Genomic DNA, 72,089 nt, shown 5'->3' on the forward strand with positions numbered 1-72,089 from the left:
GCAGCTTAGTTCAGGGAATGATAAGCTTGTGAATTTTGTTGTCGGATTTGCTAAAGAGTTAAAACTAACACATGCTGCAGTGTACTCTTCTATTCCAGACTCAGATCTAGAACCAGGTACTCACAGTATCCAGCCTGGAGATTTTGTCTGGATAAAGAATCACGTGCGAGGCACACTGGATGCCAGATTTGAAGGGCCCTACCAAGTGTTGCTTACATCACCTACGGCTGTGAAGGTCGAAGGCCGAACATCATGGGTCCACATTGCAAGAAGGCGGTCTCAGACCCACAACCCTATTGTTCCTTGTTCTGATGACAGTAGCTGGGGGGTAGCCTTTGTTACAATAACATGTGCATTCCAAGCAATTATTACTAAAGAGAATGATATTCCAGTTTTCTGGTACAACACTTCCTTGAATGTGGTGACATGAAGATTAGGATTAGACTGGAGGGCAAATGGACTGGGGAATGTGCCTTAACTAAAGCAATAATGTATGTTTACCTTATATCTGAGTCCCAGGAATCCAAAGATGAAATAAAGGCTGCGTTACAGGGCCAAGAGAGAAGTTAACCCCGAAGGCAGTTTTGACCCACATATATATATTGATGTTCTCAGAGTGCTTAGAAGGTGCCAGACGAATTCAAGGCTCGAGACCAAGTGAAGGTGGGATATGAGTCCATAATACCCATAATAACCGTTAACAAGAACGTAGATTGGATAAATTACATATATTATAACCAACAAAGATTTGTCAATTACACCAAAGATGCCTTACAAGGGATAGCTGACCAACTAGAATCCACATCTACCATGGCCTTCCAAAACAGAATAGCTCTGGATATGTTACTTGCAGAAAAAGGAGGGGTATGTAGGTGAGCATTGTTGTACTTATATCCCAGACAATACAGTCCCCACAGGGAAAGTTACTAAGGCTCTCAAAATCTATGAACAAACAGTTCCCCTTAGAACAAAAGTGTTGTACCAGAGAGATTACCGGAAGTAAATGAGTTTGTAAAGTTAATATCCATATTTCTGTGTTAGGGGTGGCCCTTAATTACCCAGTCACTAGATCTTTTAGGGTCTCCATCTCTTTCCTGTAGGTCTTCGTTTGAGTTAGATTTAGGAATGTTGGTTGGTCCGTCTAAAAGGGACTGGGTGACCATCACATCATAGGGTTCCAAAACAGACTTAATTTCTTCTCCTCCTCTGATTTTTAGCATATGGATGTTAAAAGCAAATAATTGATTTTAGGGGGGTCTGTCAAGGTAAAATATAAATATTATAGAAAATCAATTAGTTTCTTTTAACCCCTTTACAGCCTGTGCTGTATTTGTACGCACAATGCTGTAACCCCCGGTTCAGTGAGGGCTCCGGCGCTGAGCCCGCACTGAACCGGGCACATGTCAGCTGATTATTACAGCTGACATGTGGCTGCAACAGCCGCGGGAGGAATCGCGATCCACCCGCGGCTGTTAACATGTTAAATGAAGCTGTCAATCTCTGACAGCGGCATTTAACTTTGCTGCGCCGGAAGTGCGTCACTTACCCCGCCCATCGGTGACCCAGCAGACTCCAATGGTTGTCATGTACTGCTCGCTATGAGCACCACTTAGTAGTCGACGCTCATAGCACAGGACCATTTATGCTGCATAGAGGTGATCTGCTGATCATCTCTATGTAGCAGAGGCGATCAGACAAGTGCTGCTTCTAGTCTCCTATAGAGAGTATAGAAGCATGCAAAAAATGAAAAAAAAAATGTTTTTAAAAATATAAAAAAAAATTAAAAAATATAAAAGTTTAAATCACCCCCCTTTCGCCCCATTAAAAACAAAATAATAAAAAAAAAACTCACATACACATATTTGGCATTGCCGCATTCAGAATTGCCCGATATATCAATATAAAAAAAAAATTAATCCGATTGGTAAATGGCGTAACGAGAAAAAAAATCTAAACGCCAGATTTACGTTTTTTGGTTGCTGCAATATTGCAATAAAATGCAATAACGGGCGATCAAAACATCGGATCTACCCCAAAATGATATCAATAAAAATTTCAGCTCGGGGCACAAAAAATAAGCCCTCACATCCCGAAAAATGGAGATGCTACGGGTCTTGGAAAATGGTGCCATTTTTTTTAGCAAATTTTTGAATTTTTTTTCACCACTTAAATAAAAAAAACATATACATGTTTGGTGTCTACAAACTCATATTGACCTGGAGAATAATAATGGCAGGTCAGTTTTACCATTCACTGAACGTGGTAAAAAATATTTAAAAAAAAACATATGTGGTATTGCACTTTTCTTGCATTTCACCGAACTTGGAAATTTTTTCCCGTTTTCCCGTACACGATATGGTAAAACTAGTAATGGTGTTGAAAAGTACAACTTGTCCCGCAAAAAATAAGCCCTCACACGGCCATATTGACCAAAAAATAAAAACTCTATGGCTTTGGGAACAAGGGGAGCAAAAAACGAAAATGCAAAAACGGAAAAATCCCAGGGTTGCGAAAGGGTTAATAGATTACCTACTCAGTGTGAATTAATATAGAGATGACGGAATAATCTATGTGTATTTATATATGCAAATGTGTATATGCACATGGATTATGTTAATAGTTAATGAATATATAACTAATAGTTTCTATTCCTATTGTAGACACGAAGAACTACGGTAAATGATTTCCTAAGAATGACGTATGCATGTGCATGGCTGATAACAGAGAGATTCATGTGGAGTTGGCAAAGATGGCGCTGAGAAACAAACTCACTCCTCCCATCAGAATTCCTAAGGTGTTACTGAGGCCAAAAGATACATGGATGAGCAAATTACAGCGTGCCAAGTTATCAGAAAAGAGCAATACATTTTACTAATCCCACCTAGGAGTGGAATACTATATAACCCTATGTCTACGTAATAAAGTATGCCATTTTGCGTGGTTCAGCCTCTGAATGAAATTTTTCAACCAGATTAGCAGATTTGGTTAATTAGTTTCTCTGCATGCACTTAGACATCTTTAATTTGGAGGAGAGCAAGTTACCTGGTGTATCTTAAATTGGTGAAACCTCCAAAATAGCAGGAATTAGGCAGGCAGGCAGTGTATGTGGCAGACTGCAGTGCATATAGCAAGAGGGTCCATTGAGCGTCCTGTTAGTCTATGTATTCCACAATATATATATATATATATATATATATCTGTATATATATATATATATATATATATATATATATATATATATATATATATCAGTACAGACCAAAAGTTTGGACACACCTTCTCATTTAAAGATTTTTCTGTATTTTCATGACTATGAAAATTGTACATTCATACTGAAGGCATCAAAACTATAAATTAACACATGTGGAATTATATACTTAAAAAAGTGTGAAACAACTGAAAATATGTCTTATATTCTAGATTCTTCAAAGTAGCCATCTTTTGCTTTGATGACTGCTTTGCACACTCTTGGCATTCTCTTGATGAGCTTCAATAGGTAGTCACCGGAAATGGTCTTCCAACAATCTTGAAGGAGTTCCCAGCGATGCTTAGCACTTGTTGGCCCTTTTGCCTTCACTGTGCGGTCCAGCTCACCCCAAACCATCTCGATTGGGCTCAGGTCTGGTGACTGTGGAGGCCAGGTCATCTGGCGTAGCACCCCATCACTCTCTTTCTTGGTCAAATAGCCCTTACACAGCCTGAAGGTGTGTTTGGGGTCATTGTCCTGTTGAAAAATAAATTATGGTCCAACTAAACGCAAACCGGATGGAATAGCATGCCGCTGCAAGATGCTGTGGTAGCCATGCTGGTTCAGTATGCCTTCAATTTTGAATAGATTCCCAACAGTGTCACCAGCAAAGCACCCCCACACCATCACACCTCCTCCTCCATGCTTCACGGTGGGAACCAGGCATGTAGAGTCCATCCATTCACCTTTTCTGCGTTGCACAAAGACACGGTGGTTAGAACCAAAGATCTCAAATTTGGACTCATCAGACCAAAGCACAGATTTCCACTTGTCTAATGTTCATTCCTTGTGTTCTTTAGCCCAAACAAGTCTTTTCTGCTTGTTGCCTGTCCTTAGCAGTGGTTTCCTAGCAGCTATTTTACCATGAAGGCCTGCTGCACAAAGTCTCCTCTTAACAGTTGTTGTAGAGATGTGTCTGCTGCTAGAACTCTGTGTGTGATTTCTGAGGCTGGTGACTCGGATAAACTTATCCTCAGAAGCAGAGGTGACTCTTGGTCTTCCTTTCCTGGGGCAGTCCTCATGTGAGCCTGTTTCTTTGTACCGCTTGATGGTTTTTGCAACTGCACTTGGGGACACTTTCAAAGTTTTCCCAATTTTTCGGACTGACTGTCCTTAAAGCAATGATGGCCACTTTTTTTTCTTTACTTAGCTGCTTTTTTCTTGCCATAATAGAAATTCTAACAGTCTATTCAGTAGGACTATCAGCTGTGTATCCACCAGACTTCTGCACAACACAACTGATGGTCCCAACCCCATTTATAAGGCAAGAAATCCCACTTATTAAACCTGACAGGGCACACCTGTGAAGTGAAAACCATTTTCGGTGACTACCTCTTGAAGCTCATCAAGAGAATGCCAAGAGTGTGCAAAGCAGTCATCAAAGCAAAAGGTGGCTACTTTGAAGAACCTAGAATATAAGACATATTTTCAGTTGTTTCACACTTTTTTGTTAAGTATATAATTCCACATGTGTTAATACATAGTTTTGATGCCTTCAGTGTGAATGTACAATTTTCATAGTCAAGAAAATACAGAAAAATCTTTAAATGAGAAGGTGTGTCCAAACTTTGGGTCTGTACCCAATGCATATATATACATATATATATATATATATATATATATATACACATATATATATATCTATCAGAGCTAGGCAGTCAGACAGTGTATGTGGCAGACTGCAGTGTATAATACATCACAAGAGCCCCCTTTCCAGTTCTGTGTGCTGCTTCTGTTACAGATATTTCTACAAAATAGCCAGGGGCCAGGGATAATTATTTTTTTGATCTTAATCCTGATTATTTGGTTAAAAAACAGTCTAGAGAACACTGTTTTTCTGCTCCATTTACTTTTTGCCACAGCAGAATACTGCCAGATTCTTTCCATATTACAGCAATAAAAATCTAGAAATTTGTAGTGAACGTGGAAAATATTGGCCTCCATTTAAATTTTGTTGCAGTGTGTCAGTGAAGTTATTGACACGAGGTTGCTGTGAAAAATAGTAACTTACATGCCAGCTATTTAAAACTGTGGTTTTCTGTCACACGTATCACAAATCACTGGAGTTCAAATCCAAAGGAAAATAACAGATAGAGGCGGTGGTTGAAGTCATCTGAGTCTTTACTCACTTTTTGTCAGCTCAGAGCTTCTCTCTGCTGTCACACGGCGAGCTGCGGCCACCAGGGTGGGGCTCAGCACTTTCCAAGTAGTTCAGGAGCACCCGTCAAGACCCCGCTCTAGTGTGTTCCTCTCTTGATCAACTTCTCCCGCCTTGAGTCCCCTCACTAAGTACCGTACAGGTACTGCGATGTCCCTATGGGTAATGTGTAGTTCCCGGACCGACTGGGTGCCCTTTTGGTGACTTGTGGTGAGGTTGTAGCGTGTGGCCGGGTCCCTCTGGATGAACTCAGATTAGGGCATACAGGTGGCCACTCCGCTCCATCCGTATTCCCCTGGGATCCACAAAAGCCTCCGGATATTTCAGACAGAGACGTGAAGTGCAAAGTCAGATCGGGGACCGGTCACCCCTCTTGCGGTTGCGATCAGGGTGGCCTTGTTCCAGATGTGGTTCAACATCCCGCCGATTAACAAATATGTCCCGGGTGAACTGGGGGCTGCGAATAAAGCCCCATCCCGCCTCCAGGTCGAAGCGGACGATTAGTCCTTCCTCCCGGGGACTGGGACGGGAGACTTTTGCCTGACGGGCGTGGGCCTTCGCAGCCTTGGATTTTATTTCCAGCTTTTCACAGCGGACCCTCCGGGCACGTCATTCCTTCTCAAGTTGGAGGAGCTCACGTTTACAGAACTCCTCCCGCTGTCGAGCCTCAGCTTGGGTCTCCCGGGGAAATCCCATAAGATCCCCCCCTGGTTGTCCCATCTAAACTCCTCTACTCTTGGGCAGGCAACCGGGGGTGCTGGCAACGGCGTTAACGGGGGCCGTTATTGGTCCTCCACCTTAGCGGACGAGTCAGGTTCGAGTGTTCGTACACCCAGGCGAGGGCAGGGACTGGCAGCTCTGCGAGCGGGAGGGGTAGCAGGCCTCTGGATGCTGTGGCTTGGGTCTGGGGCTCCGGGGCCAATAGCTGCTCCCAGACGGTGGTGCTCGGGGATGGAGGTGACGGTAGGAGGTCCAGGAGCAGGTCGGTGCACTCCATGCCCGGGACAGGGGATTCTTTCCTACACCCTCCTGGGCTGCACGCCACCTCCTGGGATCCATCCTTCTCAGCCTGGGCTGGGGCATCGCTGGTGGGGCGCGACGTGTCTTGGCGTCGGGCCGCAAGCTTCCCCAGCAGGTCCTGCCTCCATTTAGCCACCGCCATCCGCTGGGTCTGCTCAACTCGGCGGGTCAGGTCCTCGGTCTCACCTCGGAGGAACTCGGCCTCCTCCATGGTCAACTGGAAGCTGGATCCCTCCAGGGTGAGGGAGGTGGCTGCTGGTAGGCCAGCGGCGGATGGTAGATCCTGGTCTCCTTCCATGCTGGCTGCCGGGTACGGTCTGTCTAGACTTGTCCAGACCACACCTTGTCTCCCTCTTGCTCCCCTTCTCTTCCGTGGGTGGTTCAATGGCTGCTTGTCGACGGTTACTCCTTGGGACGTTCCATCCATCTTGATGGACACAACTATGCAGACAGTCACTAATGCAAGGGGTGGTCTGTACTTTTGGCGCCATTGTAGAACCTGGCCCATGCTGGGAGGTCTCACGATGTTGTCGTCTACCCTGCACATAATGGCGCCTGTTCTTCTTGGGCGGGCGCCACATTCAATGTAGAAATACAGTTCTTAGGAAAGGCGCACAGTACCCGGTGGCAATGGGTACAGACTTCTGCCGTTGCCGCGGGCACGAAATCCTGTTTGTGACACCAGGAAGAGCTATGACGTGCCCAGAAGATGGGGACTACTTGGTGCCCGGGCCTTCGTTGCCTGGTCTTGGGTGGGGGGTGTCGCGGTGGCCGGCTCCCGGGCCTGTACCCTGTGGTCGCTCTTGAAACAGGGGAATTTATATGGGATAGCAAATGTTCGTGACGCCACCTGTGGTGTCTGGTAAGGGTTACCAGCGCTGCGACAGTCCTCTGAGGCCGGTGTTCGGGCAGCTTAGTTGGTGCGACTTCCCACAGGTGGAGCGGGGCCTCAGGGCAGTGTAGAGCGAGGTGGCGGGTGAGGCGCCACGGAGGAAAATAACAGAAAGAGGCAGTGGTTGAAGTCATCCGAGTCTTTACTCACTTTTTGTCAGCTCAGAGCTTCTCTCTGCTGTCACACGGTGAGCTGCGGCCGCCAGGGTGGGGCTCAGCACTTTCCAGGGAGTTCAGGAGCACCCGTCAAGACCCCTCTCTAGTGTGTTCCTCTCTTGATCAACTTCTCCCGCCATGAGTCCCCTCACTAAGTCCCGTACAGGTACTGCGATGTCCCTATGGGTAACGTGTAGTTCCCGGACTGACTGGGTGCCCTTTTGGTGACTTGTGGTGAGGTTGTGGCATGTGGCCGGGTCCCTCTGGATGAACTCAGATTTGGGCATACAGGTGGCGACTCCGCTCCATCCGTATTCCCCTGGGATCCACAAAAGCCTCCGGATTTTTCAGACAGAGACGTGAAGTGCAAAGTCAGATCGGGGACCCGTCACCCCTCTTGCGGCCGGGTCTCTCTGGCTAAGCCAGACTAGGGTATACAGGTGGCGACTCCGCTCCATCCGTATCCCCCTGGGATCCTTTCGCCTGTGGAGCCTATCTCCTCTATTACCCTCCTGGATCTTCTTTCTTGGGACCCTGACCGGGGCAGAGCCGTCAGACACTCGAGGCCTGAGACCGAGGACCGCGGACCCTCAGCCGGCTGCAGCCTTGTGCTGACTACCGACCAAAGACCCACAACCAAAGACCTTGTTATTAAGATGGCCTCCAGTTATATAGATATTTGATAAGTGTTAAGATAAGTGCTTCCTCCACCCTCACTCACTACGTGGTTCCCCCTAACTTTGGTTCCCCCCCTAACTTTGGTTCTTTAACATATTTCCCAGGAAAATCCATTTTGGTTTCGTTTTTGCATGTTTTATTGTGAGTCCGTAAAAGTGGCGTAATACTCTGACAACGTTGTTGACAGCAGTGACCTGGGAGTCAAGCATTCCAATTTGCTCGACCCGAGCAATGAGTACCCAAGCATTTTAGTGCTCGCTCATCCCTAATTAGGATATAAAAAATAGCCCAAGCTCTGAACATCTCACAGAGCACTGTTTAATCCATCATCCAAAAATGGAAGGAGTATGGCACAACTGCAAACCTACCAAGACATGGCCATCCACCTAAACTGACATATCAAGCAAGGAGAGCACTAATTAGAAAAATGGCAAAGAGGCCCATGGTCACTCTAGATAAGCTGCAGAGATCAAAAGCTCAAGGGGGAGAATCTGTCCACAGGACAACTATTAGTCATATAGTCCACAAATCTGTCCTTTATGGAAGAGTGGCAAGAAGAAAGCCATTTTTGAAAGCAAGCCATAAGAAGTCCCGTTTCTAGCTTGCAAAAAGCCATGTAGGGGGCACAACTAGCATGTGGAAAAAGGTGCTCTGGTCAGGTGAGACCAAACTAGAGCTTTTTGGGCTAGATGCAAGCGCAATGTGTTGTGTAAACTAACACTGCACAGCTTGAAAACACCATCCCCACCATCACACATGGTGATGGCAGCAACGAGCTGTGGGGATGCTTTTCTTCAGTAGGGACATGGAAGCTGGTCAGAGTTGATACAGTAGGTTAATGGATGGAGCTATATACAGGGCAATCCTAGAGGAAAACCTTTAGAGGCTGCAAAAGATTTGAGACTGGGGCATAGGTTTATTCTCCAGCAGGACAACGACCCTAAACATACTGCCAGAGCTACAATGGAATGGTTCAGATCAAAGTATTCATGTGTGTAAATGGCACAGTCAAATGTCCAGACTTAAATCCCATTGAGGATCTGTAAGATCTGTAAGTGCAAGACTTTTAAATTGTTGTTCATAGACTCTCTCCATCAAATCTCAATGAGCTACTGGTAATTGGTAAAGCTGGTAGACACATCTCTCAAAAAACTTGCACCATTAATTGTAGTGAATGGTGGTCCTACAAAGTATTGCCTTACGGGGGCTCAATTCAAATGCATGTCACAATATTCAGATTTATATTTTGAAAATATTTAGAAAACCATGTATCATTTCTTTTACGCTTTACAAATACTTGCTATAAGGTATATCACATAAAATCCCAATAAAATACATTTAAGTTTGTGGGCATAATTTGAAAAATGTAGAAAGGCTCATGGGATATGAATACTTTTTCAAGGCACTGTATGGTCAAAAGTGGTTTCATGTAAAACCTCCTCAAACGACAAGGATCTCCAAATCTGACGGTTCTTCTTTAACATGAGAGCTATTTATCCGAACTCAGGAACTGGTCAGAGTGGGAACTGTCATAGTTTAAAAAAATATTTATATGATTTCTTAGAAGAAAATTAATGTAAATAGTTAGACTGACGAGCAAAAGAATAAAAATGTTTTGAACTTTTGACTTTCAGGTTCCACATCTCACCATCCACTACTGATTAGAACATGAGACTACAATAATTTTATAGACAATCATCTTGGCGATCTCATACATAAATTTGACTTGCAACTATTTAGCATATGATTAGTTATGCAGATTCTTGTCGTGTCACTGCATTGGTACTATTTTTCTCTTGGTGGTGGAAAAATCTTTTTCATTCTGTATACTACAAATCACAACCTGTTCTCACATTCCCTAACAGCTCAGTATGTTATTACTTTGATTCACAAGTGAAAGGTCAGTGGTTCGAATCGAACAGCAGCCATGAAGAAGATTTGCCAAAAATAGAGAAACAGTATCATCCTGCAAATCATCAAAGAAAATTGCCAAACTGCATTATGTGAGATCCATGACTGTCAGAAGATTAAGAACTGAAGTCCGTCCATCCATTTAAAAGCCAAGTGGTGGACTTCCAGGCAAAATATCGGAGTCAAAAAGTCGGCTTATCACAAGGTCTGGAAGAAACAAGAGAAAAATTGGCTAATGGATCGAGAAATTGAAGGAACTGTCAAGTTCGGTGGAGGAAGCCTGATGATATGGGGTTGTTTCACAGCCAAGGGCATTGGATACTTGACCAGGATCGATGGTGGTCTCAATGCTGAGCTATATGTGAGTATTCTACAAGACGAGTCACTTCATACACACGAGTACTATGGGTATGAAAAGAACGACAATAGTGTTCCAGTAGGATAACGGCCCAAAGCATACATCAAGATTGACAAAGAAATGGTTCAATGACAATCAAGTAGAGGTGCTGGATTGGCCCCCACAGTTCCCAGACCTCAACTCAATTAAACACTTGTGGGCAAAGTTGAAGAAAAAGCTGTATACATACCTAAATGAGTCGGCCAGTATGCACCAACTTTGGGAATGTGTAGAAAAGATCTGTGATCAGATTTCAGTCAAGACATGCTTGAATCTGATCGAGAGCATGCCCAGAAGGGTTCAGGCAGTTTTGAAAGTCAATAGTGGATTTAAAAAATACTAACAAAATAATAAAAATGAAAAGGTAGATATTTTAGGAGCAAAACAGTAACAATGCAGTGATATAACAAGAATCTGCATAACTAATCATATACAAAATAGTTGCAAGTCAAATTTATGTATGAGATAGCCAAGATAATTGTTTATAAAATGTTGGTAGTCTCACATTAGAAGCAGTAGTGGATGGTGAGATATGGAGCCTGAAAGTGAAAAGTTCAAAATATTGTTACTAGGGATGAGCGAACCAGAATCGTAAAGTTTGGCGTCCGTACTGTGGCGCCCCTGAGGGTTCAGTCGCCACAGAGGTACTGCATCTCACCCAGAGGTGTGGTATCTTTCTCTCAGGTAAGGAAGAAGTATGACTCAGGACCCTAACACTACATCCACTACACCACATTTCCGGGGGACAGGGCGAGAATGCTCCTATGGGAGAGCACAGTCCCTGATCCCTGGCTGGAGTGGGGAGGAACCACTTAGAGAGGGGGAACTATGTTGTGGATGGGTGGAGGACGTAGATCCTGGGCGCACTGAGTAGGAGCATATAAAAGAGAGTAGCCATCTTAGATGAGGGTTCAGTCAGAGGAGGAGAGTGTAGGAGCAGGGGCTCTGTAGGAGCTCTGCTCCACAGGCAGGCCTAGTTAAGTGGCCTGAGCCTGAAAGGAGTGAAGAGAGGAAAGGGGAGCAGGAAGGCTCCAGGACAGGAACCAAAGGGACCCTAGGGGTACGGGCCGTGCAGCTGCCACCCATACGCCCGCTTTTGCCAGGAGGTAGGGGGGTCAGGCCAGAAGAAGGGAACCGGATCCCTCAACCAGCAGAGACTACAGGGCTCCACTGGGAACCAGAGGCTGCAGCACTTCAAGTACAGCAAGCCGTCCACACCAGCCACCAGCAAGGTAGCCACATAGGGCCAGGGGATGGAACACACGTCGCCCGCCAAGGCCCGAGGACACTGGACAGAGGTGCCGTTAGGTGTGAGGTACAAGGAGAGAGAGGCCAGAGAGGACACACTGAAGGGGGTCCTGCTAAATGCTCCAGAGATACCTGAGGGTCGACCGAGCCCCTTACTGTGTGAGCACAGGACGCCGTGGGCTTTTACACTGGCCCTGTAACTGGAACTGCCTAACTGTGAGTAAAAGATCTGGGACTGCATTATCTGGACTCTGTGATTCTTCTTACACCGCGGCACCCTGCGACACACTACCTTGCTGCGCAAATCATCAGCTTCAGTGGACTGCTCCGCAGCGGCGGTTATAAATAACTGCATTCCACAGGTGGCGTAGTCGGACTATATAACCTAGACACATAGACTACCCCCTTGGTTTGACCGCCCTGGGTCACAGACCGGGTCGCCGCCACGGTGACTACAACCCCCAGCATCTACAAGGCCCGGCTCCGGGTATCCCCACGGCCCAGGGGGCGCGTCAGAACCATATGCCTAGTATCTGGTACCGAACCCCGAACACAGACTTTTTACTGTACATCCGGTTTCCTGTTCAGATTCACCAGACTAATAAAGCTTGTTGGAAGGCTGCAGCATAGTATTGGCTGTAATTGGCCGATTCACCGCATGACCCAGCCTGTATAAAGGCAGGATTACGAGTGCCGCTGCCATTCTGCTCTTATTAGTGTAGGGATAGGACGCAGCTAGAATAAGGGATAGATTCTGACTGCGTATTCTGCAAAAAAAATCTGCTGTGTGTGCTATGCAACCCATATGTGTGGGAGTTCTGTGCCAAAAGCTGCTGTGTGTACTCTGAAACCCATATCTGTGGGAGTACTGTGTCAAAAGCCACTGTGTGTACTCTGCACCCCTCACCTGTGTGAGTACAGTGCCTTTAAAATGCTGTGTGAACCTTGCACTCTCCACCTGTGGGAGTACTATGCCTTTAAGCCACTGTGTGTACTCTACCCCCCCTCTTGTGGAAGTACTGTGGCTTTAAGCTGCTGTGTTTCCTCTGCAACCCATACCTGTGGGAGTACTGTGAAAAAAGCTGCAGTATGTACTCTGCACCCCTGCCTGTGTGTATTCTGCACCCTCCTCCTGTGGGAGTACTGTGTTTTTAAGCAGCTGTGTGTACTCTACAACTCCAGTCTATGGGAGTACTGTGGCTTTAAGTCGCTGTGTGTACTCTGCACTGCCTGCCTGTGTGAGTACTGTGCCTTTAAGCCATTGTGTGTACTCTGCACCCTCTGCCCGTGGGAGTACTGTGGCTTTAAGCTGCTGTGTGTACTCTGCAACCCATATTTCTGGTGTGGTGGCAAGTTGGGTAATAGGTTTGGGTTTGATGTTAGCTGTTTTATGGGCGCTGAGTTATGGGCGTTAGTAATGGAGAGGTGTCTATCAGACACCGCATTACTACCCCCATTGTCATATTGTAGAAACATACACAACCAGAATAAAGTCCTTTAATTGAATGGAAAGACACAGACTCCATTATTTCAAATAAATACTTTCCGTCCCTCTTTTTCCCATTTATTACTGTAAAAAAAAATAAATAAATAAACCACCATATTCCTCATCTGTCCAACGAGAAGATGATCCATATCTGTCTCAAGAAGAACTTCAGCTCTGCTACATCTAGGGGGTTAGTTGAGCTGTGGCATGATGCTTTCAGACCCACAGCATGTGGGTCCGCAAGAGGGCTGGGCTTTCCCCATAGACCTAACCTCTATGAAAAAAATCTGCATGTGAAAAAAAAAAAAGGCGCTGCTCATTAGAGTAATGAGTGGAAGCCACGTGGCTACTCTGCAGTGTCGGGCCACAAGCGACTCCTGACTGTCTGCACATACCCTAACTTTGCTTTTTTATTTCTTTGTGAATAAATGGGTAAAATAGGATGAGGAGTTTTGCAGGATATTGCAGTAGTTGAGGAGGGGGATAGTGAGATCTCAACTAGTATCTTTCAGGCGCAGTTGGCATCAGTCATAAAATGGAACGGGCACTGTATTGTGGCTTCTGTTGTAAGGAGAAGCCATGAATTAGATGCGAACATAAAATAAAGGAGTCTGTGTGTTTATTTCAGTTAAAGGACTTTAATCTGCCTCTATCTTTTTATTACATGTGACTCTGGGGTTAGCAATGGGGGTGTCTCATAGATGCCTCTCCATTACTAACCTGTGGGCTTGATGTCAGCTGACTTTTTTACAAAGCTGACATCAACCCCACAAATATTTCCCCACTTGCCACAATATCAGAGCCAGGCAAAGTGCCAGAATTGGCACATCTAATGGATGTGCCTTTTCTGGGGTGGATGCAAGCTGCTATATTTAGGCTGGGGTGGGCCAATATACATGGCCCCTTCCCAGTCTGAGAATACCAATCCCAAGCTCTCCGCTTTAGTTTGGCTGATTGTCGAAAATGTGGGGGATACCATGCCGTTTTTTTAATTATTTTTTTAAATAATTTTAAAAAAAATGCGTGGGTCCCCTCTATTCTTGATAACCAGCCATGATAAAGATGACAGCTGGGGGCTGCAGCCCATGCTAGTTGTCAAAAATAAAGGGACTGCACGTCATTTATTTATGTATTGCACAGGAGCCGGCTGGTGAATACTCTCATCATCGTACACCTGCTGCCACTACTGCCAGCGAGAGCAGGCGTAGGATGATAAGAGTAGCACTCTCATCACCAGCCAATGCACCTCACATAGTGGGAACCACAGCGCTCTGACCTGCGGTGACTAACTTACTGCCGATCAGAGCCGCCGAGGTTTCTCGCACTGTCACACAGATGACAACGTATGAAACAACCGATGTTCAGGCTGCCAAACTCAAACAGTAACACGGACTTCCTAGAGAAGTCCATGTTCTTTATTGTTTGGGTTCGCCCATCTCTAATTGTGATAGAACCCATTTAAGCCATTTCCATATCCAAATTTGTTTGCAGGGCAAATGTATTGCTCTTACTTCAAATTGTCTTCCCCTTTCAGCCCCCTAGACCTTACTCTGACCATTTTACAGCCATTTTACAGCACTGAAGTTCATGTCTCCATTGACTTATATGAGATTCGGGGTGAAGCTCGAGTCAAGTTCAGGTCCCGAATCAGACTTTTTATAAAGTCCATCCGAACCCCGCAAACCCGAACATCCACGGGTTCGCTCATCACTTTTTGTTATCCTTTTGCTCGTCAGTGTACGTAACTTTATAAACTTCTGTTCCGAATGTTGATGCAGTCATTTTGACATTCGAGATAAAGAGGGTAAAATTTTCTATTTAGGGTATATTGTTTCATGCACTATGAAGGTATCTATAGCCCTTTCTTTTTTTATATATATTTGTATTAAAATTTTGATAATATTAATTAAAGAAACAAAAAAGAAATAAAATAACATAATATAAGAGAAGAAGAGGGATATAGAAAAAAAGAAGAGAAGGGAGGGGAAGAGATAAAGGGTTAAACAATTAACAAAGGAAAAGAAAGAAAAATACCTATAAAAGCCCTTCATTTTATCCTCTCCTATTTTATATTTTTTAAACTGAACTTCTGGCATTTTGGACTGATGTTGCTTTGTTTTAGAGGTCAAAACCCCTTCAGTGGTTAAGAAATACTACTTATAATGGTTTTAATGCATATCCAATCTTAGTTCTTCACTCCTGATAGACCAATATGAAGACATACTGTAACAACGTTGGTAGCCACCACATCTTGGTGCTGTTATCTCTTCTAAATGTTTTTTTCAACAATGACTCATCCTAACATTTAGTTTTACAAAAAGTACGTGTATCTTTTTTTATTATTAGAACATGTAGGTTCACGTTAGGCTATAACTAGAGGTTAATAATTTGTCAGGAAGTAATATCTTAAAAATAATATCTTAAAAATGTGCCTCCCAACACTATCATAGTTCGTGCGTCATCTAGGAACAACAACACAAATTACCACAATAACAATTTCTAATGAACTATCTGTGAGTGTCAAAAATTATGAAGTAGTTTTTTTTTTTACATTACTTTTAAAGGAAGTGTGTACAGTTCTGCAGAATGAGTTAGTGCTATGTATGCAATGAGGGAATGTGTTTTTAAGGGTAAAACCCTATTCCCATTTCCAATGTCTTGTCCTATATCTAAACAGTTAGGCTCATACAGTATCTTGTGGTACCTGATTTCCTGAAAGACGAGTGTATGACACATTTGAGATGCCTAAAGCATATGGGTAAGCCCTATCCTTGGTCAAACCAGCAATCTACTGTCTTTCTTCTGCAATTTTGTTGCGGCATGGATGTGTTGTGGCACAGAATTCCAGAGGATGGGGGATACTCGGGAGAACTCTTGGCGGCGATTGGGTGAGGAACCTATGAGTGTGGAAAAGAACGGGAGGTCTTGGGAGGACCAGAGGTTGGATGATATTGGGAGATTAGTTTGGAGATATACAGATGAGACAGATTATGGATGGCCTTGTAGGTCAGTGTTAGCAGTTTGAACTGGATAAGTTCAGAAATTTGGAGTCAATGAGAGGATTTTCAGAGGGGAGAAGCGGAGGAGTAGCATGGGGTGAGGTGGATTTGTCGGGCAGCAGAGTTAAGGACGGGCTTTCGCACCTTTAGCAGGGAGGCCTCATAGGAGGATATTGCAGTAGTTGAGGAGGGGGATAGTGAAATCTCAACTAGGATCTTTCAGGCGCAGTTGACATCAGTCATAAAATGGAACAGGCACTGTATTGTGGCTTCTGTTGTAAGGAGAAGCCATGAATTAGATGTGAACATAGCTTTAAAAAGGCACTATTTCCTAAACAGGGACAAATATGAATCACATTTCACTCTATACAATAAGTAATTTCTGAACACACAGCAACAATTTAAGCTCTCCAGAACATGTGAAAATAAATGATTGCAAAAAAGATAAGCAACAATATGTAACGCAAATTCTTTGGAAAACATAAAAATATCGTGTACACCAAGTAAAAGAAAGGATTAGTGTCAATGAAAACGTACTAATATTTAATGAAGCATGTCAAAAGGTTATGAAATAAAAGACAGTGGTGAAAAAACGAAATAAAAGTCCAGGAGTCTGTTAATAACCCAACAAGGAAGTAAGAATCATTAAACGAAACAACAATTGCAAATTCATAGACAAGGCAAACATAAAGTTGGACTAATCCCTACTTGACACTTTCCAATTCTCGATTACGTCATATAAAGTTATCTCTCAGCACTTTGGAATGTTTATCACAGCCAATCCTTCTTCTAAGGAAACCCAAGTTATCAAAAATAAGGATGGGCTGATGGATTTCAAGTACAAAATGAAGGAATCCCATTAGTTTCCCATCACTCATTCCACTTCCCAGGCATGTAAGTATTGAGGGTACTGTTTTTTGCTTTTGAAGCCTCTTTTACATAGGTTATACCATGATATAATTAATTTTTGTTGTGATTGGATAATTTGAGTTGAAAATTTCTGTGCGCATAATCATAAAAGTTTACTGACGTTAAACACGTCCTTTTTGTCTACCTCTAGCAAGGACATTATTTACTGGAAGTTAAGGTAATCTATTTTTTTATTTTTTAAGAATTTTAATAATAGCAAGTTGCATGACATTTTGAATCTGATGTTTTTTTTTTCTTAAATAAAGATATTTTCTTATGGTAAAAAGATATTTTTTTTATATATTTTTATGCTATAATAAATATAGTTTAATTAATAAATGTGTTCTAAGAACTGTAGATGTTCAATTCTTCTGTTGTTGTAGCCTAAGTTTGGATATGTTTGAGGACTTGTTCTTTGAGGGATGATTTGATACCATTTTGAAGTACACGTGATTTTTTTCTTGCTTTATATTCTTTTTCTTTGGCAATAACATATTCAAAAAACAGCAATTCTATCATTGCTTTCTTCACAGCAATATAACATGAATGTTATAAATCACAGCAAGCATGGAACCTAAGAATAGGAAAGAATTCAAACATAAATGTACAATGATTTTTTTTTTTTTTCTTTTTCTTTTTTTAGAAAATGAGTTTCCCAAGTAGTAAAATTATTAATCAACTTTTGCTCCACATGGCATCTTTTTTAGGCTGCGTTCACACATTGCTTTTTTTCCTGCGTATTTTTACGCGTGCGTATTTCCTGCTTTTTTTACCTGCATTTTTTTACGCAGGTAAAAAAAGCACCTCCATTCACACACTGCTTTTTTTCCTGCGTTTTTTTACGGAGGATGCAGGAGAAATGAAGTGTGAGGATGGAGGATTACACCTGTATGTAATGTAATGTCTGTGTCTGTGTGTCCTGTGAGTGTCCCCCTAGCAGTGTATGTACAGACAGCTTCTGGCTGCAGTAAATACACTGCTTTAAAAGAAAAAAACTATGGATACTCACCTATCCGATGGATGGCAGAGGCGTCCGGTCCCACCGCTGCCAGCATCTTCAGTGAAGCAATGACAAGCCGGCGTTCGCACCGGTCCCGCCGCTTGCAGCTTCCTGCCGTAAAGAGATCACAAGCCGGTCGATCGCTTTATGGCAGAAACTGCAAGCGGCGGGACCGGAGCCAACGCCGGCTTGTCATCGCTTCACTGAAGATGCTGGCAGCGGTGGCACCGAAGCGGACGGCTCTCCCATCCATCGGATAGGTGAGTATCCATAGTTTCTCCTGCGCCTCCATCAAAAAGCTATGGAATTACGCAGTGTGTGAACACCGCTGCGTAATTCCATCGCTTATAACGGGCATAATAGGAGAAAGTGCAGGAGGCAGCTGCGTAAAGAATTGACATGTCAATTCTTTACGCAACTGCGATTACGCACTGCGTAAAAACACACAGTGTCTGAATGGCAAAGTGAATTTCCCATTCACTTTGCTGGCAGACACAAGGCACATTGCGTATTTTAAAAAAGCGCGCGCAAGAAAGCGCGCGAAAATACGCAATGTGTGAACGCAGCCTTAAATGTACTTCATGGTTGAATAGCCATAATAATCCCTGGCATACTTTCTTCAATAGGCTGTCGATCTTGATAGCAGAGGTGACAACAATATAAGATAAGCTCTTAACTACTCACTAGTGGCAGCTGAAACCGTTTATTTGATCTTTAAAATAACTAAATATTTGATCTTATTTTTTATATGAAGTTGATCTCTTTATTGTAAGTAGATTGATGGGGAGTCTGGGTCCTGAGACCCACACTGATTGCTTAACCCCTTAAGCCCCGAGGGTGGTTTGCACATTAATGACCAGGCCAATTTTTACAATTCTGACCACTGTCACTTTATGAGGTAATTACTCTGGAATGCTTCAACGGATCCCCTTGATTCTGAGAATGTTTTTTCGTGACATATTGTACTTCATGATTGTGGAAAAATTTCTTCGATATCACTTGCGTTTATTTGTGAAAAAAACGGAAATTTGGCAAAAATTTTGAAAATTTTGCAATTTTCAAAATTTGAATTTTTAAGCCCTGAAATCAGAGAGATATGTCACTCAAAAGAGTTAATAAATAACATTTCCCACATGTCTACTTTACATCAGCACAATTTTGGAACCAAAATTTTTTTTTGTTAGGGAGCTATAAGGGTTAAAAGTTGACCAGCGATTTCTCATTTTTCCAACAAAATTTACAAAACCATTTTTTTAGGGACCACATCACATTTGAAGTCACTTTGAGAGGTCTTTATGACAGAAAATACCCAAAAGTGACACCATTCTAAAAACTGCACTCCTCAAGGTGCTCAAAACCACATTCAAGAACTTTATTAACCCTTCAGGTGCTTCACAGAAATTTTTTGAATGTGGAAGAAAAAAATGAACATTTAACTTTTTTCACAAAAATGTTACTTTAGACCCAATTTTTTTCATTTTCACAGGGGTAACAAGAAAAAATGGACCCCAAAATTTGTTGTGCAATTTCCCCTGGGCACCCAGATACCCAATATTTGGGGAAAAACACTGTTTGGGCGCACGGCAGGGCTCAGAAGGGAAGGAGCGCCATTTGACTTTTTGATTGTAAAATTGGGTTTGAATAATTAGCGGACGCCATGTTGTGTTTGGAGAGCCCCTGTGTGCCCAAACTTTGGAGCTCCCCCACAAGTGACCCCATTTTGGAAACTAGACCCCCCAAGACACCTTTCTAGATGCATAGTGAGCACTTGGAACCCCTAGGTGCTTCACAAATTGATTCGTAAAAATGAAAAATTAAAAAAAAAAACACTTTTTCATTTTTACGAATCAATTTGTGAAGCACCTGGGGTTCCAAGTGCTCACTATGCATCTAGATAGGTGCCTTGGGGGGTCTAGTTTCCAAAATGGGGTCACTTGTGGGGGAGCTCCAATGTTTGGACACACAGGGACTCTCCAAATGCAATATAGTATCCGCTAACAAATTGAATGGAAAATCGACTCAAATTGTTAGCGGACACCACGTTGCGTTTGGAGAGCTCCTCTGTGCCCAAACTTTGGAGCTCCCCCACAAGTGACCCCATTTTGGAAACTAGACCCCCCAAGGCACCTATCTAGATGCATAGTGAGCACTTGGAACCCCCAGGTGCTTCACAAATTGATTCATAAAAATGAAAAAGTGAAAAAAAAAACAATTTTTCATTTTTATGAATCAATTTGTGAAGCACCTGGGGTTCCAAGTGCTCACTATGAATCTAGATAGGTGCCTTGGGGGGTCTAGTTTACAAAATGGGGTCACTTGTGGGGGAGCTCCAAAGTTTGGGCACACAGGGGCTCTCCAAACGCAACATGGTGTCTGCTAACAATTTGAGCCGACAATTTGTTAGCGGATATCATGTTGCATTTGGAGAGTCCCTGTGTGCCCAAACATTGGAGCTCCCCCACAGGTGACCCCATTTTGGAAACTAGACCCCCCAAGGCACCTATCTAGATGCATAGTGAGCACTTGGAACCCCCAGGTGCTTCACAAATTGATTCGTAAAAATGAAAAAGTGAAAAAAAAAACAATTTTTCATTTTTATGAATCAATTTGTGAAGCACCTGGGGTTCCAAGTGCTCACTATGAATCTAGATAGGTGCCTTGGGGGGTCTAGTTTCCAAAATGGGGTCACTTGTGGGGGAGCTCCAAAGTTTGGGCACACAGGCGCTCTCCAAACGCAACATGGCGTCCGCTAACAATTTGAGCCGATTTTCCATTCAATTTGTTAGCGGACACCATGTCGCGTTTGGAGAGCCCGTGATGTGCCTAAACAGTGGAGCTCCCCCACAAGTGTCCCCATTTTGGAAACTATACCCCTCAAGGATTTTATTAAGGTGTATAGTGAACATTTTGAACCCAGAGGTACTGCACAGAATTTGTTTACATTAGGTCATCATATTGAATAAGTTGTCATTATTCTTGAACGCAAGTGCTCGCTACTTGAGTTTGCATCGGGTACACAGGTATGCACCATGTACAGCGTGTGCTCGAGTGACATGCTCGAGTCCCTGCTCCGCATGTTTCACGGTTATTAGACACCCAAAAAAAAACATGCGGGGATCGCTCGTGCATGGCAGGCAATCCCCGTAAAGTTTTTTTGGCCGCGAAGCATATGGGGCAGAGACTCGAGCATGTAACTCAAATACCCACGATACTCAATGCATACCAGAGCACCCGATGCAAACTCAAGTAGCGAGCACTTGCGCTCAACACTAGTCGCCATATCGTCATCTTTTTTTCTTACTTTTGAAAAAAATCCCAACCCCAGCCCTAACCCTAGCACAACCCTAACCATAGCACAACCCTAGCCCTAGCACAACCCTAGCCCTAGCACAACCCTAGCCCCAGCACAACCATAGCCCCAGCACAACCCTAGCCCCAGCACAACCCTAGCCCCAAACCCAGCCCTAACCCTAGCCCAATCCTAACCCAAGAGTTTATTTTTGACGCCGTTCCTTGTGCGGTATAAGTGATTAGACGACTTTATTCTTCAGGTCGGTGTGATTACACCAATGCCAGAATCATATGGGGTTTTTATGACTGACAGCTGTCACACACTAAAAGACGCATTTTTTGTAAAATCTAGTTTTTGCATCGCCATATTTTGAGAGCTATAATGTTTCCAGATTTTGGCAGACAGTCATGTGACGGCTCGTTTTTTGCGGGATGACTTGACGTTGTTATTGGTGCCATTTTCAGGCACGTGACATTTTATGATCGCTTTCTATTCCGATTTTTGGGAGGCAGAATAAACAAAAACCAACAATTCAGGAATTGTTTTTTTTTATTTTTTTTATTCTGTTCCGCGTGTGGTAAAATTGATGAGGTAGCTTTATTCTTCGGGTCAGTACGTTTACAGCGGTACCATATTTGTATCATTTTTCTATGTTTTGTCGCTTATACACAATAAAAGCTATTTTATAGAAAAAAAAATTTTTTAGCATCGCTTTATTCTGAGAGCTATAACTTTTTTTATTTTTTGGCTGATGGAGCTTTATGGCAGCTTGTTTATTGCGGGACGAGATGACATTTTCAGCGGTACCATTTTTATTCATATGCATCCTTTTGATCGCGTGTTATTCCACTTTTTGTTTGGCGGTATGGTGATAAAGCATTGTTTTTTGCTTCGTTTTTTTTTTTTTTTTTTTACCGTGTTCACTGAAGGGGTTAACTAGTGGGACAGTTTTATAGGTCAGGTTGTTCCGGACGCAGCGATACCAAATATGTGTACTTTTATTGTTTTTTTTTTTTTTTATAATAATATTTATTGATGGGTACATTATATTTTTATTTTTGGTGGGTTATTTTTTTTATTTTTTTTTTATATTTTTGCAATTTTTTTTTTTTTTTTTCCACTTTCAGACAGTTTATACACTTTATTACTTTGTCCCACTCTGGGACTTTCACTTTTTTTTCTCTGATCGCCTGCATGGCACAGGAATGCAGCACCATCCCTATGCCATGCAGGCTGTCAGCGGTGCACAGTGTGAAGATTGTTTGGAGATGCACTGTGCATGTCCAAACAATCTTCCTGCTGTCTGGTGACCCGGATGTTGTCATGACGACATCGGGTCGTCATGGCAACACCCGGGAAGCCTTTGCAGACTGCGCTGGAAGCCGGAAGAGGAGGTGAGTATCGGCGATCACCTCCCCTGCCCCCGCAATGCCGCGATCGGCTGCGATTGACTTCGATCGCAGCATCGCGGGGGTTAATGTGCTGGGAGCGGTGCAGGACCGCTCCCTGCACATAGTACCGGGTGTCAGCTGTGACAATCAGCTGACACCCGGCGGCGATCGCGACCGCACAGCCTGTGTGCGCGCGCGATCGCCATGACGTACTAATACAGGTCTGGGTCTTAAGTCCCAGGGCACAGACGCGTATTAGTACGTCAGATCTTGTTAAGGGGTTAAAAACGCCCAGACAGGTGAGCAGTTTAGAAGACTGGAACGCACTGCAACAGCTTCAATGCAAACACAGAGCGGGGTAATGTTAATGTGATAAATGGTGGACATTCACTTAAAGTATAGTTCAAATATACCTTAATATGTGAGTAAGGATGAGCGGACGCTTGGACATTTGGGTTCGGGTACCAGGACTGTACCCAAACTTGAACCAGAAGCTGAACTCCATTGAAAACAATATGGACCCAAACTTTTGACCTGGAAAAATTCTCTCCCTCTCTCTCTCTTCCCCGGGAACTCCGAACATTGCAACAGACTCCCGAAAGAAGTCAGTGTTCGGCGTTTAGCACCAGACACTAACTGTCCAGTGCAAACACCAGAAAAGTGAATGTTCTCATATCTAAAAAATAAACTTTCAATGCAAAGATAATTTAAATTGCTAAACAATATTTTCGAAACATACCTTTTGACAGTGGGAACTAGAAAAGAGTAAAATATTAGTATAACAGCAGAATTTATTATTTTCTAAGAATTTCTTGAAATAAATGTGAAAACATGCTCTACAGTAGCATTTATACACTTAAATACAAAAATAAAACTGAATTAATCATTCAGCAAAATGATAAATATTGTATATTAATTGCTTTCTATTATAAGACCAATATGCTAATCAGCCTATTTTTTTCTTCAGAACTAAAGGATCAGAATGGAGGAGGCAGAAGATCACATAGCAGTTGTTGGCATAGGATGCAATTTCCCTGGAGGTGAGTGTTATAAACCATGGTTTACAATTCAAAGGTGTATTCCCAAAATATCATTGATGACGTACTGGGTGTCATATACAAATTGAACCAGTTGTTTAGAAGTCTACACTACTTCTTTCTGTAAAACCCATGGCAAGTGGTTGGTTATTCCTTTTTGCTACGACACACATTCTCCAGTAGTTCTTATTCCCTGCAGTCAAATATACACAGTTAGGTTCTTCCCTTTTCTTTTTCTTTTCATTCCTGGCTCTCTGTGTGCTAGGAAATTGTGGTTAACCTTTCTTCACTTTATAGAGAGGACAACCATGTGTCTTTGACCGACCTTGGCAAAATGAGGCCCGTGGGCTACATTTGGGCGTTTGGCTGTTCCTGTTCAGGGTTGTTCTACGAACAAAGTACATTTTAATCAATAGATTTTGTAATAAAAATAACTTCCACAATTGGATGTGTTAAAAAAAAATTCCCGTGCTGATATAATCTTATAAATGTGCGACTGCTATGTACTGTGTAATGGCTGTGTCTGACCGTGTACATGGTTGGCACATACCACATCTCCTGGCCAGGGGAGGAAGCGAAAGAGAGGATACAGACAGGACAGCATGGGATTGCTGCTGCTTCTTTCTGTGAGGTAAAACATTTCCCTGCCTGTTTTTAAAAACGATTTATCTCACAAAAAGCATCATCGGTGATCCGATGTTTTTCTGACTTTATACTCTCTTTTGCTTCCTATCCTGAGCAGGAGCTGTGTTATGATCAGACTATATTCTGTACACAGTCAGACACAGCCATTACACAGTACACAGCAGGGGCACATTTATAAGATTATCTCAGCACAGGAACATTTTTTTTAAACATCCAATTGTGGAAATTATTTTTATTCCAAGATCTATTGATTAAAATATACTTTGTTCATGGGAAAACCCCTTTATGTCTGATTAATATTAAGTGATAAAATAATAATAGTAAGAAGAAGACAAAGAATTCAGTTTGGCTTGTTGGTTTAGCTTTCTGCAATTGTCAGTCTCTCATGTAACACCTTGTGAAATTAATTGTCCTCCTCACTTGCAAGTACAAGTAGGGAAAGTGAACTACTGTAGAACTATATTTGGGCAAATGAGAATTTTAACAGAATTTTGTATTTTTGCATTGCTTTTTTCAGAGTTATAACTTTTTTATTTGTTGTATAAATTATTACAAAAACATTTTATTTATGCTGCGTAGCAAAATTTTTTTTTTCCATTATGTTAAAATATATTAAAATATAAAGCGACCTCCCAGAAGAATGGAAACAAGCAGCAATTTCTGTTTTTTTTTCTGTTTTTAATTTGCACTACTAACCAAGCAGCATAAACAACATGTTAGTTTTTTCTTTCAGGTCTGCGTAATTAAAGTGATACCAAATATATATAGCTTTTATGTTTTACTACTTTTGCACAATAGTATATTACATAGAAAAATAGTAGTTTTTATTTGTTATGGCTCCACATGCCAAGAGTCAGAGTTGGTTTTATTTTTTTGTCGAACACAGTAGTATATGGGATTTTTTTGGTGGGATAAATTATATATTTTTTTAATACAAATAATTTTGGCTTACATACAAATTATTGGATTACTTTTATTATTCTAATGAATATAAATATATTTCTAAGCAAAAATTAAAAATTTATAATAAAAGGAAAATAAAACGAAAAAGCAGACGTTTCTTCTTTCTTTTTCGTTTCTTTTCTCTTATAATTATCGTCTATTGTGTGATAAAATTATTTTGAAACAATTCTCATTATAATATTAAAAATGCTCATTTACCAGGTGAAGGAATAGACAATTTTTGGAAAGTTATTTTTCATGGAAAAAATTGTGCAACAGAGATACCAGAAGAAAGATTTGATCTGAAAAAATGGTATGATACGGATCAAACCAAACCAGGCAAAATATACACCAGTCAAGCAGCTTTTATAAACGGGTATGTACCATGGGAGGAATTATCATTTGTTTTGTGCTTGCTTTTGAAGTATTTTGTGTAATTTTTACTTTTCTAATACATGTATAAAAGTTGTGCACCATTTTAATGCATTTTGCGCCAATCTAAAATTCAAACTCACAATCACTGCATATCAGGCTGGAGCTTAACCTGTAAAGATTTTTTTCTGTCTAAAGATCTAAATGGTATTCTTCTTTACAGGCATACTGTACTGGTAGATAGAGCTGCATCTCTATATATCAGTACATCTCTATATACCTGTAATAGAGTTATATTTCCTACAAAATTGCTAAAAAATGCTGAAAAACAATTACAATAATCACACTCTTTAATACATATTTTAAAGATAAATATCCCTGTAATTGTGAAAACCTATATAATACGATAAACAGATTATATGTTGAATGGTAAATACAATAAAAAATGCTGATTTTTTTTCTTCATTGCATCCATAAAAACTTTTTTTAATCTTTATTAATATCCAAATATATGAATACAAATTTGAAAATTGCAGCAAAATAAATAACTAAACATAATCAATATCAAATTTATATATATTTTTACCTCCAATTATATTCCCCTCCAAAAAAACAATCCAAATTATCCCCTCCTCTTTGCAGGAAAAAAAGAATAAAAAAATCCTATTTCATATGGTCCAAACATCTTTGTCAGATTTTAAAAAACCTAAAGCAGAAAAAAGCAGATGCTTCTTAATGAATCAGGAGCATCTGACTCTAACATGCCCCCTCGGAGCCCATATTTGTTATTTTCTTTACAGCAATATGTTTTTTCATATCTGCCTTCTCAACATATCTAACCTACTCTTATTTAGTTAGTTTTTCGTGACTAATCCAATTTACCATTATTAAATTTCTTGCATAATATATTATGGGTATTTCTTATTTATTCAATTCAGATATTCTTATTCCTCTCATCTCATTCAATATACATACAAAAGGATATTAAAGAATATAAATCTTAAATATAACATAATCCTTTCCTGTATTTCATTCCAGAAAACCTTCAGATTATTACAATCCCATAACATATGGAACATTTTTCCTCTGGTCACTTTACATCTTATTACTTCTTCTATCAAATGTTACTATTCAATATGGAGACAAAAAAGCTCCATGTAAAATAAATGTGTGTTTGTCTACATGATGTAGTTGAGGAAAGACACTCTGTAACACTGATTTTTGTTATATTACCCACATCTCTTTTAATCCACAGATTATCACCATCTTTTTTAATCCACATTTCCTAATACAATTTAGACATAACACCTCGCTTATTTCTTGTTCTCCAAAAATTCCATTGAATCATTATTCCCCAAGCAGTCACTTCTTTATATGGTCCTGCTTACTTGTATATACCTGAAAAAAACTATTTCTTGGCAATCCAAAATCTTTTATCATTTCAAAGAAACCCTTAAATATATTCCGCTTAATAATCTGACTAAATTTATCTACCTCATACTTCATCCAGAATTAAAATTTTTAAAGAAAAATAATTTTCTAAGTTCTAAGTACGCATCCATAAAAAAGTCAATACAATTATACAAATGACAAAATGGCATTTAACAAAATTTCTGATTATCTGTAAATAAAACAAGACCTTATATAGTGAAGCTTACAGAAAAATAAGAATAATTTATGGCTGTTACAAATAAGAATAAATGAACAATAAAAATTATTTAGTGTTGTGAACATATCCATATATAAAATATCATTTTATATATAATAATAATAATAATAATAATTTTTATTTCTATAGCGCCAACATATAAAACATATATAAATGTGTTGTGTATATGTGTGTATTACAAATATGCTTGTGCACATGTTTGTACTATGAATTTCAATGTGTAATATGTAAATGTACAATGTATTATGTATTAGCTTGTGGGGGATAGATGGAAGACCTGCACAGGGGTCCTTCACTGTCAATGTCTGCCACTGCAAATAAGGGCAATGCAACCACAAGCAAATATGACTTCAAAAATACTTTTTATGATAAATTCCCCAATTGTATGTACTGTATATATTAGTATATCAAGTGAAATAGTTGAAATAGTTCCATTTTGTAGAACTAACTAAACATTAACCAGTTGAAAAAAACTAAAGCAGAAGCTCTTTTGGCATTAAAATAAAGTGCAAACATTTTCCATAAAATAATTAAAATGTTCCCATTTTAATATCAGTTCTGAAGAAACTTGATTTTTTTTAATAGATACTGGGCCTCATTTATAAGAACTTTGAAACAGAAAAATGTGAATTTTTGGTTACAACAAGCAACAATAGCACAACTTTTATTTTTGAAAGAAAATGTGTTTGCTAAAAAATTGCCACATAATAAATACATTAGAAGAAAAATCTCACATACACTTCACATTTAGGGATAATTATGTAATCATGTATTATGAGGGTTTTGAATTGTTATAGTGATATTGGAATCTAGTACTGTGTTATAATACCTTTGTATATATAAACTGTAAAGAAGTTCTTTATACATCTAAAAATCCTAAAAAAAACTTTTTATTAATTAATTAAGGATTGATGAATTTGACAACAAAGTATTTGGAATTAATAAATCAGAGGCTGAAAATATGGACCCACAACAAAAGTTACTGCTTGAATGCACATACAAAGCTCTGGAAGATGCAGGCTATGCCTCCGAAACTATACATGGAAGTAACACTGGAGTGTTTATAGGTAAGAAAATTATTATATTTTTTTTTTCTGAAATATAATAATAATAAAAAAATCTGCTAAGATAAGTAAGTTACATAGACAACAATCATAGTACCATAAACAGCATGGAGTTGAGTAGCAAATGTTTAGAAAGATGCATTACAGTCCATATCCTTTGATATTTTAAGCTACAGATTTATTAAACTGAATGCTCCCGCATAACTTTGTCTGTCATGACCTGCACCATATTTATGTCATGCTTCAGACACTTTCTGCGCCTTTAAGGGCCTAACTTCAAACACGGTGCACAAAAAAATTGACAGAATTGTGAGAGAACATTTCCCGCACAAAGTAACTAATATGTGGTTTAAACTTATACTAAACATTCTTAAAATCAAACAGATTTATCATCTGCATGTGCCACTTTGATAAATGTGGCACATTTTAAGACCATGTAATCTACTAACTAACTTTGCACTGTCTTTTAAGAATTAGACATTATTGATAAATCTGACCCAATGGTAAAGATGTATAAATCTAACTGTGGCAGTTTGGTGCAAATTACACCAAAAATGTTTCTTTCATGACTTGCACCATATTTATTATGTAAGTGCTAGGCACTTTCTGTGCATTGTCTGACAATGGGGCATGGTATTGCTGAAAACGGGCTTGGGTTGTTGGAAGGGGGAGTGGACTATCATGAAACACTTTGCACCAAAATTGTTACACAAAAGAAGGAATCTAAAATGAGTAAAATGGGGAGTAAATGCAGATAGGATAATCTAAAATATGCCAAGTTTTTCAAATGAGTCACTGTGATAAATTTGGTGCATTTTAAGACTGTCTAGTCTAAAATTGCAATAAGAATTACATCGCCCATACTAGTCTGGCCAACACCTCAATGTGTACTGGGGCACCGACCAACTGATCTGGGGAGATATTTATTGAAAATGTCCGATTTCAGATTGCCAATCATGTTATTCTTCTGTTGGCGGTTTTCTCACAAAGAACACAAGAGTGATCAGCTGAAATCCTATGTTTGGCAGAGCTGGCTGAGAGCCGAGCGAGATTACTGTTCACAAAATGATCAGCAGAAATATTGTTCGTCTGAAAGTCATCTAACGTGTATGGAGGGTTTTAGACAATGTTGATAAATCTGCCAAATTGTGGCAGATTTACTAAAACATCCTAATTTTTGTCCCCAGGTTTGATGTCAGTAACCCCTCCCTTCCTCCTTAGCTAGCCATGTTAAGATGTCTTTGCATCTCTGGTTCAGAATTGTCTTTTTTACTTACTGTAATTGTGCATAACTACAAGAATTCAGCTTAAAAAAAAAAAACATCTTATGGATTCTTTAGTCGAGTTAAGCTATCTGACTAACATCTTCGTGTGAGTACTGGTACATAAAGACATCCATAGGAACGGTGTCTCACGAGAACCACACTTGCAGCCTAGTTATGGAGTCAGAGTAGAGATCATTGTTTTTATATTTCCTGTGTCTGCACATAGTATGAGAATACAGAGCTCCCAATTAAGAGGGTGAGAGCTGAGGGATTTATGGCTCTTGGCTACTCAGATAAGCAGCAAATGTAGCCACTGAAACTTGCTGAATAGCCCTCAGCCCCATTCTATTAAAAGGGATGTCCACTTTCAGTAAAGTAGTCCCCAAAGTGTGAAAAGTACATAAAATAAACTCATCAGGTACCCCCCTCCAGGGTCCAGCACCAGCTTCCTGCTGCCTATTTGATCCCGGTGATGTAAGTAGATCAGTAACGTCACTTCAACGCGTCACCACTCTAGTCAGCCAGTCGCTGAGCTCAATGCTCATGTAGAGATTGACAGTACATGATGCTGAGCTGAGTGACTGGGTGACTATAGCAGTGACATGGGCTGTTAACATGATATCACCCCTTTAGTCACATCACCAAGACAGCAGCAGCAGCCAGCGCTGGATGCTAGGGGAGTGAGTACCTGCTGTTTTTCTTATTTTTGGCACTTTAAACACTTTAGGGACCATTTGAAAGAGTACAACCCCTTTAAGAATGACACAACTAAGAATTAGTGATTTGACAGGGGATACTAAATTAAACTAAATCAAATGATCTCCATACTCCTATGTCAATACAGCTATTCTACATGTCATCATCACTATCATTACTGTTTGCTCTGCCCTCCACTAATTACATTGCGCTTTGTCAATATTCAGAATGTTTTTAATTTTACCTTTTTATTATGTTCTTTATAAATATTATTTTGATATGTGATCATTACAATATTATTAGTCCACCTTAGAATAAGTAAATAAATGATGATGTCAAACCAGAATAATGTCCTTTTTTATACGTTTCCAGGTCTCATGAACAGAGATGTCGACACTATCTATAATAATTCTCCAGATAACATTAATCATTTTAATGGCACTGGGACAGCAACAAGCATCGCTGCTAACAGGATATCATACTGCTTTAATCTGACGGGACCATCCCTATCAATTGACACTGCCTGCTCTTCTTCCTTAGTTGCTTTACATTATGCATGCCAAGCCATCAGACAAGGTAAAAACAATTAAATAGACAGAGAATGGATAGATATCTTTCTTTACAATGTACATATGTATTCCATATGAAGAAAAGATTATAAAAAAATTATTTAAAAAATTCAAATTCATCCTAGTTAAAAGAGTTAAGAAAAAAATTATACTCACACAGCCCTCTCCTGTCCCACTGTGTATCACTGCTCTTGTGGTCTTCTTCGCTCCAGTCTGGCCCCTTCTTCTGTATGGTGTGGTGTCTTTCTTTGACTTCTGGCATCTTTCGTACTAACTAGGCCCTGTGTCTTTATGATATTGCATAACCCTGGACCTATAATAACAGGAAATAACCCAATAGAAAAATAGAAAAAATGTGGGTGCAATGAATCACCAATTCAATGATGAAACCTAAAATATCTGCATTGAATGGTCAATTAATAACCATAAATCCAAAACATAAGCAATTTTTTTGAAGAAGCACCAATTGACAGACCAAGATACAATAAAAAACACGTAAAAAGACAAGAATTACAACACAGACTAAAAGGGAGAGAGAGGACAGGGGCACCTTAAACTATGAATAAATGGCACATGCATTTGATTTATTTATCTTTTGGCTTTCCAGCCATTGACACTATTTATTCCCATTGGGATACATATTGTATACAGTATATGCTCTTTATACAGTACAGACCAAAAGTTTGGACACATCTCATTTAAAGATTTTTCTGTATTTTCATGACTTTGAAAATTGTACATTCACACTGAAGGCATCAAAACTATGAATTAACACATGTGGAATTATATACTTAACAAAAAAGTGTTAAACAACTGAAAATATGTCTTATATTCTAGGTTCTTCAAAGTAGCCATCTTTTGCTTTGATGACTGCTTTGCACACTCTTGGCATTCTCTTGATGAGCTTCAAGAGGTAGTCACCGGAAATGGTCTTCCAACAATCTTGAAGGAGTTCCCAGAGATGCTTAGCACTTGTTGACCCTTTTGCCTTCACTCTGCAGTCCAGCTCACCCCAAACCATCTCGATTGGGTTCAGGTCTGGTGACTGTGGAGGCCAGGTCATCTGACGTAGCACCCCATGACTCTCCAGCTTGGTCAAATAGCCCTTACACAGCCTGGAGGTGTGTTTGGGGTCATTGTCCTGTTGAAAAATAAATGATGGTCCAACTAAACGCAAACCTGATGGAATAGCATGCCGCTGCAAGATGCTGTGGTAGCCATGCTGGTTCAGTATGCCTTCAATTTTGAATAAATCCCCAACAGTGTCACCAGAAAAGCACCCCCACCCCATCACACCTCCTCCTCCATGCTTCACGGTGGGAACCATGCATGTAGAGTCCATCTGTTCACCTTTTCTGCGTCGCACAAAGACACGGTGGTTGGAACCAAAGATCTCAAATTTGGACTCATCAGACCAAAGCACAGATTTCCACTGGTCTAACGTTCATTCCTTGTGTTCTTTAGCCCAATCAAGTCTCTTCTGCTTGTTGCCTGTCCTTAGCAGTGGTTTCCTAGCAGCTATTTTACCATGAAGGCCTGCTGCACAAAGTCTCCTCTTAACAGTTGTTGTAGAGATGTGTCTGCTGCTAGAACTCTATGTGGCATTGACCTTTCTCTAATCTGAGCTGCTGTTAACCTGTGATTTCTGAGGCTGGTGACTCTTGGTCTTCCTTTCCTGGGGCGGTCCTCATGTGAGCCAGTTTCTTTGTAGCACTTGATGGTTTTTGCAACTGCACTTGGGGACACTTTCAAAGTTTTCCCAATTTTTCGCACAGTACTGATGGCCAGTCGTTTTTCTTTACTTAGCTGCTTTTTTCTTGCCATAGTACAAATTCTAACAGTCTATTCAGTAGAACTATCAGCTGTGTATCCACCAGACCTCTGCACAACACAACTGATGGTCCCAACCCCATTTATAAGGCAAGAAATCCCACTTATTAAACCTGACAGGGCACACCTGTGAAGTGAAAACCATTTCCGGTGACTACCTCTTGAAGCTCATCAAGAGAATGCCAAGAGTGTGCAAAGCAGTCATCAAAGCAAAAGGTGGCTACTTTGAAGAACCTAGAATATAAGACATACTTTCAGTTGTTTCACACTTTTTTGTTAAGTATATAATTCCACATGTGTTAATTCATAGTTTTGATGCCTTCAGTGTGAATGTACAATTTTCATAGTCATGAAAATACAGAAAAATCTTTAAATGAGAAGGTGTGTCCAAACTTTTGGTCTGTACTGTATTTAGTTATTTACAGTTCTATTTCTAGTGATCCTTTTGAGGCATCATCATTGATTTGTTTAATTTCTTGTCCATAATTTGTTTTCAGTGATTTTATTTATTCATGGTTCATGGTGCTTACTGCCCTCTGCCTCCTTTTAAGTCTGTGTTTTTATCCTTGTCCTTTACATATTTTTTATTACGTTTTGGTCTGTCAATTGGTATTTCTCCAATAACATTACTTTTGTTTTAGATTTATGGTTGTTTATTGTCTATTCAATGCAGATTTTTTTAGGGTTATATCATAACTCTAGTAGGTAACAATGCTACCACTAGTCCCAGCATAATGCCATGACATCATGTGAGGACTAGAAGACATCATGACAACATGGTATTTAGTCAGCACTAAAGATTAGCTGAAGGAAGACATTGCACCATACAGAAGAAGAAGTCGGACCAGACTGAAGAAGACCACCAGACCTTAGCAGGGCTGCACAGCATGACAGTTGAGGACCGGGTGAGTATAATTTTATTTTTAACCAATATTTTTTTATGGGAATCTGTGACCACTCTAATTATGTTGCCATTCAGCAACCAACCAGTAAAGGATGTAGCCGAGCTTGTTTATTTCAATTCAAGAGATCTCACAATAACAAGAGAAGGTGTGGATGGTTGTGGGGTCTTATTTTGCATGTCTGAATACCACAACCAGGAATTTCACATCTGATTTTTTCTAGACAGTTGGGTCCTTTAGGGGGTCGTTGGGGACACTTGACATTTTTTAGTAATGTTTTCTTAAATAAAAAAGGTAGCCATAGATTAGTTATACATATTCTTTAATGTCTCCATATGCATTAGACTAAAGTAGGATGAAAATGCTGATATCAGCAGAATCAAGCGACAGTTTACTGAGTGTAGGGGCCTCCAAATCCACCTGACAGATGATGTTGGGGGAGAGAAGGATCCAGCCTATTAGATTTTCATTGGTGGATCTTTTTTATCTTCAGATGATAAGCAACTTCTGGAGGAGTAAGACAACAGCTCTCTAATAGAAACCAGGCGCTCTAATGGAGAGTTGAGCATTTCTGTGTATGGGGGAAATAGCTATCTAATGTGTATGGGAGCCTTTATTGTACTGGCTGGGTTTGGCAATGTATAATGGTAAAAGGGGTCATAGTTTTCATTACTGTGGAAAAGTCTGGAAGGATGATGTACTTTTAGCATACATTTAGAAGGAAACATGAGTACAAATGGAATGGAAGGTGACACTGGTGTATGAACTTGGGAAAGAGGGGCCTGTTGTGACTACAATAAGAGTAGGAGATCCTGCTATGAATGTGGGAGGAAAAGGGCAATGCAGTGATCTGAAGGGAATGGTTTCCTTGTAAACGAGATTCCTGTCTTATCTTCAGTGTAAGCTTAAATTCTGAAAACATCCCAGAGCCACAATGATGGTCTAATCTAAATGTGGAATCTGCTTGAAAAAGTGGTGAACCTTGCTAGGACTATCAGGGCTGCTACAGTAACTGAACAACTCATCTTGGAGGTGTAATGCAGCGGCTTGCAGCATTACTGTAATGGTCCAGGGTGTGTTTTGGCTGACCATGTACCTCCCTCAGGTGACTGGTCACATGACTGTGACACCGCACAGGTCCTGTGCACACAGAAGGTCTGATCACATGACTGTGACATCAGCACAGGTCCTGTGTGCATTGGAAGATATATAAACCCTGGTAGGTTTGAGACAGGTGGAAAGGCATGAGGCCTGTTCCCGTGTGGGACACCGTTAGTGTGAAAGGCGTGAGGCCTGTTCCCGTGTGGGACACCGTTAGAGTGTGAGGCCTAGTGAAGCCTGGCAAAGCCTGAAAGACAGAGGCTGGATCCTTAGGTGTAAGCGATACCAGTAGCCTTGGAAGGCAAGAGTCCTGGAAGGCAGAGGCTGGATGTTAGGTGAGAAAACATACCAGTAGCCTTTGAAGGAACGAGGGCTGGAGACCCCCATCTGGGAAGCCGTAAAGCCACAGTGGTGGCAGAACAAATCTGACTGAAGCAGCCTAAACCCGGCAAAGGTAAAACACTGTATTATATGGACGTTGCTATAAGTGACTTTGCTGAAGGCTGTAACTAGAGCCAAGTGGGCCTGTCGGCCACTTGAAAGGCTCCTGGACATTATATGTGTATGTCGGCGAGCCACTGAGTTGGACTCGGTGATAAGCAGTAGTGAAGTGTAATAAACTGCTGGATTGTGAAATACTGGAAAACGTGGCTGGTGTGCTTTAATTGACCCGGTGCAGCGAGTGTCCCCCAGCATGATGACTAGCGCTACCTTACAGAGGTCATATAACACGTCTAGTCTCAGCTAAAGTCAATGTTTAACACAAATAGTGAACAGTATTGTGCATATGTACATTCCTGTTTAATTTGTGTTAAAATTATGCTTTAATTTCTTTATATTTAAGGTGATTGTGAGATGGCGATATGTGGCGGAGTCAGCTGTATACTCGAACCTCGCATCTTTGTTGCCCTTTGCAAAGCGAAAATGCTTTCTGTTGATGGTATTAGTAAACCTTTCTCCAATAAAGCTGATGGATACGGAAGAGGAGAAGGATGTGGTATTATTCTTCTAAAACCCTTAAAAAAGGTATGAAATGTTTACAGCCTCAATATTTTCTAACATCTTATTATTATTATTATTAGAGATGGGTAAAAAGATTCAAGGTATCTAGATCCAATCTCATATCTAACCTGTATTGCAGCCAGACTTCATTTTTATGGCCAATATCTTTAACTCGGCTCCTCCTAACTGTCTCTGTCGTTTCCTAGGACTCATAACATCATGATATTGTGTGAGACCTAGTCATAGGTGAGATCTGGGTACCAAAAATCTTTTTACTCACCTCCAGTTATCATTTACTTTTAGTTCTTTTTTTTCAGTTTAATTGCAATCATTCACTTGCTCACTGACTAAGCTTCATATACTGCCCACTTTTCTCCAAAGTGACCAATACTTTACTGAGATTTTTGCTTTTCCTATGTTAATTTAAACGTTGATGTGACTGATCCTACTTTCCACTTTCATTTTTGTTTTCCTGTGGGAATTATGTTTAACATTTTTTAACATTTCTTTCAGGCTAAAGAAGAATACTGCAAAATCTGGGGACTTATAACTGCAAGTGCAGTAAACCAAGATGGACACTCTGTATCACCAATCACACGACCATCTCAACATCAGCAGGAACATCTATTACAGCAGATCTATAGTAGGACAGATCCATGTTCTGTGCAGTATGTTGAAGCTCATGGTACTGGGACACCAGCTGGTGACCCAATAGAAGCTACCAGCTTAGGAAATGTCATTGGGAAAAAACGCTGTAATGGAATGAAGCCCCTGAAGATTGGATCAGTTAAAGGAAATATCGGTCACACTGAATCTGCTGCTGGGGCTGCTGGGTTGATTAAAGTTCTTCTTATGATGCATCATGAAATTATTCCTCCATCTTTACATTATTCTAAAGAAAATGGCATCAAAATCATAGAGGAATCCAATCTAGAAATTCCAACCAGTCCTGAAAAATGGCAAGAGGACATAACATTTGGAAGAATGGCCGGAATTAATTGTTTTGGGTTTGGAGGAACTAATGTTCATGTTGTTGTCAAGCAAGATAATCAAGAATACCCTAAGTATCATTCGAAAAGATCAGTAGAATTATTTATATTATCGGCAGCTTCCAGTAATTCCCTTCTCCTCTGTATTGAAGACACAAAACGAGTGTTAAACAACACAAAATTATCCCTGGAGAACCTGGTCTACACAGCAGCTTGCAGGAGAAGTCACCTAAATTACAAATACAGAACAGCATTTCTCGCCTCTTCTGTAACTCATTTACACCAACAACTACAAACGGTGAGCAAATTGGCTCCTATGGTTAAATCCAGCCATCATATTGTGTTCATATTCTGTGGAAATGGAGTCCTTTATAAAGGAATGTGTAAGATGCTACTTGAACATGAGCCAGTGTTTAGAGCAAAATGTGTGGCAATCGATAAGTTGATCCAAGCTTATACCTCCATTTCTGTGCTGCAGCTGTTAGAGATGGAGTTTGATGATTTCTCAAGGCCGGATGTGGCCCAGTTGCTGCTCTTTACAATTCAGGTGTCATTAGTGGCTCTTCTGACACATTGGGGGGTGAGGCCAGATGGAATTGTTGGTCACTCAGTTGGAGAAGTTGCAGCAGCTCATTGTTCTGGACTTATTTCACTTGAAGATGCTGTAAAAGTCATTTATTACAGAAGCATGCTGCAATGCAAAGCTACTGGGGGCAGTATGCTGGTAGTTGGCAATATACCAGTGTCTGAAGTTTCAAATATAATTCAGTCATACAAAGAAAAAGTATGTATTGCTGCTTACAACAGTCCTACTTCATGCACATTGTCGGGCGATACTTATTCATTAGAACACCTTCATGGGGAGCTGACCAAAAATTACAGTGAAAAGAATATATTTCTCGTAAAGCTAAATGTTCCTGCAGCATACCACAGCCCAATGATGGACCCTATATTAAGTGAGGTAAAAGAGATGCTGCATGATTTGCAAGAAAATAACCTGGAGGTTGAACTTTTTTCTACAGTGACGGGTAAGCTAGCTTCCAAAGGAGATTTCACCACTGGTGATTACTGGGCTAAAAATATTCGTGAACCAGTTGCCTTTCAACAAGCTGTAGAAGCTTCAGCAAGAGATAAAGAAAACCCATTGATCATTGAAATAGGTCCCCGGAGAGCACTACAAAGGAACATCATTGAAACTTTAGGAGCAAAAACAACAGTATTACCTGCTATACAGCCCCAAAAAGAATATGAAACTGTCTTTTCCATGCTGATGTCACTTTTTACTCAAGGATACAATCCTGACTGGAGCAATGTATTCGATGCCTATAAATCTTCACCATCAACAATTCCAAGATATCAATTTGATTGCATCAAGCAAGATATTAAATATGAAAAAATTAGACAAGGGAACCAAACATCATCAAGTCCAAATCATCCATTAATCCATAGAATGAGTGAAGATTTGTCTGACTTCCACTGCAAGGTTTCTAAAATCAATACACCATATGTCTATGAACATAAAAATGGAGGATCTGCCCTTATTCCAGGTGCATTCTACGTAGAACTTGGATTGGCAGCTGCGGGTACCAGCTTTAAACCAAAATTGCCTTTAAGTTCTTTGGAAATCAGTGCAACATTTTCCAGTCCCTGTGTTCTCCACCAAGACTCCATGGATCTAAAAATCAAGCTACACCATGAAGACAATGCAATCCTTTTTGAAGTTCTAACATCACATGTTTTTGCACGTGGGCAAATACAAAAACATAACTATAAACTAAACAATGGCAAAAAAATCTCCGCTGAACATATCTTCAAAAGATGTACTTCAGTTTTCAAATCAGAAAATGTGTATGAGAAACTCTCCACATTTGGATTTGAGTATGGGAAGACTTACAAACAGCTGGGCGATGTTCATTATGGGAAAGATCTTCATGAAGGAATTGCCAGAATAACAGTGAGTGAAGAAGTAAGGGAAACAATGTACGAGTACCACATACATCCAGTCATTTTAGACTGCTTCCTTCAAATGGTGGTTTGTGTGGGATCAGGAACACAAGACTCGGCACTCTTCCCATCATCCATAGGAAGTTTAATGATGCTACAGCCTCTTCAAGAAGAAATGATTATTTATATGAAAATGATAAAAACAACGGAGAAGTACATTGAATTATGTGGATGTTTTGCAGATATCAATGGCTCCATTTTAGTAGAAATAAAAAGTGTTCAGTTGACATTTGTAAAACAAACTGCAAATAAAATAGAAAACACATTTTTCCAAGTAAACTGGACAAAGAGTTTTCAATCCAGTCAGAGATCAGAAAATGAGCCAAAGCTGTTGCTTTATTCTGACAAAGTTGGAATAGGTGAAAAGTTATCAAACTACATTCAGAAAGAGGTGACCTACATTCCTTTCAACCATTGGAATTCGGATATTCAAGCACATAAGCTTCTTAATAGTGAATGCGAAGATGTTGTGTTTATGTGGGGAATCCAAGAATTAACTAAAGAAATTCCAAATAATCTTACGCAATATCTAGCGAAATGCTGTGAAGTCTATCAACAGCTGATTTTAACAATGCGAAAAAAGACCCCCAAGCCTTCAATCCGGATAGTGACATTTAGAACTGTGGACAATACTGTGGATCACATTAACCCTGGATTTGCTTTAGTCGGAATGACGAGAGCATGTATGACAGAAATACCTGACATAACATTTCAGCTGATCGATATTAGCTCCTCCAGTTCCCAAGATGTTGCAGCATTAGCCCAGGTTCTTCTTCATTACAATCCAGAGGAACATTCAGAGATCTGGATTAAGGAGGGTTCTATTTACACAAGTGAAATTACTCCCACCATCACTGAACGGAGAACACAAGAAATAAAATCTGATAGTTTTACTCTTTATACTTCAGAGCCTTATACAGTAACTAAAATTTCTGCTGAACAAACTAATTTAAATGTTTCTGTGCTTAAAAGCCAAGATTTAAGGATTCGTGTTGATCAAATTTGCACCCACACAAATGATTATTTTCCTGTTAGTCTTTCAAGCTGGAAATATGGGAATACTCTGTACTGGAACTCTTTGTCTAGTGATAAGCATGAGCTCGTTGCTCTGGATTTTTCAGGTGTTGTTACTGCTGTTGGCAAAGCTGTTAAGAAAATTCACGTTGGTGATAGAGTTGTGGCATGCTATCCGATAACTGCAACCTCTAATGTCATTCTTTCAGAAAATGTTTGCTACTTGGTCAAAAAAGCACCACTGATAAAAAATGCACCTTGTATCTCATTCTTTATCTTGGCCTGGGAAATTCTGCACAATCAACTACCACGTGCAAAGAATAAGCCTAAACTTGTTATTTTAACATCTGATGCAAAGTCAGTTTTGTGCACAGTTTTGTCCAAGACAGCAAAGGAATCTGGATGGGAAACTGTGATAACTGATCGAAGTAGTGTGGTGGATAAGCAATGCACTTCAATGGTCATTCTTCCTATGGCTAGTGCTGTCACTATAGAAATGCTTAATACATTACCACTTCTTAAAGATTTGGTTTTTTTATCTGATCATAAAAATGTTAAAAACTGGCACAATCTAATTCTTAGCAGCAATCAAGACTTTCACATTCACTTACTTGATATTTCTGCTCCTTTCCAGAAGGCATATTTACATCAGAATGCAAAGGAACTGCACAAGTGGCTTTATTCTATATCTCCAGAAACCAACATTATCATTCCAAAAGTTTTGGTTCAACATGAACCTTGCTTGGATAGTAAAGAAACCAGCTACTTTGTAACCCAGTCCTTACCTGTAATTGAGCTAACCAGTACTATCGCAAAGATACCAATGTCAGCACCTGATCCAGTGCTTTTCAAAGATAACGCGGTTTACGTTGTCACAGGTGGTCTGACTGGTCTTGGACTTGAAACCGTGAAATTCATTGTGAACAATGGTGGTAGCCATATAGCAATTTTATCTAGAAGAAAGCCAACCCCAGAAATGGAACAACAATTAAATGCGGTTCAGAATCTAAAGGAAGCTGCCAAGATAGTTGCCATACAATGTAACATTTCCTTCTACCCTGAAGTAAAAAAAGCCATGGAATTAATGAAAAAAATATTTCCAAATATCCCAGTAAAGGGCGTTTTCCATAGTGCTGTGGTTTTTCACGATGGAATTCTGCAGAACCTAAATTTGCTCCACTTTGAGAAAGTTCTCAGCCCAAAAGTAGATGGAGCAGTGAATCTCCACCTTGTCACGTCAGACATGACACTTGACTACTTCGTGTGCTTTTCATCTGTTGCTTCATTTGTTGGAAATTCAGGCCAAGCAAATTATGCAGCTGCCAACTCTTTTCTAGACATGTTCTGCCTATACAGAAGAAATAAGGGTCTTTGTGGACAATCGATCTGTTGGGGTGGCCTCAACCTTGGAGTTTTACTCAATCAGCACCAAATTCATAAACTCTTAGAAGCAAAAGGAATACTCCTTTTAAATACTGAGGAAATTCACAAGTATCTGAAGAAATGTCTTCAAATAAATAATTCAATTCAAGCAATTGTCAAATTTAACTTCAAAACCATGTATGAAAACTTGATCTCAAATATTCCAGGATTGAAGAAGCGGTTCTATAATGTGGTGGTGGAAGAGATGAAGAGTTGGGAGCAAACACCAACAGAAAAACAACCTGGTGGTGGTAATAGAGAAACTTGTGAAGATTATATTCTCTTAGTACTTACGGAGCTCACGGGAGTCAGCTCAAGTGATATCAGTAGCAGTACTCTTCTCAGTTCTCTGGGGATTGACTCAATGTCAGCCATGACATTACAAAGCCGTATCTTTAAAGAGAAGAATGTAAATATACCGCTGGTGAAGCTACTCGATCCCAGCACACAAGTCTCCAGTTTGGTGTCAATGGTTAAAGAAACCACTTGTGATGAAAAAGAGCTAAATGGTGAATTGATAGAGGAAACTTATCTGTGATATGGAAACAAGTTGGCAACAACAGAACTAAATTATTTCAAGCACTTTTCAATCACTCAATAAGAAAAATGAAAGTCAGCACTCACCGAATCATAAATAAAAAGTCCTTTATTCCCGTGCAGGGGACTTCATAGCGTGCGGCAGGTATCGGAAGGTGCGAAACGTCCGTAGTCCTGTGCGCTGCTCCCTTGTCTGCTCCTCCCAATACCTGCCGCACGCTATGAAGTCCCTTGCACAGGAATAAAGGACTTTTATTTATGATTCGGTGTGTGCTGCCTTTCATTTTTCTTATTGAGTGATTGCTTATATGGACTTGGCTATATGCACCACCAAATGGATCAAGGAGCATAAACACTGATATACTGACCTAATGACTGCAAATAGTGTTTGAAGGTGTCGTGCCTGGATATACCTCTGCTTGAAAAGACTATTTGAAGTACTTTGCTTTACAGCATCTTGTGCACTTTTATTAATATACAGCAATACACTGATTTTACGTTAAATTATCAAGGCAACTTTTTATTTATATTCTGATAATTTTGTCAACATTTCAGTATATTTTATATACTATTACAAACAAACTCCTTAATACACTTGTCTTTCTTATTCTGAGCCATAGCTAGAGCTGGGGCCACATTCTGTCCATAGTAATCTTACTTTGATACTGCTGTTGTCACTGCTGTATAACAAGCGCACACAAAAGACCAAAGCAGTCAGTAATGTTAGTATATTGATCAATTCTTATTTTTCAGCTTTAAACCTGCAGGCACTGATTTTTTTCAGCAATTTTATCAAAGTAAATGTTCATGGTGTTTTGATCTCCTCTATATAGTTTTCAAAATGTGGCTAAATGTGTATATACTGTAACATATTCCATTTTCCATCTTTGGCACATGAATGTATGAGTCTATATGAAAAGTTCTATAAGTCTGATTAATTTTCTGGATAATTAATCAGCAATATGCAGCAATGTTTTTTCCCTATATAGATGAGTATTTTGATATACTATTTAAAATTTGTAAGCAATATGAACATCTATAATTAGACTTAAATATGAATATTCTTCTTGTACTGTGATAATAAATAATATTTGAAATAAACCGCAAGTATTGTATTTATAATCTGCTTAATAAAACTATTCCTCTACTTGAAATTTTGCAGTTTGATTGTGTGATAACATTAATTCACAATAAATATACCTTTAATTTGTTTATTTATTTTTAGGACTGAATAAAAAAGTCTTTAATATCAGCATAAAAATAAATTACTTCTTTTAGATCTACAACTCTAATTCCAAAAAAGATTTCACAACAGGACAGAAAAAACAGATCAGAAGTTGAACATGAGACATTTTTCCATTTCATTTGAAAACAAATTAACTCATTTAGAAATTGATGACGTCTGAAAAAAGTTGATTAAGGGATTAAAGATCATCAAGCAAATTTTAAAATGTATTTTCCATTCACAGGCAGAAAATGCAAATGCAGTGTCGGAACAGTTTGGATTAAGGGGACATGTCAAAGTTTATTGGTGATTTAAATTGCTGCAGCATTTTAGACTAATTGGAGGAGGTATATTGCTTTGTCCGGGTGGCCTGCATATAAGGCATTACAGGCAGCTAGGTTATAAAGATGTGCACTTCTCAGGTGTAACACCAACAACCAAAATTTTCCTTAGGTGCATAGCTGAATAGTTAATAATGACAGCTATTTGTTTTATGAGAGACAGTTCCACATTAATAACTATGCCTAAATTGTGTACCTAGTGTACACTTCCCAGCTTCAGTACACTACAACTATACAACATAGTGAGCAGCCAGCAGATGTGTGGCTAGTGTGGTTCTGCAGTGGCAGTGGCAGAAGGTGCACTGTATAAAAATAGGATAAGGCAGGAAAGGAGGTGTGGGACGGCATTGGCCGTGCCAACAACAGTATTACAGTAAAGATGACATGATTGACAAGGAGAAGATGTTTGACTGAGCATGGGTCATCAGCAATGGTGGCAGCAGAACTTTGTAGAAGACAGACAATGGACAGTCAGGTAGGCAGAAGGGACAGCTGATCGAATCATTGGCATCAGCCAACCCTTTTCACATGTAAAGTGCCAAGGAAAAAATGGCGATATAATAATAAATAATAATAAAAATAATCAGCCGTGGGTGAATGAAAGTCAGCCCTGATCTATGCCTGATTTATTTTGACAAATGTAAAATTTTCCATGCTTGCAGTGGAGAACCTGGCCACTTGGGTTTGACAAAGCCACAGGCTGCGCTAAAGCTCCTCTCTGATAGTATACTGGAGGCTGAACTTGATGTTACACCCCTAATTAACTGAGACAGTTCTTGCCACTTGTCCAATCTACTGAGCCAGATGTCCATGAGCTTAGGGTATCTGCCATAGAAAGGACACAGTGCAGGTATGACTTAACCTGGCTGTTGAGACAGTGCAAGTCTGTTTGCTGATATTCATCAGGTTGATGCTGTGACAGATGAAACATGTAGTGCATCATGTACAGTATATATACACAGTATATACTGTATGTATACTATACTATATACACTGCTCAAAAAAATAAAGGGAACACTCAAATAACACATCCTAGATCTGAATGAATGAAATTTTCTCATTGAATACTTTGTTCTGTACAAAGTTGAATGTGCTGACAACAAAATCACACAAAAATCATCAATGGAAATCAAATTTATTAACCAATGGAGGCCTGGATTTGGAGTCACCCCCAAAATTAAAGTGGAAAAACACACTACAGGCTGATCCAACTTTGATGTAATGTCCTTAAAATAAGTCAGAATGAGGCTCAGTATTGTGTGTGGCCTCCACGTGCCTGTATGACCTCCCTACAGCGCCTGGGCATGCTCCTGATGAGGTTGCGGATGGTCTCCTGTGGGATCTCCTCCCAGACCTGGACTGAAGCATCCGCCCACTCCTGGACAGTCTGTGGTGCAACGTGACGTTTGTGGATGCAGCGAGACATGATGTCCCAGATGTGCTCAATTGGATTCAGGTCTGGGGAACGGGCGGGCCAGTCCATAGCTTCAATGCCTTCATCTTGCAGGAACTGCTGACACGCTCCAGCAACATGAGGTCTGGCATTGTCCTGCATTAGGAGGAACCCAGGGCCAACCGCACCAGCATATGGTCTCACAAGGGGTCTGAGGATCTCATCTCGGTACCTAATGGCAGTCAGGCTACCTCTGTCGAGAACATGGAGGGCTGTGCGGCCCTCTAAAGAAATGCCACCCCACACCATTACTGACCCACTGCCAAACCGGTCATGCTGAAGGATGTTGCAGGCAGCAGATCGCTCTCCACGGCGTCTCCAGACTCTGTCAAGTGTGTCACATGTGCTCAGTGTGAACCTACTTTCATCTGTGAAGAGCACAGGGCACCAGTGGCGACTTTGCCAATCCTGCTGTTCCGTGGCAAATGCCAAACGTCCTGCACGGTGTTGGGCTGTGAGCACAACCCCCATCTGTGGACGTCGGGCCCTCATACCACCCTCATGGAGTCGATTTCTAACTGTTTGTGCAGACATATGCACATTTGTGGCCTGCTGGAGGTCATTTTGCAGGGCTCTGGCAGTGCTCCTCCTCTTCCTCCTTGCACAAAGGCGGAGGTAGTGGTCCTGCTGCTGGGTTGTTGCCCTCCTACGGCCCCCTCCACATCTCCTGGTGTACTGGCCTGTCTCCTGATAGCGCCTCCAGCCTCTGGACACTACGCTGACAGACACAGCAAACCTTCTTGCCACAGCTCACATTGATGTGCCATCCTGGATGAGCTGTGCTACCTGAGCAACTTCAGTGGGTTGTAGAGTCCATCTCATGCTACCACGAGTGTGAAAGCACAACCAACATTAAAAAGTGACCAAAACATCAGCCAGAAAGCATTGGTACTGAGATGTGGTCTGTGTTCCCCACCTGCAGAACCACTCCTTTATTGAGTGTGTCTTGATAATTACCAATAATTTCCATCTATTGTCTATTCCATTTGCACAACAGCATGTGAAATTGATTGTCAATCAGTGTTGCTTCCTAAGTGGACAGTTTGATTTCACAGAAGTTTGACTTACTTGGAGTTATATTCTGTTGTTTAAGTGTTCCCTTTATTTTTTTGAGCAGTGTATATACTATATATACACTATATATTATATATATACAGTATGTACAGTATGTATGTACAGTATATATATACAGTAATTATTGCTGACTTTGTTATTTTTTGTAGCCGTAGTGCTAACACACGTGACAAAAAATGTAAATCTTGTTAATTAAAAATGCACTAGAGAATTTCGAAAATTTTGTTTATATAATTTACAAAAAATGTTCTCCTTGTTCTACTGCACTGCCTTGGATCCACACACGTGGAAAGTGTGGACTCTGCATGTAATGGAGAGGGTTCTCCTGGTCAGACATGCGATTGGCATTGGTCGCCAATTCATCTGCTCCCAAAGATTATTAACAATTTTGCCAAAAATTAGTATTTTAATCGCTTCATCCCCCATGCCAGTTTTCACCTTAATGACCAAGCCAAATTTTACAAATCTGGTCAGTGTCACTTTATGGGTAATAACTCTGGAATCCTTCAACGGATCCCGTTGATTCTAATAATATTTTTTGTGATACATTGTACTTCATGATAGTGGTAAAAAATTTAAAACTTTTAATTGTTATGTCCTTAACCCCTTTACAGCCCAAGGTGGTTTGCACGTTAATGACAAGGCCAATTTTTACAATTCTGAACGCTTCAACGGATCCCCCTGATTCTGAGAATGTTTTTCGTGACATATTGTACTTCATGATAGTGGTAACATTTCTTCGATATCACTTGCGTTTATTTGTGAAAAAAATGGAAATTTGGCAAAAATTTAGAAAATTTTGCAATTTTCAAAATTTGAATTTTTATGCCCTTAAATCAGAGAGATATGTCACACAAAATAGTTAATAAATAACATTTCCCACATGTCTACTTTACATCAGCACAATTATGGAACCAAATTTTTTTTTTATTGGGGAGCTATAAGAGTTAAAAGTTGACAAGCGATTTCTCATTTTTCCAACAAAATTTACAAAACCATTTTTTTAGGGACCACATCATATTTAAAGTCACTTTGAGGGGTCTTTGTGACAGAAAATACCCAAAAGTGACACCATTATAAAAACTGCACCCCTCAAGGCGCTCAAAACCACATTCAAGAACTTTATTAACCCTTTAGGTGCTTCACAGGAATTTTTGGAATGTGGAAGAAAAAAATTAACATTTAACTTTTTTCACAAAAATGTTACTTTAGACCCAATTTTTTTTTATTTTCGCAGGGGTAACTGGAAAAAATGGACCCCAAAATGTATTGTGCAATTTCTCCTGAGTAAGCCGATACCCCATATGTGGAGGAAAACCACTGTTTGGGTGCACGGCAGGGTTCGGAAGGGAAGGAGCGCCATTTGACTTTTTGAATGTAAAATTTGCTTGAATAATTAGCGGACGCCATGTTGCATTTGGGGAGCCCCTGATGTGCCTAAACAGTGGAAACCCCCCACAAGTGACACCATTTTGGAAACTAGACGCCTTAGGCAACTTATCTAGATGTGTGGTGAGCACCTTGAACCCCCAGGTGCTTCACAGAAGTTGATAACATTGAGCCGTAAAAATAAAATTTTCACATTTTTCCCGCAAAAATGTTTTTCAGCCCCCACTTTTGCATTTTCATAAGGGTAACAGGAGAAATTTCACCATGCAGTTTGTAGTGCAATTTCTCCTGAGTTAGCAGATACCCAATATGTGTGGGAAAACCACTGTTTGGGCACACGGCAGGGTTCGGAAGGGAAGGAGCGCCATTTGACTTTTCGAATGTAAAATTTGCTTGAATAATTAGCGGACGCCATGTTGCATTTGGGGAGCCCCTGATGTGCCTAAACAGTGGAAACCCCCCACAAGTGACACCATTTTGGAAACTAGACCCCTCAGGGAACTTATCTAGATGTGTGGTGAGCACCTTGAACCCCCAAGTCCTTTACAGAAGTTTATAACATGGAGCCGTGAAAATAAAAAAAATCTAACTTTTTCCACAAAAATGATGTTTTAGCCCCAATTTTTTTATTTTCACAAACTTTTGTGCAATTTCTCCTGAGTACTCCAAAACCCCATATGTGGGGAAAATACAGTGTTTGGGCGCATGGCAGAGTTCAAAAGGGAAGGAGCACTGTGTGACTTTTTGAACGCAAAATCGAGAGTGGACGCCATGTCTCTGATGTGCCTAAATAGTTGAAACCCCCCACAAGTGACCCCATTTTGGAAACGACACCCCTCATGGATTTTATCAAGGGGTATAGTGAACATTTTGAACCCAGAGGTACGACACAGAATTTGATGACATTTGGTCATCATATTGAATAAGTTGTCATTAGTCTTGAGCGCAAGTGCTCGCTACTTGAGTTTGCATCGGGTACTAAGGTATGCACCATGTATCACTCATGCTCGAGTGAAATGCTCGAGTCCCCGCCCACATGTTTCAGGGTTATTAGACACCCCCAAAAAAACATGCGGGGATCGCTCGTGCATGGCAGGCAATCCCCGCAAGTTTTTTTTGGCCGCGAAGCATATTGGGTGGAGACTCGAGCACCCGCGATATTCAATGCATACCCGAGCACCCGATGCAAACTCAAGTAGCGAGCACTTGCATTCAACACTAGTTGCCATATCGTCTTCTTTTTTTTTTTTTACTTTTGAAAAAAGAACAACCCTAACCCCTACCCTAACATTAGCACAACCCTAACCCCAACCGCAGCCCTAGCGTTTATTTTTTGCGCCGTTCCTAGTGCGGTATAAGTGATTAGACAACCTTATTCTTCGGGTCGGTGCGACTACAGAGATACCAGAGTGATATTATGATTGACAGCTGTCACACACTAAAAGACACATATTTTGTAAAATCTAGTTTTTGCATCGCCATATTTTGAGAGCTATAATTTTTCCATATTTTGGCCGACAGAGTCATGTGATGGCTTGTTTTTTGCGGGATGAGTTGAAATTTTTATTGGTGCCATTTTCAGGCACGTGACGTTTTTTGATCGCTTTCTATTCCAGCTTTTGGGAGGCAGAATAAACAAAAACCAACAATTCAGGAATTGTTTTTTTTTTATTTTTTTTATTCTACTCCGCGTGTGGTAAAATTGATAAAGTAGCTTTATTATTTGGGTCAGTACGTTTACAGCGGTACCACATTTATATAGTTTTTCTATGTATTGGCGCTTTTACACAATAAAAGCTATTTTATAGAAAAAACATTTTTTTTGCATCGCTTTATTCTGAGAGCTATAACTTTCTGATTTTTCGGATGATGGAGCTGTATGGTGGCTTGTTTTTTGCGAGACAAGATGACGTTTTCAGTGGTACCATTTTTTTTTATATTCGTTTTTTTGATCGCATGTTATTCCATTTTTTGTTTGGCAGTATGATGATAAAGCATTGTTTTTTGCTTCGTTTTTTATTTTATTTTTTTACTGTGTTCACTGAAGGGGTTAACTAGTGGGACAATTTTATAGGTCAGGTCGTTACGGACACGGCGATACCAAATATGTGTACTTTTATTGTTTGTTTTTTTTTCTTTCATAAAATTATTTATTGATGGGTACATTATATTTTTATTTTTGGTGGATTCTTTTTTTTTTTTTTTTTAATATTTTTACAATTTTTTTTTATTTTTTTTTCACTTTCTGAGAGTTTTTTTTACTATTTTACTTTGTCCCACTATGGGACTTTCACTTTTTTTATTCTGATCGCCTGCATAGCATAGGGATGGAGCACCAACCCTGTGCTATGCAGGCAGTCAGCGCTGCACAGTAAGACGATCGTTTGGTCATGTACTGCGCATGACCAAATGATCTTCCTGCTGTCTGGTGACCCGGATGTTGTCATGACGACATCGGGTCATCATGGCAACACCTGGGAAGCCGCGGCAGACTGTGCTGAAGGCCGGAAGAGGAGGTGAGTATTGCGATCACTTCCCCTTAGCCACCGCAATGCTGCGATCGACTTCAATCGCAGCATTGCGGGGGTTAATGTGCTGGGAGCGGTGCGGGACCGCCCCCTGCACATAGTACCGGGTGTCAGCTGTGACAATCAGCTGACACCCGGCGGCGATCGCGCCCGCACAGCCTGTGTGTGCGCGCGATCGCGATGACGTACTAATACGGGTCAGGCTCTTAAGTCCCAGGGCACAGACGCGTATTAGTACTTCATGGGCTTTAAAGGTGTTAAACCAGGGAGTTATGTCACACAAAATAGTTAGAAAATAACATTTATCACATGTCTATGTCACGCCGTAAACGGCGAAACTGGGAAGTGTTGGGACCTGCACCCGTCCCTGCCACACTAGGGGGGCCCTGACTTTCCCTTATCTCAGGGGTACCTCTGATGGTGAGGAGGCCTGAGCTGCCAGCGTCTCCTTAACTCCTGCACTGGCCCTGACAGTGACCCCCTCTCCCCCCAGGGAGGAAGACAGTACAAAATAATGTAACTGTGACAAGACAGGAAAATACAGACAGGGTAAACAGAAATAGCAGTTACACGAAATGCTCACTGAGCCACAGAGGAAACACAAGGGAGCTAAGGAGGGGAAACCAAAAAGGAGAGAAAGCAGGTAAACACACAGCAAAACAGCAACCACGATAGCTAAGTAAACCTCCAAGCTCCTAAACACAATGCTCCTCCTTCACTCTCCAAGTCAGGCAGAAGAACTGCTGACTGACATTCCGGGAAGTCAGAGCTGAGTCTATATAGAAGGGGAGAGTAGTTAACCCAAATCAGCTGATAGACCAGAATCTCAGGAAAACCCAGAAATCCAGATTAACTCCCGCACTGCTGGCAAGAAGCAGTAAGCTAATAAACTGGAGAGGAGCTACGGCCCAGTGTGTGTGAACTATGCCCAGAACATTGCAGTACTCTGAAACCTCTCTATCGCGGTAACCCCGTGACAGTACCCCCCTTCTACGAGGGACCTCCAGAACCTTAGGGGCAGGTTAATCAGGATGGGCCACATTAAAGGATCGCACCAACTTGACAGCATGAACGTCGGCCGCTGGTACCCACATCCTCTCCTCAGGACCGTAACCTCTCCAGTGTACCAAATACTGAAGGGACCGACGAATAAATCGAGAATCTATGACTGTAGAAATCTGGAACTCAAGATCCCATCCACAAGAACTGGAGAGGGAGGTGGAAGTGATGGATTGAGAGAGGCCACAAATCTTTTGAGTAAGGAACGGTGGAAAACATTATGGATCCTAAAAGAGTGTGGCAAAGCCAGCTGGAATGCAACAGGATTGATGACAGCCTCAATCCTATATGGACCAATAAACCTGGGGCCCAGTTTCCACGAGGGAACCCTCAGTTTCATATTCTTAGACGACAACCACACACAATCGCCAACACATAGGTCCGGACCTCTCACACGTCTCAGATCAACCGCATTCTTATATCTGGAACCCATCCTCTTCATCTTATTGAGAACCCCTTGCCATATGGAAGAGATGGAGATAGAAAACCGTTCCTCTTCAGGAACACCAGAGAAAAAACTCCTATTAAAAGCGCTAAATTATGGATGAAAACCATATGCCCTGAAAAATGGAAACTTACCAGTAGACTCATGAGTACGGTTGTTTACTGCAAATTCTGCCAATGGTAAGTACTAGTGATGAGCGAGCTCTAAAATGCTCTGGTACTCGTTGTTCAAGTTGAGCAAATTGGAATGCTCGAGTTCTCAGTCCGAGTAACGAGCCCAATGTAAGTCTATGGGAATCTTGAGCATTTAACCAGTGGCTCCCCCCGGCGGTCTGCAAAGGGCCTAAAAATTGCCCAAATTGATGGGCACATATGATCAGCATGGGGAAGACCCCTGGAAGCATTTCTGACTCCCAGGTCAATACTGTCAACAATGTTGTCAGAGGTATTACGCCACTTTTACGGACTCACAATAAAACATACAAAAATTAAACCAAAATGGATTTTCCTGGGAAATATGTCAAGGAACATCCATTCCAGGGGAATGACTTGTATATAAGGTAAAATAAATATACAAAAACAAAAATGCTCCTCCACACCTTGGGCTATGTTCACACATAGCGTTTTTGATGCGTTTTTGAACTTTTGCATTGCTTTCAACCAAGACAAATGCATTCACCAGGAAATGTCATTTTAACATTTTACAACCTTATCTGACCATGTGGTGTGTGACACATCATCAGACACATCTTGTTTAATTTATGATGGAGGGACTCTGAAAGTCACAAACCCTATTTTTCTAGAGCCATCAGGTGGCCTTTACTATTAAAGGGCCAGCAGTCGGCCCTCTCTATTGTTAGAGAGCCATCAGCCGGCTATGCTTTGTTGTGCCCATTATTAACGAGTGAGTCTCCTATACTCAAAATAATAAGCATCCAGCGCCTTTTTGGATGAATGATCCCAGGAAATCCAAGGTTTCTTAAAACATCCGTTTATTTCTTCATACTAAAAACATGTAACAAGAAGGTCAGGTAGTTTGGATACACTCATGATTGCAAAATAGGCATAGAAACCAACATGTTTCCACCCAACCCGGTCTTAATTATGATCATAATCATGAGTGCCTATGCAGTGACTGCAAGGGCTGCCAAAATTTGGGAAAAACCCCACTAACAATTTAAAGACACATAGAGCTGGGCCACAGTAACGACATGTTCCCATTAGAAAGAAGAGGGTCTGCTATAGAGTTATAGAGTATGCAGTGAGTGCAATTGCTGCCAAAATTTAGGAAAAACGCCACTAACAATTTAAAGGCACATAGAGCTGGGCCACAGTAACGAGTACGACATGTTCCCAATAGAAAGGATAGGGTCTGCTATTCAGTTATAGGGAATGCAGTGAGTCCAAAGGCTGCCCGAATTAAGAAAAAACCCTACTAACAATTTAAAGACACATAGAGCTGGGCCACAGTAACGACATGTTCCCATTAGAAAGGAGAGGGTCTCCCATACTCTTTGCCTATGCAGTGACTGCAATGGCTGTAAAAATTTGGAGGCACTCCAATGCCCCTTGCAAGAGATGTAGAGGTAAGAGGGCCTCCTGAAAACAATGTCCCCATTATTAGGAAGTGGGTCTCCCATACTGTTTTCTATGCAGTGAAACAATGGCTGCCAAAAATTTGGAGGAACTCCAATGCCCCTTGCAAGAGAAGTAGAGGTCGGAGGGCCTCCTGAAACAATGTTCCCATTTTTAGGAAGTGGGTCTCCCATATTGTTTGCCTATGCAGCGAAGCAACGGCTGCCAAAAATTTGGAGGAACTCCAATGTTCCTTGCAAGAGATGTAGATATGTTGATATGGTACATATGGTGGTGAAATGGTGGTGGAGGATGAGGAGAAAGAGGAGGACAAGAGCAAATAGACAAAATCAGGAAGCATATACCCATGTCTGAGTGTGAAGACAGAGGTGCATGGGAATAGAGTTAGACCTCCCAAAAAAAGACACTGCACTTGAGTCTATACTGTGTGCAGAATTATTAGGCAAATGAGTATTTTGATCACATGATGCTTTTTATACATGTTGTCCTACTCCAAGCTGCATAGGCTTGAGAGCCAACTACCAATTAAGTAAATCTGGTGATGTTAAACTCTGTAATGAGGAGGGGTGTTAACTAATGACATCATCACCCTATATAAGGTGTGCTTAATTATTAGTCAACTTCCTTTCCTTTGGCAAAATGGGTCAGAAGAGAGGTTTGACGGGCTCTGAAAAGTCCAAAATTGTGAGATGTCTTGCAGAGGGATTCAGCAGTCTTGAAATTTCCAAACTTTTGAAGCGTGATCACCGAACAATCAAGCATTTCATGGCAAATAGCCAACAGGGTTGCAAGAAGCGTGTTGGCCAAAAAATGCACAAAATAACTGCCCATGAATTGAGGAAAATCAAGCGTGAAGCTGCCAAGATGCCATTCGCCACCAATTTTGTCATATTTCAGAGCTGCAACGTAACTGGAGTATCAAAAAGCACAAGGTGTGCGATACTCAGGGACATGGCCAAGGTAAGGAAGACTGTAAAACAACCACCTTTGAACAAGAAACATAAGATAAAATGTCAAGAATGGGCCAAGAAATATCTTAAGACTGATTTTTCAAAGGTTTTATGGACTGATGAAATGAGAGTGACTCTTGATGGGCCAGATGGATGGGCCAGAGGCTGGATCAGTAAAGGGCAGAGAGCTCCACTCTGACTCAGATGCCAGCAAGGTGGAGGTGGGGTACTGGTATGGGCTGGTATCATCAAAGATGAACTCGTGAGACCTTTTCGGGTTGAGGATGAAGTGAAGCTCAACTCCCAGACCTTCTGCCAGTTTCTGGAAGACAACTTCTTCAAGCAGTGGTACAGGAAGAAGTCTGTATCGTTCAAGAAAAACATAATTTTCATGCAGGACAATGCTCCATCACATGCATCCAACTACTCCACAGCATGGCTGGCCAGTAAAGGTCTAAAAGAAGAAAAAATAATGACATGGCCACCTTGTTCACCTGATCTGAACCCCATAGAGAACCTGTGGTTCATCATAAAATGTGAGATCTACAGGGAAGGAAAACAATACACCTCTCGGAACAATGTCTGGGAGGCTGTGGTGGCTGCTGCACGCAATGTTGATGGAAAACAGATCAAGCAACTGACAGAATCGATGAATGGAAGGCTGTTGAGTGTTATCATAAAGAAAGGTGGCTATATTGATCACTAATTTTTTTGTTTTTGTTTTTGCATGTCAGAAATGTTTATTTCTAAATTTTGTGCACTGATATTGGTTTACCTGGTGAAAATAAACAAGTGAGATGGGATAATATTTGTTTTTTATTAAGTTGCCTAATAATTCTGCACAGTAATAGTTACCTGCACAAACAGATATCCTACTAAGATAGCCAAATCTAAAAAAAACCCCACTCCAACCAAAAATATTACGCTTGGATATTTATGAGCCTTTTGGTATGATTGAGAACATAGTTGTTGATCAATCTAATATATATAATCGTCTTATCCCGTCTGTCTGTCTGTCTGTCTGTCCGTCTGTCCAGGAAATCCCGCGTCGCTGATTGGTCCGGCCGCGGCCAATCAGTGACGCAGGATTTCAGAAAAAGATGGCGGCCATTAGCGGTTCATCTCCCGGCTGCTGGCAGCACAAGTACCCCGACGGGCGGTGCCGCTGACCTCCATGCGGCTACCGTCAGGAGATCAGCGGCTTGGCCCGCTGATCTCCCAATGGCAAGTGTGAAGGGAGGACCAGTGAGCGGCGCCACTGACTTCCATGCGGCTACCGTCGGGAGATCAGCGGCTTGGCCCGCTGATCTCCCGACGGCAAGTGTGAAGGGATGGACGGCGCCGCTGCCCGATCCTCAGTAATACGGTTCGCTGATTGGTTGCGGCCGGCCGCCGCGACCAATCAGTGATTTTGCCACCAAATTTAAACACCGCTCTGCAGATTGGTCGCGGCCGCGACCAATCAGCGAGATTGGCGCCGAGTTTAAACACCGCTCTGCACAGAGGTCAGCGGCGATGCAGCGGGGAGATGAGCGGCGCTAGCCACTCATCTCCCGGCTGCTAGCAGTATAAGTACCCCGACCTGCGGCGCCGCTGACCCCCATGCGGCTACCGTCCGGAGATCAGCGGCTTGGGCCACTGATCTCCCGACAGCAAGTGTGAAGGGAGGGACGGCTGCTCGCAGCGGAAGTACCCGCACAGGCAGCGCCACTGCCCGATCCTCAGTAATACGGTTCGCTGATTGGCGCCAAATTTAAACACCGCTCTGCTGATTGGGCGCGGCCGCCGGCCGCGACCAATCTGCAATATTGGCGCCAAATTTAAACACCGCTCTGCTGATTGCGCCTGGTCGGCCGCATACATGTTCTAGAATACCTGATGTGTTAGAATCGGGCCACTATCTAGTAATAAAAATAATCCTCTAAAATACAACTTGCCTAATAATTCTGCACAGAGTGTATGTGTGGCACCCCAGGGGTCTGGTTGCCACAGTAATAGAAATATTATGTCTGAGAGCAAGTGGGAGGTTTCTCTGGTCAGGAGCCCTAAGCATGCAACACCGCCCACCCAGACCTGGGAGGGGAGGAATCTGCCCTTATAAACTGGGTCTGGGGCGGGATTAGGTTAGACAGAGCCTGCAGAACAAGCAGAGTAGAGTCAGAGCCTGAAGAGGGAGAACTACAACAGGAGCTCTGTAGGAGCAGGAGCAGAAGACCAGGGGCTGGAAGCAGAGATATAGCTCGCCCTGGCAGAGTAACTTAGTAACCGGACACAGGAGTCCGAGGCTGTGGGGACTGATATACACCCAGCAGCAGAAACCAGCCGGCAGGGGATTCCAGGTCCTCTGGCCTTAGAAGCCCGGAGGCTCAGTCACAAAGAAGGGACCAGCGCCGCCATCCAGGAGCGGGAGCTAACAGAAGGCCCCAAGTCACCAGCCATACGGGTGAGCACCACGCGGTATAATCAGGGACGTGGGCTACTTGTAACCGCTTACAGCAAGGTAGCCAGAAAGAATGCAGATAGACGGGGAGGCCTACAACTTCACCTGGCCAGGGGGAGATCCTGCTTGCTCACAGACTGACCAGGCCCCTACTGCTAACCAGTACTCCCGGGAGGGTCTGCTTTATACCATCAGTAAAGACCCTGAACCGCACCACACGTCTCTGTGTTTCATCGCTGCACCAGCACCATTAGTACTGGGATGCTCACACTATCACTCCCATCATCCACACTAGCTGCCCTGAGGTAATACTTCTCCCGTGGGGAGTTATCCCATTCTTGGCTGTGGAAACAACATCAGCCTCAGCGGTCTGTAGTGCAGCGGCGGTCCCCACTGACCGCAATCCACAGGTGGAGTAGTCGGACACTTGCTGTTACACTAAGACTGCCACTGGTTTGACCACCCTGAGCCATGGACCGGGTCACCGCCACACGGAGACTACAACCCCCCAGCATCCTACAAAAAGGCCCGGTTCCGGGTTCCCTGTGCGGCCCAGGGGGTGAGTCAACTTTGGCGTAGTCGGCAGGATTTTGTGCCCGCAACCACCGGGTACTGCGTGCCTGAAAAAGACTTTGGTACTTACCTGTGGTGAAGTTTCCCGCCTTCCAGAGCCGTTTCCCGCCATCGGACGCCATCTTGGGTCATTTCCCGCCGTCTTCCCCGCCATCCGCAGCTGCTTCCCGCCATCGGTCGCCATCTTCAGGACGCCTCGCGGGAAGAAGAGGGGCGTGGACGCCGAAAGCGCGCGAGACCCGAAGCTCCGCCCCACGCTCTAACGCTGCGCAAGGTCCTGGAAGGGAGAAAGAGCGACGCTGACGTCATCGGAGCGCGACGCCAGGTCCTCTACCCCAACGATTGACTGCGGAGCCGCGGCCTACGGAAGAAGAGCATCGCAAGGTAGGCCACGGTCCATTAGGGGGGAGGAGGATGTCGGATACCGAGGGGAGCTCCACCGCCACAGCCACCACCAGCGCAACCGCTGCAGCGGTCATGCCATTCACCATGCCCTATATCCCGGGGGCAACCTGGCTACCCCAGTACTCAGGGGAGTCACATACTCTAAGTGACTTTAGGGAAAGACTGGATAGCCTCTTCCAGGTATACCCCCTCACGGAAGAGCAAAAAGTAAGCATCCTGGTGGCCCAGTTAATCGGGGCAGCCCAAAGGGAGGTAAAGTCCTGGCCACCTAGGAGGAAGAGAACTGTCAGAGAAATACTAGCCCGGCTGAAAGACACATTTGACACCGGCACCTCAGCCGAAATAAAGCTCCGATTTTACGGGTGCAAACAGCGGGCACATGAAAGTATAAGAGACTATGCTCTAAACCTACAAGAGGCCCTGAGAGCCATTAAGCATGCAGACCCTGACCGCGTGGGGAATGAAGACAAGCTGTTGACCGAACAATTTATTGAGGGTCTACTGTGCAATGCCCACCGAACCCAGTTGCGGGCAATGGCCTTACAGGACCCTGACCTGGACTTTGCACAGTTCAAGGACAGAGCCATCCGGGTGCTCCGAGAACCGGCACCAGGTGGCGCTGTGACCTACAGGCGCCCTGCTATCACTTACCACCAGGAGATGGCGCCCTTGTCTGCAGGGCCTGTGGGAGCTGATTCGCAGGCTTTAAACAGTAACCCGGCTACAGACCTGCACCATCAGGTCCAAGAGCTTACTAAAAGCGTTGCCGCGCTAACCAGAACTGTGCAGTCTTTACAGGTCTCTTCTCCAGGAAAGATCCAGCTGGCATCCGGACCAGAGGACGTCCCGTGGCGCCGACTGAGGAGGACCCCACCGGCCAGAGGAAGACCCAGCGACAGATATAACGAGGACGGACGACCCATCTGCCGCCGCTGCAATCAACCCGGACATATGGCAAGGTACTGTCATTTAAACGGGCACAACCTGGGGTAGAGGGCCAACCCCCAGGCATAAGATCATCAGGCCCATCAAACTGGCATTATAAATACGTAGAGGGACGTCCAATCTTGCCTGTGGTACTGGATGGCATTCCTATGAGTGCCCTACTATACACTGGGTCACAGGTGACCACCATCCCGTACGTGCTCTTTAAGCAGTACTGGAATGACTCGGACATAACCCGCTACCCAGATGACGACCTGAGTATCATCGCCAGCAATGGTCAGCCCATGCCGCAGGTGGGATTCAAGGAGGTGACCATTAAGATCGGTAAAGTCGAACTGGCGGCACAAGGACTGATTATAGTGGACATAGACCGTCATGAGAGTCACCCTAGAATAACCTTGGGAACTAATGTGATTGAAAATTGTCTTGCAGAGGTGATTCTCATTTTACAGCAGGTTGCCAAGAATGCCAGTTCCGGCCAGCAGCGTGTGCTCCAAAAAGAGATCCGGGCACTGATGAAGCGGCAACAAGTGGAACTATCTGGTGGTGAGATAGGTAGCGTGAGAATGTGCGACCCGTTCCCTATTGCCATGCCCCCGAAAAGTGAGATGATGATTTGATGCCGGACAGCTATTGGTCTAAGAGGTAGAGACTACCAAGCAATGGTAGAACCCGTCTACTCAGACAGTAGGCCCACCATTTTGACAGCACGGGGGGTGGTCGATGTACGCCATGGGAGGGTGCCCGTTCGCATCATAAATATCGGGGAGAGAGAAGTATACCTGCCCCGGTATGCCACGCTAGCCAAATTGTTCAGCATCAACCAGAACTCGGTACAGGCTGTGGAACCCTTGCCTCCATCTCAACCAGAGGAAGGTAACGGCTCTAAGAAACCAATGGAGGACTGGTGTCAGCAACTGCATTTGGGTACTGACTCCACTCCCTCACACCAGAAACAGGGAGTCTATCGGGTGGTTCAAGAGTACGAGAGAGTATTTAGTAAACACCCGCTAGACTTCGGGCGAGTAAAGGGGGTAGAACACCACATCCCCACGGGAGACCATCCCCCTATAAAGGGGAGATACCGACCCGTACCCCCTGCACACTATCAACACGCCAAGGGGATGCTAAGAGACATGAAGGAGGCTGGGGTAATCAGGGACAGCTGTAGCCCCTGGGCAGCTCCACTAGTCTTAGTGAAAAAGAAAGACAACACCATGAGAATGTGTGTAGACTACAGGAAGGTCAACCGTATCACACACAAAGATGCGTACCCGTTACCAAGGATAGAAGAGTCCTTAGCTGCATTAAAATCTGCAAACTTCTTCTCTACTTTGGATCTCACCTGACTGGTCAGACACAAATATATCTGTTTAAAAGAGTCTGGTGTAGGCCAGAAAAATATAACTGTGGTTTTCCTCTTCCACGGTTCTAATCTGCTTTTTATTACCCTTTTTCCATTGATAGTGCGAGTGTAAGCTATTTTACTTCATTTACAATGGGCAAGGCGCGTGGCAAGGGACGTGGAACTGGATATTCTGGTAATGGTGCGTGTAGAAGATGGGACCGTGGTCAAGGTGAAAATGTGCCACAACCAACAGCCACATCTTCTCGCTCCCAGTTCTTGACCGAATTACTAGGGAAGCACACAACAAGACCACTATTGCGAACTGATCAGTGTGAACAGGTTATTAATTGGATAGCAGATAATACTTCCAGTTACCTAGGCACCACCACCTCCGGTCTGTCTTCCACACGGTCAAGTTTTAGTAGCCGTGAGTCTCGACCGCATACTCCTCCTCACCCTGATCGCAGCATTGCGGTGGCTAAGGGGAGGTGATCGGTATTCTCACCTCCTATTCCGGCCTCCAGCGCTGTCTGCCGCGGCTTCCAGGATGTTGCCATGACGACCCGATGTCGTTATGACAACATCCTGGTCACTAGACAGCAGGAAGATTTTTTGAACATAAGCAGTGCATTTCCAAATGATCTTCTCCCTGTCCAGCGCTGACAGCCTGCACGGCACAGGGATGGTGCTTCATTCCTGTGCCATGCAGGCGATCAGAGAAAAAAAAGTTAAAGTCCCAGAGTGGGACAAAATAAACAAGTTAAAAAACTGTCAGAAAGCGAAAAAAAAAAAAAAAATTTGTAAAAATATTTAAAAAAAAATAAAAAAAATAATCCACCAAAAATAAAAATATAATGTACCCATCAATAAATATTATGAAAAAACAAAAAAAACAATAAAAGTACACATATTTGGTATCGCCGCATCCATAACGACCTGACCTATAAAACTATCCCACTAGTTAACCCCTTCAGTGAACACGGTAAAAAAAAAAAAAAAAACGAAGCAAAAAAAAAAGCTTTATCACCATACCGTCAAACAAAAAATGGAATAACACGCGATCAAAAAGACGAATATAAATAAATATACTACAGATGAAAACGTCATCTCATCCCGCAAAAAACAAGCCGCCATACAGCTCCATCATCCGAAAAATATAAAAGTTATAGCTCTCAGAATAAAGCGATGCTAAAAAATAATTTTTTCTATAAAATAGCTTTTATTGTGTAAAAGCGCCAAAACATAGAAAAACTATATAAATGTGGTACCGCTGTAAACGTACTGACCCAAAGAATAAAACTGCCTTATCAATTTTACCACACGCGGAACAGAATAAAAAAATTAAAAAAAACAGCTCCTGAATTGTTGGATTTTGTTTATTCTGCCTCCCAAAAATCAGAATGAAAAGCGATCAAAAAATGTCACATGCCTGAAAATGGCACCAATAAAAACATCAACTCATCCCGCAAAAAACAAGCCACCACATGACTGTCTGCCAAAATCTGGAAAAATTATAGCTCTCAAAATATGGCGATGCAAAAACTAGATTTTACAAAAAAATGCGTCTTTTAGTGTGTGACAGCTGTCAATCATAAAAACCCCATATGATTCTGGTATCACTGTAATTGTACCAACCCGAAGAATAAAGTCGTCTAATCACTTATACCGCACAAGGAACGGCGTAAAAAATAAACTCTCGTGTTAGGGTTGTGCTAGGGTTAGGGCTGGGTTTGGGGTTAGAGTTGTGATGGGGTTGTGATTTTTTCAAAAGTAAGAAAAAAAGATGGCGATATGGCGACTAGTGTTGAGTGCAAGTGCTCGCTACTTGAGTTTGCATCGGGTGCTCTGGTATGCATTGAGTATCGTGGGTATTTGAGTGACATGTTCGAGTCTCCGCCCCATATGCTTCGCGACCAAAAAAACTTTGCGGGGATTGCCTGCCATGGACGAGTGATCCCCGCATGTTTTTTTTTGGGTGTCTAATAACCGTGAAACATGCGGGGCAGGGACTCAAGCATGTCACTCGAGCACAAGCAGTACATGGTGCATACCCAAGTACCAGATGCAAACTCAAGAAGCGAGTACTTGCGCTCAAGATTAATGACAACTTAATATGATGACCTAATGTTATCAAATTCTGTGTCATACCTCTGGGTTTAAAATGATCACTACACCCCTTGATAAAATCCTTGAGGGGTCTAGTTTCCAAAATGGGGTCACTTGTGGGGGAGCTCCAATGTTTAGGCACACAGGGGCTCTCCAAATGCAACATGGTGTCCGCTAACAATTTGAGCAGATTTTCCATTCAATTTGTTAGCGGACACCATGTTGCGTTTGGAGAGCCCCTGTGTGTCTAAACATTGGAGCTCCCCCACAAGTGACCCCATTTTGGAAACTAGACCCCCCAAGGCACCTATCTAGATGCATAGTGAGCACTTGGAACCCCCAGATGCTTCACAAATTGATTCGTAAAAATGAAAAATTATTTTTTTCCACTTTTTCATTTTTACGAATCAATTTGTGAAGCACCTGGGGATTCCAAGTGCTCACTATGCATCTAGATAGGTGCCTTGGGGGTCTAGTTTCCAAAATGGGGTCACTTGTGGGGGAGCTCCAATGTTTAGGCACACAGGGGCTCTCCAAACGCAACATGGTGTCCGCTAACAATTTGAGCGGATTTTCCATTCAATTTGTTAGCGGACACCATGTTGCGTTTGTAGAGCCTCTTTGTGCCTAAACATTGGAGCTCCCCCACAAGTGACCCAATTTTGGAAACTAGACCCCCCAAGGCACCTATCTAGATGCATAGTAGGCACTTGGAACCCCCAGGTGCATCACAAATTGATTCGTAATAATGAAAAAGTGAAAAAAAATGGGGTCACTTGTGGGGTGTTTCCACTGTTTAGGCATATAGGGGGCGCTCCAAACACAACATGGCGTCCACTAATTATTCCAGCAAATTTTACAATCAAAAAGTCAAATGGTGCTCCTTCCCTTCCGAGCCCTGCTGTGTGCCCAAACAGTGGTTTTTCCCCACATATGGGGTATCTGCGTGCCCAGGGGAAATTGCACAACAAATTTTGGGGTCCATTTTTTCCTGTTACCCCTGCGAAAATAAAAAAATTTGGGTCTAAATTAACATTTTTGTGAAAAAAGTTAAATGTTCATTTTTTTCTTCCACATTCCCAAAATTCCTGTGAAGCACCTGAAGGGTTAATAAAGTTCTTGAATGTGGTTTTGAGCACCTTGAGGGGTGCAGTTTTTATAATGGTGTCACTTTTGAGTATTTTCTGTCACAAAGACCCCTCAAAGTTACTTGATGTGGTCACTAAAAAAATGGTTTTGTAAATTTTGTTGGAAAAATGAGAAATCGCTGATCAACTTTTAACCCTTATAGCTTCCTAGCAAAAAAAAATTTTGTTCCAAAATTGTACTGATGTAAAGTAGACATGTGGGAAATGTTATTTATTAACCTTTTTTGTGTGACATATCTCTCTGATTTAAGGGCATAAAAATTCAAATTTTGAAAATTGCAAAATTTTCAAAATTTTCGCCAAATTTCCACTTTTTTTTACAAATAAACGCAAGTGATATCGAAGAAATTTTACCGCTATCATGAAGTACAATATGTCACGAAAAAACATTCTCAGAATCAGGGGGATCCGTTGAAGCGTTCCAGAGTATTTACCTCATAAAGTGACAGTGGTCAGAATTGTAAAAATTGGCCCGGTCATTAACGTGCAAACCACCCTCGGGGGTAAAGGGGTTAATGAAAGGAACCAAATGACACATCTTGCTAAAACGGTCCACGACCACCCAGATGACAGTGAAACCCTCGGACACAGGAAGGTCAGTAATAAAATCCATTGCCAGATGCGTCCAAGGTGCACTAGGAACCTCCAGAGGGCAAAGCAACCCCGCAGCAGGGGTATACGAAGCCTTTGACCTAGCACACACCGTACAAATCTTTCCTAAAGGTTCTAGGCACAAACAACCTCCCATGGGGAGTTTTAGATGGGGCATCCTCCTGGGCTTTCAGAATCCCATCTTCCAAAACGGAGTCCAATGCTGCTACCACAACTCCTTCCTGTAAAATGCTCTCCTCCTCCTCGGTACCAACCATGGGAGAAAAACTGCGAGATAAAGCATCGGTTTTAACATTCTTGGTACCAGGGATGTAAGTAACAGAAAAATTAAACCGAGAAAAAAAAAGTGCCCACCTAGCCTGACGGGCATTCAAGCGCTTGGCAGCATCCAGATAAATCAAATTTTTATGATCAGTGAAAACCTGAACCGGAAATGTAGCACCTTCTAAGAAATGCCGCCAATGTTCAAACGCGAGTTTAATAGCCAGCAATTCCCACTTACCAACATCGTAATTAAGTTCGGTTTCTGAAAATGTTTTCGAAAAAAAAGCACAGGGATGTACTCCATCATTGTTCTCCTGAGACAAAACGGCACCGACCCCCACCGAAGAAGCATCAACCTCGACCAAAAAAGGCTTGGTCTCATCAGGCTGCATAAGGATAGGGGCAGAACTGAACCTCTGCTTGAGATACACAAAAGCTTCAATGGCCTCAGTAGTAGAGATGAGCGGTGTTCGACTAGAACTGTGCGCCAATCTCAAATTCGAGCTGTTTTGGGTGGTGTTCGAGTTGTTCGACGAACCCGAACGATTTGCAAAAAATTCGGCTGTTCGAGGTTATGTTCGATAACTGTTCGTGCACCAAAAGCGTGTCCTGCATGTCTGGCGCTATTTAGAGCACCAATCATGCAGGGATTGTCTGCCACTCACTGTAATGCCACAGCCATGGTGGTTGTGGCATTACAGTGATTGCCCAAATCGATGGGAACAGTGCTCACAGTGAAACATGAAAAGCCGGCAATTCAGCAGCGGCATACACCGGTACCCGACAATTTAGAACCGAAAGAATAGAGCTTCACACATAGATTAGATAGATAGAAACATGTCAGTCACACATATAAGAAGCACAGTGACAGTGTTGCTTACTGTACTTGTCATTTAGTGTAAAGGATTTATCAAAAAAAATAATAGTGTTTTCATGCACCGTCTCTTTAAAAAAGCCGGCTGGCAATTCAGCAGGGTACCCGACAATTTAGAATAGAAGGAATAGAGAATCACACATAGATTAGATAGATAGAAACATGTCAGCCACATATATACGAAGTACAGTGACAGTGTTGCTTACTGTACTTGTCATTTAGTGTAAAGGATTTATTAAAAAATATAATAGTGTTTTCGTGCACCGTCTCTTTAAAAAAGCCGGCCGGCAATTCAGCATCTGTACCCGACAATTTATAACAGACAGAATAGAGCTTCACACATAGATTAGATAGATAGAATCATGTCAGTCACATATATATGAAGTACTGTGACAGTGTTGCTTACTGTACTTGTCATTTACTGCAAAGGATTTATTAAAAAAAATAATAGTGTTTTCATGCACCGTCTCTTTAAAAAAGCCGGCCGGCAATTCAGCATCTGTACCCGACAATTTATAACAGACAGAATAGAGCTTCACACATAGATTAGATACATAGAAACATGTCAGTCACATATATAATAAGTACAGTGACAGTGTTGGTTACTGTACTTGTCATTTAGTATTAAAATAAAGGATTTATTATTAAAAAAAATTGGCGTGGGGTTCCCCGTAATTTTAGTCTCTAGCGGAGGTTAAGCAGACAGCTGGGGCAGATGTTTGAAGCCTGGGAAGGGGGTAATACCCACGGAGCTTCCCAGGCTACTAATGTCAGCCCCCAGCTGAATACCTAGCCTTTACTAGCTATTAAAATGGAGGACCCCCCCAAAAAAATGACGTGGGGTACCCCCTAATTTAATAGCTAGCAAAGGCTAGGCAGACAGCTGGGGGCTGATATTAATAGCCCAGGAAGGGAGCCATGAATATTGGCCCCCTCCCAGGCTAGAAACACCAGCCGTCAGCCGCCCCAGAAATGGCGCATCCATAGGATGCGCCAATTCTGGCACTTAGCCTCGCTCTTCCACGCTGCCCTGGTGCGGTGGCAGGGGGTAATAGGGTTGGGGTTGATGTCAGCTTATAATGCCAGCTGACATCAAGCCCAGGTTAGTAATGGAGAGGCGTCTATAAGACACCCCCATTACTAACCCCATAGTCAAAGTTAAAAGAAAACACAAACACCCAGAATAAAGTCCTTTAATTGAAATAAAGACACATTCCTTTATTGTTCTAAATTAAACCATACTTACCGTCACGCCCATTCCAGCTGAAGCCAACGATCTCCTGCAATAAAAGAAAAATAATAAAGCAACCTCATCCTTACCTTTCCATGGTTCCCACGACAGCTTCAGCTCTGCTACATCGAGATAACAGGCTGGACCGCAGCAGAACGCTGCCATCCAGCCTGTCATCCCGCAGACACTGAGAAGCGCAGGCATGCTTGCGCTCTGCAGTGTCTGGCTGTGACGGCATAAAGATGAGACGAGTTCATGTCCAATGAACTCGGCGCACCTCATGCACGTCACTGACAGCGTGGGAGAATTCTCCTGCACTCAGCACTTCAGCGTGAGAATTCTCCCACGCTGTCAGTGACGTGCATGAGGTCAGCTGAGTTCATTGGACATGAATGAGCTCACCTCATGCACGTCACTGACAGCGTGGGAGAATTCTCACGCTGTAGCGCTGAGTGCAGGAGAATTTTCCCACGCTGTCAGTGACGTGCATGAGGTGAGCTGAGATCATTGGACATGAATGAGCTCACCTCATGCACGTCACTGACAGCGTGGGAAAATTCTCCTGCACTCAGCGCTTCAGCGTGAGAATTTTCCCACGCTGTCAGTGACGTGCATGAGGTGAGCTCATTCATGTCCAATGAACTCAGCTGACCTCATGTACGTCACTGACAGTGTGGGAGAATTTTCACGCTGAAGTGCTGAGTGCAGGAGAATTCTCCCACGCTGTCAGTGACGTGCATGAGGTGCGCCGAGTTCATTGGACATGAGCTTGTCTCATCTTTATGTCGTCACAGCGAGACACTGAGGAGCGCAAGCATGCCTGCGCTTCTGAGTGTCCGCGGGATGACAGGCTGGATGGCAGCGTTCTGCTGCGGTCCAGCCTGTCATCTCGATGTAGCAGAGCTGAAGCTGTCGTGGGAACCATGGAAAGGTAAGGATGAGGTTGCTTAATTATTTTACTTTTATTGCAGAAGACATTGGCTTCAGCTGGAATGGGCGTGACGGTAAGTATGGTTTAATTTAGAACAATAAAGAATTGTGTGTTTATTTCAATTAAAGGACTTTATTCTGGGTGTTGTGTTTTTTTAAATACTTTACTAGAAATTCATGGTGGTCATGTCTAATATTGGCGTGACCCCATGAATTTCGGGCTTAGGGCCAGCTGATAATGCCAAGCTGGCCTTAACCCCTTTATTACCCAGTGAGCCACCGCACCAGGGCCCTGGATGAGTTGGGTACAGCGCCAGAAGATGGCGCTTCTATGAACGCGCCATTTTCTGGGGCGGCTGCGGACTGCAATTTGCAGCGGGTGGGGCCCAGAAAGCTTGGGCCTCCCTGCGCTGCGGATTCCAGCTCCCAGCTGCCTAGTTGTACCTGGCTGAGCACAAAAATAGGGCGAAGCCCCACGCATTTTTTTTTTAAATTATTTCATGAAATTCATGGAATAATTAAGAAAAAAAGGGCTTCCCTATATTGTTGTGTCCAACCAGGTACAAATAGGCAGCTGGTGATTGGGGGCAGCCCGTCCCTGCCTGCTGTACCTGGCTGGACACAAATATAGTGCGAAGCCCCACGTCAATTTTTTTTTAATTATTTCATGAAATAATTTTTTTCAAAAAGGGCTTCCCTATATTGTTGTGTCTGGCCAGGTACAAATAGGCAGCTGGTGGTTGGGGGCAGCCCGTTCCTGCCTGCTGTACCTGACTGGACACAAATATAGGGCGAAGCCCCACGTCAATTTTTTTTAAATTATTTCAGGAAATTCATGAAATAATGAAAATATGTGACTGACATGTTTCTATCTATCTAATCTATGTGTGAAGCTCTATTCTGTCTGTTATAAATTGTCGGGTACAGATGCTGAATTGCCGGCCGGCTTTTTTAAAGAGACGGTGCATGAAAACACTATTATTTTTTTTAATAAATCCTTTGCAGTAAATGACAAGTACAGTAAGCAACACTGTCACAGTACTTCATATATATGTGACTGACATGTTTCTATCTAACTAATCTATGTGTGAAGCTCTATTCTGTCTGTTATAAATTGTCGGGTACCGCTGCTGAATTGCCGGCCGGCTTTTTTAAAGAGACGGTGCACGAAAACACTATTATATTTTTTAATAAATCCTTTACACTAAATGACAAGTACAGTAAGCAACACTGTCACTGTACTTCATATATATGTGACTGACATGTTTCTATCTATCTAATCTATGTGTGATGCTCTATTCCTTCATGTCTAAATTGTCGGGTACCGGTGTATGCCGCTGCTGAATTGCCGGCCGGCTTTTTTAAAGAAAGCGTCTTCTGAGCAGTTTGTCAGCTTTTGGACACCTTTGAAGGTGTTTTCTATGTGTTCCTATGTGTTTTTGTTTGCCTGCCATTGATTTTAACGGTGTTCGACGGTGTTCTAAGGTGTTCGACGAACCGAACCGAACCCGAACACTACGGGGGTGGCTCAACACTACTCAGTAGTCCACTGGACAGTATTCGCACCTTTCCTGGTGAGATCGGTCAGTGGCTTAACAATTATAGAAAAATTCTTAATGAATTTTCTGTAATAATTGGCGAAACCCAAAAATCTCTGTATCGATTTCAAACCAATAGGCCTAGGCCATTCCTGCACAGCCTGAACCTTCACCGGGTCCATCTCAAAGCCCTTGCTGGAGATAATGTAGCCCAAAAAACTAATTCTCTGCACAGCGAACTCACATTTCTCCAGCTTAGCAAAAAGTGAATTGTCACATAATAACTGCAATACCTCACGTACGCTCTGCCAATGAGACTCCAGATCTGGCGAATAAATCAAAATGTCATCCAAATACACAACCACATTCTTACCAATCAAAGGTCTCAAGATGTCATTAATAAGGTTCTGAAAAACGCGGGTGCATTGGTAAGACCAAAAGGCATCACCAGATTCTCAAAATGACCTACCGGAGTGTTAAAAGCAGTTTTCCATTCAACACCCTCCTTTATTCGTAACAAATTATATGCCCCCCGGAGATCAATTTTAGAGAACCACTTGGCCCCCACTAACTGGTTAAACAAGTCAGGAATTAACGGCAATGGGTAGCAATTGCGTACCGTAATTTTATTAATTTCACGAAAGTCCAGACATGGACGTAAAACCGCCGTCCTTTTTTTTTACAAAAAAAAATCCAACAGCCACAGGTGACTTAGAAGGTCTAATGTGACCATCAGCCAAGCTCGTCTGTATGTATTCCTCCAAGGCCTTTCTCTCAGGGATAGTCAGATTAAATAAGCGACTCTGGGGAAGAGTAGCTCCAGGAACAAACTCAATGATGCAATCATAGTCCCTATGAGGAGGTAAAACTTGCGACTCCTCCTCTGAAAAAACTTTCCAAAAATCCTGAATAGGTACAGGTAATTCCCCTTTTTCCACAGCCGCAATGCGACCGTTACAACACTGATCATAGCACTTAGGACTCCATGATTTAATCTCATTAGTAGACCAGTCCAGTAAAGGATTGTGCAGTTTTAACCAAGGCAAACCTAAAACTACTGGAGAAGGCAAATTATTTAATACCACCAAATCCAAATTTTCCTGGTGAATACCATTGATAGTGAGGGGAAATTCAGCAACCTTGTGAGTAATACATTTCAAAGGAGTGTTGTCAATAGCAATCACAGAAATAGGTGATGACAAAGGTTTGGATTCCAATTTAAGTTTTTCTAAAAGCCCCTTATCAATCACATTAAGTGTTGAACCACAATCCACAAATACCTGAAATTCAATCAAATCTTCCTGCAATAAGGTACTCCCTGAAAGAAATACTCCCTTAGAATTCAAACAAGCAATACGGGCGTAACTGACCTTTTTTTTTTCTTTGCTTAAACGAAGCTCACAGTTCTTAAGTAAATGGTCAGATTTACCACAGTAAAAACACAATCCCTTGGAAAACATGCAGTCTCTTTCCTGAGAGCGGAGTGACATCGCCCCAACCTCCATTGGTCCTCCGCCGTCCGAGCAGACCCTCTGAGGACTAGGAGCTGCCATTGCAGGAATTTTCTCATCATTAACCCTGGCACGCAGTCTCCTGTCCACATGTATAGCTAATTGCATGGCCTCTTGCAATGTCACAGGTGCAGGAAATGCAATCAGCAGATCTTTAACCCTTTCACTTAGACCGGCAAGAAACGAACATTTTAACGCCGAATCATTCCATTTCACTTCTGAAGACCACCTTCTGAAGTGTGTACAATAATTTTCAACATCACCTGACCCCTGCTTCAAACGTCTCAGTTCTGTCTCAGCAGATGAGACTCGATCAGGATCATCCTACTATAACCCCATAAGAGAAAAAAAATCCTCCACTGATCTAAAACACGGATCATTAGGTTGGAGAGAAAAGGCCCACCCCTGTGGTTCCTTGCGCAAAAGTGACATGATAAACCCAATGTGCTGTGATTCATTCCCAGAGGACCTGGGTCTCAAACGAAAATATAGCAAACAAGCATTTTTAAAGAAAAAAAATCTTGTTGTTTACCATCAAAAATATCAGGCAGTCCTACCTTTGGTTCCACAAAATGCGCTCCAGGACAGCTACTCACGTGTTGCTGGAGATCGGCCATCTCTAGAGACAATCCCTGCAGGCGTTGAGCCAACTCTTGAACAGACACCATACTGATCCCAGGATTTCTTTCCAAGTTTAGTTTGGGCTGGACTCACTGTTATAATCTGCTCCAAGAACTAAGGAAAGAAAGGGAATCTGTCCCTACAATGAGACTGAGCTGATTCCCTACGTTGCAGCGGGCGACCTGTTCCTTGTGAACAGACCCGCCTTCCTCCTCAGCTAGTCTGAATGCAGACCTATAGAATAAAGGGAGGGATCCCTAAAAGAACTAAGGACTGGGACAAAATTGGACACCTCCTAGCAGATGTTGCAGCGGAGCAAAAAGACAAACAGACAAAAAGTACTTAGAGGTCCAAAGGACCAAACGAACTAGAGAGATAGGTACCAAAGCACCTGGCTAGATAGAGAGTCAAATAACACTGAAGTCCAGCAAAGCCCGAAGGGCAGAGCTGGAATAAATAGGCAGCAGGTCACATAACCAAAATAGAAAAAAACTAACAGGAGAGTTCTAACACAATTGGCACAAAGTGAGGAGGAGGATCGTGGTGCGCAAGTGGAAGAGGAGGAGGTGGTGGATGATCTAGTAACTGACCCAATGTGGCAGGAGGACATGCAGAGCGAAGCCTGCAGCACACGGGGGAGGGAGGCAGAGTACCCCAACAGGCAGGAAGAAGTAGTGTGGTAGCCGCAGACAGAAGGCGGGCAACCGTTCCCCGTAACACCAAAATGAGGGCCGTTGCGAGTAAAACCGGTAGGTCTTCCAGAGTCTGGAATTTTTTTAAAGACTCTGCTGATAACCCCAAAAAAGCCATTTGTACCACCTGCCATGCCAGCATCAGCAGGGGTGACAAAACTACCAGCCTGACCACCACTAGCATGATCAGGCACATGGCAGCAAAGCACCCGACTTTGTGGGGTGAAACCCAGGGTCCACGACCAGTGTCAGCGGGTGTCACCATTGCTTCTTCCGCTGTTGTGCGTGTAATAGAACCCCCTGTTATGCGTGCAAGGCAATCCCCTGTCCATACTGCATGCAAAAATGCCCCCTCCTCTCAGTCTTCACTTGTTATGGCAGTTTCTCAAGAAATAGCATCAACGTCCACGTCCACGTCCCACCGCAGCGTTCAATTGTCCATATCCCAGACCTTTGAATGAAAGTGCAAATTCGCAGCCAACGCCCCACAGGCCACAGTCCTAAATACGCACATTTCACGACTGCTTGCATTGGAAATGCTGCCTTTTAGGCTGGTGGAGATGGAATCCTTCTGCAACCTTATGGCGGTGGCCGTCCCTCGGTACTCGGTCCCCAGTAGTGTTGAGCATTCCGATACTGAAATATCGGGTATCAGCCGATATTCGTGGTATCGGAATTCCGATACTTAATTCCGATATCGTATACCGGAATCGGAAGTTCCCATAATGCAATGAGCCATTTTCATTTTATTCAGCCAATGAGGATCCTAAGAAGTGTGGGCACATCCTGTTAGGCATGTAGGCATCTTAACTAATGGCATGGCTGTGATTCACTGCTGAAACGATGTCATGATGCACTATAAAAGCCGCCGCCGCCATTTTGAGCTCACTCTGCTGTGAATTCAGTTAGGGATAGGACGCTGTTGTTCTGAGGGACAGTTTTAGCTACC

General features: G+C 42.2%; 1 protein-coding gene across 2 annotated transcripts; it reads left to right on the forward strand.

Annotated features, from left to right (window-relative positions):
- The first annotated feature begins 16,961 nt into the window (after positions 1-16,961).
- LOC141265028 (mycocerosic acid synthase-like polyketide synthase) lies at positions 16,962-41,936 on the forward strand. Of its 2 annotated transcripts, XM_073677568.1 has the most exons (8): positions 17,024-17,085; positions 17,252-17,278; positions 23,751-23,823; positions 25,630-25,783; positions 28,355-28,515; positions 30,846-31,049; positions 35,720-35,901; positions 36,391-41,936. In XM_073677568.1, the coding sequence occupies exons 3-8, from the start codon at positions 23,766-23,768 to the stop codon at positions 41,842-41,844; spliced, it is 6,213 nt and encodes a 2,070-aa protein (XP_073533669.1). In that variant the 5' UTR covers positions 17,024-17,085; positions 17,252-17,278; positions 23,751-23,765; the 3' UTR covers positions 41,845-41,936. The 2 variants fall into 2 exon arrangements, with proteins under 2 accessions (XP_073533670.1, XP_073533669.1); XM_073677569.1 differs by lacking the exon at positions 17,252-17,278 and having other exon boundaries at positions 16,962-17,085.
- The last annotated feature ends 30,153 nt before the right edge of the window (positions 41,937-72,089 follow it).

The sequence above is a fragment of the Phyllobates terribilis genome, unplaced genomic scaffold (genome assembly GCF_046119375.1).
Source record: "Phyllobates terribilis strain yellow unplaced genomic scaffold, ASM4611937v1 Scaffold_4__5_contigs__length_816908805, whole genome shotgun sequence".
NCBI classification, from domain to species: Eukaryota; Metazoa; Chordata; class Amphibia; order Anura; family Dendrobatidae; genus Phyllobates; species Phyllobates terribilis.

Bases quoted from the DNA above. Each gene is read 5' to 3' on its own strand.
- LOC141265028 (XM_073677569.1), top strand. From the start codon at position 23,766: ATGGAGGAGGCAGAAGATCACATAGCAGTTGTTGGCATAGGATGCAAT. The intron at 23,824-25,629 runs GTGAGTGTTATA...CTCATTTACCAG, and splicing joins AGGATGCAATTTCCCTGGAG to GTGAAGGAATAGACAATTTT. The intron at 35,902-36,390 runs GTATGAAATGTT...CATTTCTTTCAG, and splicing joins TTCTAAAACCCTTAAAAAAG to GCTAAAGAAGAATACTGCAA.